Source organism: Arachis ipaensis, chromosome B5, assembly GCF_059453495.1.
Source record: "Arachis ipaensis isolate K30076 ecotype BB chromosome B5, ASM5945349v1, whole genome shotgun sequence".
In the NCBI taxonomy this organism is placed as follows: domain Eukaryota; kingdom Viridiplantae; phylum Streptophyta; class Magnoliopsida; order Fabales; family Fabaceae; genus Arachis; species Arachis ipaensis.
In genome coordinates this window covers 137,926,604-137,998,692 of record NC_142440.1, presented here as the reverse complement: position 1 = coordinate 137,998,692, position 72,089 = coordinate 137,926,604, and the positions used below count along the sequence as shown (strand labels likewise).

Sequence of the window (72,089 nt, the reverse complement as noted above, 5' to 3'; positions counted from 1 at the left end):
AATAAACCTTACGTGAGTAAGGGTCGATCCCACGGAGACTGTCGGCTTGAAGCAAGCTATGGTCACCTTGTAAATCTCAGTCAGGCTAATTCAGATGGTGATGGAGAATTAATAATTAAAAGATAAATAAAACATAAAATAAAGATAGAGATACTTATGTAATTTTTTGGTTGGAATTTCAGATAAGCGTATGAAGATGCTTTGTTCCTCCTGAACCTCTGCTTTCCTATTGCCTTCTTCCAATCATTCATACTCCTTTCCATGGCAAGCTTTATGTTGGGCATCACCGTTGTCAATGGCTACTTCCCGTCCTCTCAGTGAAAATGTTCTACGCACGCTGACACCGCACGGCTAATCATCTGTCGGTTCTCGATCATGTTGGAATAGGATCCATTGATCCTTTTGCGTCTGTCACACGCCGAAGCGAGTTTGAAGCTCATCACAGCCATCCCTTCCCAGATCCTACTCGAAATACCACAGACAAGGTTTAGACTTTTCGGATCTCAAGAATGATCACCAATAATTCTAGCCTATACCACGAAGGTTCCAATCTTAGATTAGAAATCCAAGAGATATGCATTCAAGCTTGTTTGCATGTAGAATGGAGGTGGTTGTCAATCACGCGTTCATAGGTGAGAATGGTGATGAGTGTCACATAATCATCACATTCATCATGTTCTTGGGTGCGAATGAATATCTTGGAGAAGAAATAGACTTGAGTTGAATAGAAAAACAATAGTACTTTGTATTAATTCATGAAGAACAGCAGAGCTCCACACCTTAATCTATGGTGTGTAGAAACTCCACCGTTGAAAATACATAAGAACAAGGTCTAGGCATGGCCAAATGGCCAGCTTCCAAATGTGTCTAAGATAGCATAAGACTTATCAAAGATCTGCAAATACAATAGCAAAAGGTCCTATTTATAGAAAACTAGTAGCCTAGGGTTACAGAAATGAGTAATTAATGCAGAAATCTTCTTCCGGGTCCACTTGGTGTGTGCTTGGGCTGAGCATTGAAGCTTCCATGTGTAGAGGCTTTTCTTGGAGTTAAATGCCAGTTTTTGTGCCAGTTTGGACGTTTAACTCCAGCTTTTGTGCCAGTTTTGGAGTTAAACGCCAGAATTCTTGAGCTGACTTGGAACGCCTGTTTGGGCCATCAAATCTTGGGCAAAGTATGGACTATTATATATTGCGGGAAAGCCCAGGATATCTACTTTCCAACGCAATTGAGAGCGTGCCAATTGGGCTTCTGTAACTTCAGAAAATCCACTTTGAGTGCAGGGAGGTCAGAATCCAACAGCATCTGCAGTCCTTTTTCAGCCTCTGAATTAGATTTTTGCTCAGGTCCCTCAATTTCAGCCAGAAAATACCTGAAATCACAGAAAAACACACAAACTCATAGTAAAGTCCAGAAGAGTGATTTTTATTTAAAAACTAATAAAAACATAATAAAAACTAACTAAAATATACTAAAAACATACTAAAAACAATGCCAAAAAGCGTATAAATTATCCGCTCATCACAACACCAAACTTAAATTGTTGCTTGTCCCCAAGCAACTGAAAATCAAATAGGATAAAAAGAAGAGAATATACAATGAACTCCAAAAACATCTATGAAGATCAGTATTAATTAGATGAGCGGGGCTTTTAGCTTTTTGCTTCTGAACAGTTTTGGCATCTCACTTTATCCTTTGAAGTTCAGAATGATTGGCTTCTATAGGAACTCAGAATCCAGATAGTGTTATTGATTCTCCTAGTTAAGTATGTTGATTCTTGAACACAGCTACTTTATGAGTCTTGGCCGTGACCCTAAGCATTTTGTTTTCCAGTATTACCACCGGATACATAAATGCCACAGACACCTAACTGGGTGAACCTTTTCAGATTGTGACTCAGCTTTGCTAAAGTCCCCAATTAGAGGTGTCCAGAGCTCTTAAGCACACTCTTTTTGCTTTTGGACCACGACTTTAACCGCTCAGTCTCAAGTTTTCACTTGACACCTTCACGCCAAAAGCACATGGTTAGGGACGGCTTGGTTTAGCCGCTTAGGCCAGGATTTTATTCCTGTGGGCCCTCCTATCCACTGATGCTCAAAGCCTTGGATCCCTTTTTATCACCCTTGCCTTTTGGTTTAAAGGGGTATTGGCTTTTTCTGCTTGCTTTTTTTTTCTCTCTCTTTTTTTTTTCTGCAAGCTTTTCACTGCTTTTTCTTGCTTCAATAATCAATTTTATGATTTTTCAGATCATCAGATAACATTTCTCCTTTTCCCATAATTATTTCAAGAGCCAACAATTTTAACATTCTTTAAACAACAAATTCAAAAATATGCACTGTTCAAGCATTCATTCAGAAAAACAATAGTATTGCTACCACATCAAAATAACTAAACTGTTTTAAAATTTGAAATTCATGCACTTCTTTTTTTTCAATTAAAAACATTTTTCATTTAAGAAAGGTGATGGATTCATTTTTATAGCTTCAAGGCATAGACACTAAGACACTAATGATCATGTAATAAAGACACAAACATAAAGCATAATTTTCGAAAAACAGAAAATAAAGAACAAGGAAATTAAAGAACGGGTCCACCTTAGTGATGGCGGCTTGTTCTTCCTCTTGAAGATCTTATGGAGTGCTTGAGCTCCTCAATGTCTCTTCCTTGCCTTTGTTGTTCCTCTCTCATGGTTCTTTGGTCTTCCCTAATTTCATGGAGGAGGATGGAATGCTCTTGGTGCTCCACCCTTAGTTGTCCCATGTTGGAACTTAATTCTCCTAGGGAGGTGTTGATTTGCTCCCAATAGTTTTGTGGAGGAAAATGCATCTCTTGAGGCATCTCAGGGATTTCATGATGAGTAGTTTCCTCATGCTCTTGGTAAGGTTCTCTCACTTGCTCCATCCTTTTCTTAGTGATGGGCTTGTCCTCATCAATGAGGATGTCTTCCTCTATGTCAATTCCAGCTAAATTGCAGAGGTGACAAATGAGATGAGGGAAGGCTAACCTTGCCATAGTAGAGGACTTGTCCGCCACCTTGTAGAGTTCTTGGGATATAACCTCATGAACTTCTACTTCCTCTCTAATCATGATGCTATGAATCATGATAGCCCAGTCTATAGTAACTTCAGACCGGTTGCTAGTGGGAATGATTGAGCGTTGGATGAACTCCAACCATCCCCTAGCCACGGGCTTGAGGTCATGCCTTCTTAGTTGAACCGGCTTCCCTCTTGAATCTCTCTTCCATTGAGCGCCCTCTTCACATATGTCCATGAGGACTTGGTCTAACCTTTGATCAAAGTTGACCCTTCTAGTGTATGGGTGTGCATCTCCTTGCATCATTGGCAAGTTGAACGCCAACCTTACATTTTCTGGACTAAAATCTAAGTATTTCCCCCGGACCATTGTAAGCCAATTCTTAGGATCCGGGTTCACACTTTGATCATGGTTCTTGGTGATCCATGCATTGGCATAGAACTCTTGAACCATTAAGATTCCGACTTGTTGAATGGGGTTGGTGAGAACTTCCTAACCTCTTCTTCGAATCTCATGTCGGATCTTCGGATATTCGCCCTTTTTGAGCTTAAAAGGGACCTCGGGGATCACCTTCTTCTTGGCCACAACTTCATAGAAGTGGTCTTGATGCACCTTTGAGAGGAATCTCTCCATTTCCCATGACTCAGAGGTGGAAGCTTTTGCCTTTCCTTTCCTCTTTCTAGAGGTTTCTCCGGCCTTTGGTGCCATAAATGGTTATGGAAAAATAAAAAGCTTTAGCTTTTACCATACCAAACTTAGAAGGTTGCTCGTCCTCGAGCAAAAGAAGAAAGAAGAGAATAGAAGAAGAAGAAATAGAGGAGATGGAGGGGGCTTTGTGTTTCGGCCAAGGGGGAGAAGTAGTGTTTAGGTTGTGTGAAAATGAAGGAGTGGGGATCTCCTCTTGATCTCCTGCACCACTTCCGACTTTGTTGGAGGAACCATCCACGTACAATTCCCAGGTTGTGGGGATCTCCTCTTGATCTCCTGTGTATTCGGCCATGAAGTCAGTGAGGCATTGGGCTTTGATGGTTGTCCGCGTTTCGTACCTCAAATCGAACTCGGATAGCTCTATAGCCCATTAAACCATATCTGTTTTCTGAAAGATTTACTTCATAGGCTGGTTCATCCAAACTTTTATGGTATGAGATTGAAAATAAGGCTGAAGCCTTCTGGATGCTACTATCAAGGCGTATGCGAAATTTTCAAGATTTTGATATTTTAGTTTGGGGCCTTGTAGCACCTTGGTTGTGAAATGGACAGGATGTTGTCTGACCTCATCTTCTCGTATCAAAGCTGATGCCACAGTCTTCTTCGCGGCAGCTAAGTATAATACAAGTTCTTCGTCTGCTTTTGGTCGGGTAAGAATTGGAGGTTGGCATAAGTATCTTTTGAACTCCAGGAATGCTTTTTCGCATTCAGGAGTCCATTCAAACTAGCAGCCTTTTCTTAGTAGGGAAAAAAGTGGCAAGGATCTTAATGCTGATCCTGCCAAGAACCTGGATAAAGCTGTAAGTCGGCCATTCAATTGCTGGACTTCCTTTAAGTAGGTTGGGCTCTTCATTTCTAGGACCGCTCTACACTTATCGGGGTTAGCTTCAATCCCCTTTTGTATTAGCATAAATCCTAGAAATTTTTTAGCCTCCACTACGAAGGTGCATTTATCGGGATTTAATCTCATCCCGTGTGCTCTTATGGTGGCAAAGACTTTTGAGAGGTCGTTCAGGAGGCTGTTGTCATCCTTAGTTTTCACCAGCATGTCGTCTACATACACCTCCATTAACTCTCCCAAGTGGGGTGCAAACACCTTATTCATCAGCCTTTGATAGGTGGCTCTTGTATTTTTTAATCCAAATGGCATGACCACGTAGCAATAATTTGCTCTAGGCGTAATGAATGACGTCTTTTCTTGGTCTGGCTTATACATCGAGATTTGGTTATACCCTGAGTAAGCGTCCATGAATGACAAGTATTGATACCCCAAGCTGGAGTCTACTAGGGTATCAATGTTTGGTGGAGGATAGGGGTCTTTTGGACATGCCTTGTTAAGGTCTGTGTAATCAACACACGTCCTCCATTTGCCATTTTGTTTCTTGACCAGCACCACGTTTGCCAACCAGGCTGGGTACTTGACTTATCTAATAAAGCCTACTTCCAATAGGGCTTGTACTTGCTCTTCGACCACTTGAGCCCGCTCAGGTCCTAGCTTTCGTCTTCTTTGTTGAACAGGTCGGGATCCCAGATGAACAGCCAGTCTATGTGACATGAGCTCGGGATCTATTCCAGGCATGTCGGAAGCTTTCGAGGCAAAAAGATCGGAATTTTCCTGTAGGAATTGTACCAGTTTCTGCTTCAGATCCATTGCTAAATTGGCTCCTATGTTGGTATTTTTTCCAACCTCTTGCTCGATCTATGCCTCTTCAGTCCTTCCTGCCGATGTGGTTGTAGCTCTTCTTTAACTTGGACTCCTCCGAGCTCGATGGTATTGACTTCTTTGCCTTTACCTCTCAGGTTAAGGCTTACATTGTAAGACTTTCTCGCCAACTTTTGATCTCCTCTGATGATAGCGATCCATTCCAGTGTTGGGAACTTCATGCGGAGATTGGGGGGGTAGAAACTACTGCTCCAAGCCAATTTAGGGTCGTTCTTCCTATTAGAGCATTGTAGGTAGAAGCGACATCGACAATGATGAAGTCGATGCTTAAAGTTTTGGACTTCGTCCCTTTCCAAAAGTGGTGTGCAGGGAGTGTCAGGGTAGGCCCTTAACTCTTTCTCGTCCAATCCCAACTTATCAAATGCTGGTTTGAACAGGATGTCTGCCGAGCTCCCTTAGTCCACCAGAGTTCTATGTAGATGAGCGTTGGCAAAAATCATGGTGATTACTACTGGGTCGTCATGCCCAGGTACAATACCCTGTCCGTCCTCTTTGGTAAAGGAAATGGTGGGAAGGTCGAGTCCTTTATTCCTGACTTGGTAAACTTCTTTCAAGTGCATTTTTCGAGATGATTTGGTCACCCCTCCTCCTGCAAAGCCTCCCGATATCATATGTATATGTCATTCGGGGGTTTGTGGGGGAAGACTTCTTCGTCCATGACTTTCATCTTCTTTTTTTCTCTTCCCATGATTGTCCGACCTTTTCATGAGATATTTGTCTAACCGACCTTCTTTGGCTAGTTTTTCTATCACATTTTTCAGGTTGTAGCAATCATTAGTGGAGTGTCCATACAACTTATGATACTCACAGTATTCATTGCGGCTTCCCCCCTTTTTGTTCTTGATTGTTCATGGAGGAGGTAGCTTTTTAGTATGATAGATTTCCCTGTAAACATCTACCAGGGAAACTCATAGGAGAGTGTAGGAATGATATCTTTTGGGCCTTTTGGACCTGATTTCTTCCTTTTTCTTGGGCTCCCTCTCCTTTTCTTTTGGTTGGTTGGGATGCCCTAGTCGCCAGTTAGGTTCTCTTAACGTGGCATTTTCTTCCATATTGATGTACTTTTCAACTCGTTCCTACACATCGCTTAAGGAAGTCGGGTGTCTCTTTGAGATGGACTGGGAGAAGGGTCCTTCTCGGAGTCCATTAACAAGGCCCATTATTACTGCTTTGGTAGGAAAATCTTGGATTTCCAAGCACACTTTGTTAAACCTTTCCATGTAGCCTCTTATGGGTTCTCTGACCTCCTGTTTTACTCTTAGCAGGCTAGAAGCGTGCTTGACCTTGTCTTTTTGGATTGAAAATTGTGCTAGGAACTTGCGCAAGAGATTATCGAAGCTGGTTACCGACCTTGGGGGGAGGCCATCAAACCACTTCATGGCCGCCTTTGTTAGAGTTGTCGGAAAAGCCTTACAGCGAGTGGCGTCCGATGCGTCGGCTAAGTACATCCGATTCTTGAAATTACTGAGGTGGTGCTTCGGGTTAGTCGTCCTGTCATACAGGTCAATGTCGGGGCTCTTAAAGTTTCTAGGAACTTTAGCCCTCATGATATCTTCGATGAATGGGTCCTCTTCCCCTAACGGGGTGTCTTCTCGATCTCTGCAGGAATCCTTATTTCGGAGATTGGATTCCAGCCTTGAGAGATTTTTCTCAAGCTCTCTTCGTCGCTCGATTTCTCTCCTTAAGCTTTGTTCCGCTTCGCGCTGTTGTTCTAGTTCTTGTTCGAGCTGCTCTAATCGACCTTAGTGACCATGTAATAGTCCCATTAGGTCAGCAGAGTAAGACTGTCCATCTTTTTCGAGCTGATGAACTTTAGAGGAGATCCCTTTTGGTCCCTGGGTATTGGAGGGGCCTTCACCATGTTGTCCCTCCATTCCTTGTAGGGGTATTATTGCTCTGTCATTGTTGACCGCGTCTTGATGCTCTTGCTCAGACTCTAATGCGGTGTGTCCATCTTCTTGTTGGTCGTCTGCCATTACTGGTCGATCTTCCAGGTCCTCGCCAACGGCGCCAATGTTCCCGGGCTTACCTAGAACCGAATGGTGGTTGGGCATGTTTATAAGGCCCAAGCACTAGAGGAGGGTGGTTTCCGACTTGTTTGATGTCTGGGAGCCTCCGTAGTTGTGTGTTCCAAGAGATGGGAGTGGTACCTACAAAGACACTCCGATGCCTAAGTTAGTAAGGGGGAAAGCAGGTTTAGAGTATTGGAACCTAGTTTTACCTGAGTGCTTCAGTGTATTTATAGATGGTGAGCCAATAACCACCGTTGGAGTAGTTCCACTTCTGATGGTGGATAACCGTCCCTTTATCTTAGAGTTGTTGATATATATTTTCTAGAAGTGGATGAGAGATTTTAGGAGGCAGTTACTTATTTGAATAAATGTCATCTGCCAACTCATGTTGAATCCGACTTCTTTTGGAAAATTCGGATGATCAGTGAAGGCCAACCCTTTAGATTGGACCTTTTTAACTTGATTGGGCCTGGTTATTGTATTGGGCTAGGATAGGAACAATTATTATGTTGATTCTTCTAGTTTTATCACATTTACAAATAGGTTTTTATTTATTTCTTAATTGAATTTTTACACCATATCAAAAACATTAAAAATAACAGAATATTCCTCTATAAAATATATAGCCACATATCTAATTAGATTTCTAATTGCGGATACTTTTAATTTAGGAAAAAATATTTCGTTAACTCTAATATTTTTATACTTGCAACGATCTAATTACAAAATTAAAAATAATATATGTAAAAATCTAATTAAAAAATGAAAAATATAAAAATTTAATTACAAATTTATATAAAAATTAACAAAGTAATACATCTACATTCGTAGTATGTTTTTTTTTTTTAATTTATCTACTTTTTAACCTTCCAAACAAAAATACTTATTTAAGTATCATTGTCTCAAGTCAACTCCTTCTATGAATATATTTTATATATGTGATTCTAAACACATTATTAGTGATTGGTAAAATGATAGTTAACATGTAAATATTATATATAATCAACCACGTGCTACTGAGGATACATAACCTAATTCATCTAATCTAAACTCATTTAATTATTTGTAACTAAACAAATATTAGACGACTACAAGTTTAGTCAAAAGTTTATATAATAATAATAATAACGGTATTAATTTTTACATGAATAGATTGTGTGTTGTGTTTTCCATGTTTTTTGGCCACGTTTTTAAAACCGAAAAAAAAAAAAAAGAGAAAAAGCGTGACGATACATCATTGTTTTATATTGCCACGTTTTTTAATTTTAAATTCGCGGCTCAACAGACACTACCATATCTATTCATTCGTTTTTCTATTAAATTTAAAAAATTATTTTATATTTTTATTTTTAAAATTTTAAATTTAATATTAATAATTAAAAAATAAATTATAAAAAATAAAATATTTTAAGTTATTTAACAGGTAAAATGCATAAAATAAATAAATTTGAATTAAAAAAGTAAGATTAAAAAAAAGAATTATGTTGTTATGTGTATCAAAATTAAGATAAAAATTTATTAACATTATTTATAGATTAGTTATTTATAAATATTATTAAATTTATTTATTTTCTCAATCCTATTTGATGTTTATGTAAAATTTTGTAGTGAACTTTCATTTTAATATAAATAGAAAAAAAAATTAGAAAAGAGTGAGAATAAAAATACAAAAAAAAAATGATAATAATAATATAAGAGAGTACAAACAATATACATAGGATAATAGAAATAACAATAATTATATATACAAACTGACTCTGTGATAATAGAAATTGCTCCATGATAGGAATAATTACACGGAATTTTAGATTATAGTGCATAGGAATAAAATAAGAAAAAAGAATTGGACACCAAATTTCTTAATTCCATTTATATATTGTTATAAATGTAACACAAAGTTGTAAATAAAATTATGAACAAATACTATCATTACAAAAGTGAGGTGATAAATAATCTCATGCCATATTTTAAAGTATCACTAAACAAAAAAAATTGACATTGAGACAAATTTATTGTAGTATCACTAAAAGAAAAATGTTGAATACTGTTAAATCTATTATTGGATTTAGCGTCAGATGTTAGTGTTGGGTTTATCAGAGAATTTGATAATAAATTTGTCGGATAAAAAATTTATCGTCAAATTTGATTTTCTGATGATAAATTCGTTGGTAATATTTGGACGGAAAAAAGATTAGTTGGTACAATCATTAACGCTGTGTTTTGGTCATGCGCATTATATTAACGTCGAATTTTTTTGCTGATAAATCTGACGGTAATTTTGCCCAGCACTGGCACCACCAACAGCCTCCAAAAAATCTCCTCTTTAGTCTAACTCTTCACAACACCGAAAATTCCCCACTCTCACTCTCCCAGCACTAAATCTCCTCTCACTCTCTCAGCCTATCACATCGACGAAGCTCCTCCCCTTTCTCCGTCGTTGACGCCACTCTACAACATCCTGACTACTCGCGTGCCGCGGCAGTGCGACTCTTTCCTTTCCCTCCCCATCCTTGAAGGGCTTATCTTTCCGTCCTCCTCCAAGGCGCCACACACTAGCAGCTGCCATCGTCCTCCACACACCAACAGTCGCCGTCATCCTCTATGCATAGCAGCAGCAAGCACAGACAGTGTTTGATTAGGATTTTTTTTAATTCTGTTTTAATTTAGGGTTTTTTTAATTTGTTTTGATTTAAGATTTTTTTTAATTCTATTTTGATGATTCTGTGTTTGAAATTTTGTTTGAGTCTGATTTTAAATTCTATTTTGATAATTGTGTTTCAAATTCTGTCTTTATTATTTTGATTTTTAATTCTGATTTTTTATTTTGTTTCAATAATTTTATTTTAATTTAGGGTTTTTTAAAAATTTGAAATTTAAGTTTATCATTGGTTAAATCTGCTGGTAGTTATTAATTTAATTATTAATTAATTAAATGCCAATCAAATATATTATTTATGAAAATCTATCAATTTAGTCTTTTTTTTTAATTATATAAACCCTGATTCCATTATAACCTAAGAGCTAAATTAATAGATTTTTATAAATACATCTAATTAGCACACGTCCAATTAGGTGTCATATATGCTAACTTTCAATTAGCATTTGACATTATTAATCATTAGTGGAAACTGTTAATAAAGTGACTCAATGACAAACATAATTAATTTATAATTTTTAAAAAATTAACTTAATTAATAAATCTTTTTAAAGACGAATTCAAAAACCTATCAATCTTTTAACTATTAATTTGAACATTAACCCAATATTTTTAAAAATAGATTCTTTCAATTTTTTTTTACATTTGAAAAAATAAAGTGTAATCTTTTACTATTAATTTTATAAGTGAGACTAAAAATAAATATAAAAAAAATAATAAAAAATAAGATTAAACAATTAACACTATCTAATTTTTTCTTCACTAAAAATGATCCGATCCCAATATTTCTCTACATGCTATTTAGATACTCTTTTCTAGCCATCACCTTATGGATATATGAATTAATGGAGAATACGGATCAAAGTGAGTGCAAGTTGCGCATATATATATAAATATTAAAGGTGGTGATGTACCAATTATTTGGTTGCCAATTATTTCAAATGCATGTACTTTGTCCATTCGTAACCTTTGTCCTAAATTGAAAGAGCAGAAACGTCAGCACTAGCAACATGCCAGGTCAGGTACGCTTTCACCAATATTGTGCTCTACCAAATGTTTAGATTTTTGTTTTTTATTTTTTGATATAATTTCTCGTATTCAATATTTTGTGTCGAAAATAATGTTCTTTTTTATCTTCATTTCTGGTTTTATTGTTTAACAAAACCTTGAAAGTTATGGTCATCAATGGAAAGAGATGAGTAGGATTTAACTCTATCTAAACTTGATGCGTATAATTTTATTGGTTTTAAATTCGTTCCTATTCTATCTGCAGGTGTAGAAATGCAACATTTGAATTCTACCCGAATATATCTATCCAATCCGACCTTACCAACCAAATAGAAAATATTGGCAATCAGCAAATTTTAGCAATTTTGGTCATCAATTAATCAACATAAATATCAAATTATTTTCGACAAATAAATTTTATTGATTTATATGTGTAAATTTTAATAAATATAGATACAAAATGTATTGATTTATGTGTACAAATTCTGATAAATATAAATATAAATTTGTATTTTATGTATACAAACTCTTATAAATATGAATATATATAAACTATTACGGACTAAGTACTGGCCCAAAATAATAATATTTGTTAGTCATATAACATTGTTTTCAACTAAATCCACATATCTTTTTGATATGGCCACCTTTAAACACGAGCTATAACTCGGCATTATAGCCGTTGTCACTAAAAAACTATAACCGTCGTCCGCTATAAGCTTGGTCTTTCATAAGCCATAACTCGGTCAGATTAATACTCCTATCATAACTGATATCCGAACGGCATAATAAAGTCGGTTACAAATCAATTCGGTAACCGATGATTATTACCGAGAACGTAACGGACGAAGAATTCATAATATAAAAGAAGGTAAAGTATTTCTTTTAAGGTAGGTTGAAAATAAGACAATATACTGACTTAAGCTTTGGAGTGCCTTTGCAGGTACACTCCCCTCCTCTTTATTGTTTACATCACACTGTGACAAAAGAAAAAGCTCGGAATCGAGTTGTTGGACGCTCAGTCTCCAAGGTTATAGCTCGGCCGTCGCAGATTGTGGGGGCCGACCTATTTCACAGGCAAGATCAATTGGCGCCCACCGTGGAGCCCGAAGAAATCGATTCTTTCTTTTGTGGTCCCATCATTCTCACTTATACCCATGGCTGACGTGCCACCTCCTTCCTTGTCCGAGCTTATGCGGATGGTAACCGAGCTACAGCAAGCCAACCAACGAATGGCCGATGAAAATCAGATAATGGCTGCTCAAATCGCTGAACTGAACCATGTTCGGATAGAACATAACGATACTCATCACCAACAGCCAGAGGATAATGAGCATCATTCCCAGCCCTCTCACGTCTCGGAGACTGTCCGAGCTGACGAAATTCAACCCGAAGATAAAAAGGAAGAGTCCGACGAACTTGTAGGACCCTTCACAGAAGAAGTGATGAACTTCGAGTTGCCAAAGAGATTCACCCTGCCACTAATCCTCACACCTTATGATGGGCTTGGAGACCCGAAGAAATTCCTCAAAAAGTTCCGATCAATAATGATCGTCAACGGTGCATCAGATACTGTTTTATGCCGTTGTTTTCCAAATTATTTAGACGGCCCTGCACTTGATTGGTTGTGTGCTTTGCTTGCAGGTTCTGTTTCGCGCTTTCAGCAACTGGCCAAGTTATTCGAGGAACATTTCGCAGGATCTGCAATTTATTTGCACGACTCGGATTATCTTAATACAATCAAGCAAGGACAAAATGAGAGCTTGAAGGAGTACATGACTCATTTTACGAAGATTGCCATAAGCATACCAGACCTTCACCCCGAGGTCCATCTCCACGCGATCAAAAGTGGACTCCGACCAGGAAAGTTCCAAGAAACCATTGCGGTAGCAAAGCCGAAGACCCTTGCCGAGTTCCGCAAAAAAGCTAAAGGTCAAATCGATATCGAGGAACTCAGACAAGCTCGGAAGTCGGACAAAACAATCTACAGAGACGAACATAAGGCGCCGAGCAGTAAGCAAAATTTTAAACTAACCCCTCGGTTTGATTCTTATACGCAGTTCAATACCAGGAGAGAGGACATAATAAAGAAAATCCTGAATTCAAAATTGATCAAGCCTCTGAGAAAGGCTGGCACCTACCAAGATACTAAACACGCAGACAAATCCAAGTATTGCGCATTCCACCAAAAGCACGGTCACACCACCGACGATTGTGTGGTCGCCAAAGACCTCCTAGAGAGATTGGCTCGGCAAGGTCACCTTGACAAGTATATTGGAGGTCACATCCAAAAGCGCACGGCGATCTCTACAAACAGTGACATAACCGAACAGCAACACCGAGGAAAAGAAAAGGTAACGCCAAACAATTACGAAAAGCCTCGGGGAATAATCAATTATATTTCAGGAGGGTACGCCGGTGGAGGATCCTCAAGCTCGTCAAGAAAAAGATCATTCCGAGCAATATGCTCGTTAGAAGGACCGCAAAGCGAGGTTGAGAATTCAGCACAACTCCCACAAGTCACATTTACACAAGCAGACTTTAAGTCTAACATACAGAACCTGGATGATCCCGTGGTTATCACTCTTCAGTTGGGAGACCTACTGGTCAAGAAAGTACTTCTAGATCCTGGAAGCAGCGCAGACGTCTTATTCTATTCGACGTTTCAAAAAATGAAGCTCAGTAACAACATTCTCCAGTCAACAGGGGGAGATCTGGTCGGATTCTCGGGCAAACGAGTTCCAATAATGGGATCAGTGTGGTTACAAACCCTACTGGGTGAGCATCCTCTTTCAAAAACTTGTGATATTCAATATCTAGTAGTAGATTGCTTCAGTCCATATAATCTTATCCTTGGCCGCCCTTTCTTAAACAAGTTCGGCGCCATTGTATCTACAGTACACCTGTGTGTTAAGTTTCCCTTGCAGGACGATCATGTTGTCACAATCCATGGCGATCATAAAGAAGTTCGGCATTGTTACAACGTCGGCATGAAATTCCAAATTCATTCGAAGCAACAAGTTAACAATGTCGATCTTACAAAAAATAGTTCGGCATTAGCCGACCTAGATCCAAGAACAGACTTCCGAGAATGACCTACTCCATCCGATGACTTACAAAAGATATATTTTAACAATGATCCTAACAAATTCACTTTTGTAGGTAAATCAATAAGACAAGAGGAGCTACAAGCCCTCACCGCCTTCCTGCAAGAGCAAGCCAACTTATTCGCCTGGAAACCTTCCGATATGCCTGGCATAGACCCACAAATCATTAGTCATAAATTAGCTATAAACCCATCTGCGAGACCTGTGCAACAAAAGAAAAGAAAACTTGGTGAAGAGAAAAGAAGAGCATCATTAGAAGAGACACAAAAACTTATCAGCACAGAGTTCATCAAAGAAATTAGATTTACCACCTGGCTGGCCAACGTGGTTATGGTAGGGGCATTGACGCAAACCCCAACAAATGTCGAGCAGTTTTGGAGATGACAAGCCTGAAGACTATAAAAGAAGTTCAACGCCTCACAGGAAGGCTTGAGGCACTATCCAGATTTGTACCTTGTTTAGCTTCAAAATCTAATCCATTTTTCCAAACAATCAAAAAGAAAAACAGATTTCAATGGACCGACGATTATGAAAGAGCTTTTAACACACTAAGGCTGGGTTTGGTAAAGCTTTTGCTTTTTAAAAGTAGCTTATGAAAGCTGTCTTTTAAAAGATAGCTTTTTAAAAGCTGTAGCACTTGCGTTTGGTAAAATCAAATTAAAAATGACTTTTAATAAGTACAAGCACCACAATTGTGTTTGGTAAAACAGCTTTTAAAAGTTGAAAAAATTATAATAAACATGTTTATAACAAAAAATAATTTCTTTTTTCAAATTTTTTAAAAATTTATATAATATTTTAAAATAAAATAATGTTAAAATAAAAAATTCATAATAAACATAAATATAATAAATAAATTCTTTTATTTTTTAACTTTAAAATTTTATATAAGTATCATAAAAATTTATTTTATCCTAAACATCATTACTAAAAATACTAAATTACCTAAATCACTATAACCTAATTTTTTCCACCAATCAAACTTGATGCTATATTATTTCGAACCATCTCCATAGTTCCAAGAAACTCATCTCCAACTTTTTCAACTCCATTTTCAGCTTCACCTTCATCACCATATCCATCTTCTTCTTCAAGCTCAACGTCCATCTGATCATATTTTTTAAACTTACGTTCACTTGTAGAATAACGTCTAATGTAGTTATGCAGAGCCATTGTTGCAATAACAATTTGAATTTGTTTTTTATAGCTAAAACTAGGCATATCTCGTAAAATTTTCCATCTCTTTTTCCAAACTCCAAATGTACGTTCTATCACGCTTCTAAGTGAAGAATGAGCATAGTTATATATTTCGTAGTATCCAGAAGGTCCATTAACACGACGAAATTTTGGCAAATGATATGTTGCTCCTTTGTATGGTCCTAGATAACCTTTCTTTTCTGGATAGCCTACATCTACTAAATAGTATTTACCTGTATATTATTAAATGAAAGAAAACATGATAAGAAATTAAATCTATATATGGAGTATATAATTTAATCTTAAAGATAATCAAGTATTATCTGGTCGAGGTTTTGGAAAGTTCAACTCAGATGTACCAATTGCATGTAAACATACTCTTGTGTCATGAGCTGTCCCTTCCCAACCGGCCAAAGCAAAAGTAAATTCCATATCAAAATTACATGCAACCATAACATTTTGGTTTGGAATTTCTTTTCTACCAATAAATCGAATTTGGTCTTCAGTAGACACAATCACTGGTACATGAGTTCCATCTATAGCACCAATTGCATCCTATGATTAACATGATTAGAGTATCAATTTTACAAATACTATAAAACAAATTTAATACCAACACATGCAATGAAAGATAATAATTTTTTTGTAATTATTTATAATATTTTTTAAAATAAATAATATATAAATTACCTTAAAGTGAGGCCAATATCTATCATCATTCCTTAATTTTGTAGGCACTTCTTTAAAATCACGATCCTTTGGTTGTATAATGTCTATGGCCATTTTGCACACAGCTTGTAGCACTTCTTCAAATTTTCGACTTATTGTTTCACCAGAATGTTGAAACCGCTCCTTAGTTGACTTATTTGAGTTTTCACCTCCTAGTACAAATAGGAACATTGCTAGCATTTCTGCAGCACTTATTCTCCTTGAGGCACATAAACCATAGTTTGTTTCCAAATCATAGCATAGTCTTTTAAAAACATCTTTTTCCATCCTAAACATGCTGCAACAACGACTATTATTCCCTTCTAATATCTCTTTAAGCCATTTGTTTCCTGTTTGTGTAGAAGTCATGCATGATCTTTTATAGATATACTTATTATAATATTGGAAGACCAAACATACTGTGGAATTTAAAACTCGATCAAATTCTTCCTCTTCCTCTTCATCATAATCAATTTCCATATTCCAATGCACTGTATAATAATTATATTAAAAGAAAGAACACAAGGATTAAAAAAATAGAATAATATATCAAGAAATAAAAGTATTGTAATTTTTATTTGCAATAAAAAAGATCAAATAAAATAAACAAATCCAAGCAAATGAATGTAAATAGCAGACACAACTCATGGTCTATAAAATGAATGTAAAAAAATCTTTAAAAAGTTTTGTAAATAAACTGTTCTCCTTCTCCTCTTGGACATTCTTTTCGTTCATTAACCACGCAACTTTGACTTCTTTATGCTTTAAGGCAACGAACAACTCTCTTTTATCTTTATCCAAGAAGAGTCGAGTTGCAAACATATAAATTTGTCCAAGTGGATCTATATCCGGTATAGCATCCAGTTCTTCTATTGCTTGAGTTATACTAGGTCCCAAAGTATCATTTTTATTGGAGCTCCTACGTTTCACAGCCTCACAAAGTCTATCAATTTGGTGTGACAATTTCTAAGCACCTCCAACTTTTTTTGCTTTCTTGTAAGTATTAGCATTAGTGAAATTTTTCCTTTTTCTTTTAATGTTTATAACACTAGACTCAGGCTATATATCAAAATCCTCACTATCTTCAAGTTGTGTATCTTTCTCAATTGAAGAAGGAACTATTCCGGAAGATGGAGTCCAAGCATCTTCTCCTGTTGCAGCTGTTCTTTGAAACATCCTATCCAATGTTGCCTCAAAATCTGGATGAATCCCTTCTTTTCTAAATTTTTTAGCCTTTGGAATAACCTACATAAAATATTGATACTTAGTACTAATTATATATATATATATATATATATATATATATATATATATATATATATATATATATATATATATATATGTATGTATGTATGCTACTATGCTTACCAAACTAAGCTTAAGAATACTAACCGCTAATTTTTTAGTCCACCACTCTTCACTTGCATCAATTGTCTTTTTAGCAGAATCCCATCCAAGTCCAGTCTCGTTCCCTTTCAATTGCTTCCAATTCTTCCAATCTACTTTCAACTGATCCCATTTGTTTCTCAATTGTTTTCTATTATATTCTTTTCCCGTAACTTTTGTGAATTCAGCTATCAATTGTTTCCAACTTTTGGTATCAAAATGTGTGGGTTTGCTGCCAGCTTCAATACTTTTCACACACAAAACACAAAAGATATTTACTAGATTTTTGTTCCATTGTGTAATTTTTTTCCATCATTTTTTTCTTCAGATGTGATCAAATTCATTGTTGTATCCATCAAAACTTATCATATGATAACAAAAATTATTCCATAAGTTCATACAAAAATTGAAAGATTGAAAACAAAGTAAATCATAAAATTTTAAGTCAGGTATACCTAAATACTTGTTATGTGTTACACAATAATAAACTTTATAAAATATTATTATCAATTAATAAGACTAATAAACATACAATATTATTCTATTCTAGTAGGCCAATAATAACACAGAACCAGATATATTATAAAAACAAAAGAATCATAGAATAATTAATTAACATTACTTGAAAAAAAAAACACAAGAAACAATAAACTGATAATATGATTCATGAATCAAATTTTGGAGTTCTAATTGAATTAATTAACACTTTATTTTGATACTAACTCAAATTTTAGAGACTAATAATTAACATATTTACTTGATTTATTCTCTGTACTAATATAAATAGATTTATCATTAGTCAATAATAAACTTTGTATGTAATCCAATGTTAGTACTAGGTACGTTCATTATCCACCTATATATATTGGCTCACATTTACAGATCACAAAAAATAGGACACTTATCTCAAATAAACTACTCTTATGATTATATATCTATATTTACATATGTATATACATGTTATTATAATTTTGACTAATGTTCATGCAAAGAAAATTTTATGATTGGTTTTTATAAACCAGATCAACCTCTTCCCATTTCAAAGAATAGAGAAAAACAAACATAATAGATCTACTGAAAAAATGCAAAATTAACGCAAAAAAAATAACATAAATAGATAGAAGTTCATACCTAATATGTGATAGAGATGTATTTGTATTGAAATTTGTGAAGATTAGGTTGAAAAATAAAAAATATATGAAGAATGTGTTAGAATTTGTGAAGGTTAGGATGAGAAGTTAGAAATATACGAGGATTTTAATGGCAATATAATAGTGGGAAATATGTGCGGGAAAATGAAAAAAATTTGGTAAGCATAAGCCAGCTTTGAAAAGCTCCCTCCTAGGTGCTTTCAAAAGCACCCCTAACTTTTAAAAGCCGTAAGTACAAGCACTTGGGCTTTTTAATTTACCAAACGCAAAATGACGTGCTTGTGCTTTTAAAAAGCACAAGCACCTCTTAAAAAAGCTTTACCAAACCCAGCCTAAAAACAACTCTCTCACAACCGCCAATTCTACAAAAACCCCTCCAAGGGGAAGATTTATTCATGTACTTGTCAGTTACTGATTGGGCGATAAGCTCTGCTCTTGTAACAGAAAGAAACAAAATTCAGCACCCAGTATACTTCGTCAGCAAAACACTCTAGCACACCGAGCTTAATTATCCGATAATAGAGAAGCTGGCCCTGGCATTAGTCTTCTTAGCACGCAGACTCTGACCTTATTTCCAAAGTCATGTCATCAATATCAGGACAGATCACCCACTACGACAAGTGCTACACAAGCCCGACATTGCAGGAAGGCTTATAAAGTGGTCAATCGAATTATCCGAGTTTGACATCAGATATCAGTCCAGAGGGCCAATCAAATCACAATTTCTCGCCGACTTTATCGCCGAACTTACAATACCAAACGAAGATGACCACACAAAACAATGGACCTTGTACATAGATGGCTCATCCAACAAAGAAGGATGTGGTGCCGGAATCTGACTGGAAGCCGATGATGGTTCCATCCTTGAGCATTCCTTACATTTATCTTTTAAGGCCAGCAATAATCAATCGGAGTATGAAGCCCTAGTCCCAGGACTCCGACTTTGTTTGGATCTCCATATACCCACGATTAAGGTATACTGTGACTCTCTGTTAGTTGTTCAACAGGTAAATGACTTATTTCAAGTAAGAGACCATCTTCTATCTAAATATCTGCTGTTAGTGAAAGATTTAATTTCACAATTTAAAGAATTTGAAATACAACACATACCAAGAGAACAAAACCAAAGAGCCGATATTTTATCCAAGCTCGGCAGTACCCAATCCGAGATCTCCACATTACATCAATTTACTATAACATCTCTAAGTGTTGATCTGACAAAGGTGCTAACTGTTACACAGGAAACAGATTGGCAAACAGATTTCATAAATTATCTACAAATGTTCCGCATCCCAGAAACCATTGAGAATGTGAAAAGGTTCCGAAGACAAGCCACCTTTTTCACATTACTGAACGGAGCCTTATACAGACGAGGATACACTCGCCCATTGCTCAAGTGCCTCAGCAAACCCGAGGCCGAGATAGCACTATCCGAAGCACATGAGGGGATCTGCGAAACACACACAGGAGCTCGGAGCTTAACATCGAAAATCCTCCGCGCCGGCTTCTTTTGGCCATCACTAAAACAAGACTGTCAAAACAAAGTCCAGACCTGTATAAATTGCCAGAAGCACGCCCCAACCATCCACATTCTAGCCGAAGATATGCACCATAGCGATGTCACATGGCCTTTCAACCAATGGGGATTAGACATTCTCGGCCCGTTCCCTACGGCGCCGGGTCAGGTAAAATTTCTTATAGTCGGAATTGACTATTTTTCAAAATGGGTCGAGGCCCAACCTTTGGCAAAAATCACATCACACCAAATAATCTCTTTCGCTTGGAAAAACATCAATTGCCGCTTCGGCATTCCTCATCATATCATAACTGACAATGGTCGCCAGTTTGTCGATCAGAAATTTCAATCTTTCTTGCAGAACCTCAAAATCAAACAACATTTTGCCTTTGTTGAATATCCTCAGACGAACGGACTAGCAGAAGCAGCAAATAAAGTGATATTGCACGCACTGAAAAAGAAGTTGGACGACGCAAAAGGACTATGGGCCGACCTAATACCTGAAGTCCTATGGGGATACAATACAACACCCCAGTCATCAACAAAGGAGACACCATTCCGACTTGTATATGGCTCTGAAGCAATGATACCACTAGAAATCTCCCAAAGCTCAATTAGAACACAACTCGGCGAACACGATGAAGCTCGGCAAACCGAGTTAGACACCATCGAAGAGGTCCGAGATGTTGCCATGTTAAGACAACGTGCAGCCCAGCAAACATTATCTCGGCGCCACAATAAATTGGTCAAAAGCTGAACATTCGACAAAGGAGACTTGGTCATTCGAAAGATAGAAGTCGCCCGACGCCCACCATCACATGGCAAGCTCGCCGCAAACTGGGAGGGCCCATATCGAGTTACACATGTCCTCGGCAACGGAGCATATAAGCTAGAAACTCTAAATGGTACAATCCTACCCAACACTTGTAATGTATCCTCCCTAAAGAAATTCTATAGTTAAAAAGTCAGGGACAGGCTTGTACTCTTTTTCCTACTGCCAAGATTTTATCCCTAGAGGGTTTTGCTTGGAGAGGTTTTAACGAGGCTAGCCTACCTGCACCTTTGTATTCAAAGGTTCCCAAATCAAAACATATCCATTTCGTATTCAAAAATGCATCACATATGCGCATCTATCACTTTCTTGCTTTCCAAAATCAAAGCATAACTACAAACTCGTCTACAACGACGAACAATTGTCAAATCCGAAATAACTCGGCAATACTAACATACACACAGGAATAATGTCCTGAACAAAATTCCAATTAAACAAGCAAAATGCTTCTCTAAATACCAATTCAACCAAATATCAATATCCAAACAAAGTAGCAATTATCACAAGCTTACAACCTTAACAAAGTCTAACAACATATCCAATAACAACCCAAAAATATCTATTAACTAGAGTTTTTTACAAAACAAACAGAAAAGCCACTAAACATTCTCGGCCTCGTCCTCGGCCTCCCCATCATCCTCCACTAGCTTCTCATCATGAACAATCTTCGCAGGATCCATTCCAAAAAGGTCAGCATCAGGAACAAAAAACTCCACTTGTAAGCATGCCCTCTCGAAACCTTCAACAAAAGAATCCAAAATCTCATCACCTTTCTTTTTCTCCATCTTCTTCAGCCGAGCTGTAAACTCAATCAACCGAGTTTCCATGCTCGCCAGATTAGCTTCCTTTTTCTTCAAATCTTCCACATCCTTGGCATAATTATCTTTTGTTTCCTTCAATTGCTTCTCAGTCTCAGTCAGCCGACTTTGTAACCCAGTAGCAATACCCTTGCTCTTAATTAACTCTTCTGTTTACACAACACATTCTGCTTTCTCACCTGCAATCTTCTTATGCCTCAGCCCTTGACTTCGCCCTAAACTAGCAAGCCACAGACCAACCACCTATAAAAACATCAAAACTACTACATAAAGCATATGAAATAAGCAAAACCAAACTACAAATATAAGACACATCTTACCTGCATGTACTGCCCAATAGCCATCTCACCAACCTCATTTGCCAAAGAAACATCGGCAGAGGACTGACAATATTCGTCGGCCACAACTATGTAAGGATACTCCTTCCCCCAGACAGACAAACCTCCACTCTATTCAAACATCTCATGAAGCCTTTTCTAATTCACAACAAAAGCCTCAATTTCCTCCAGGGGGACACCATGTTCCTTCCCACTAGACTCGTCAGATAAGTCTACCACGTCTGATTTCCTCTTTTTCACGATCACTTTCCGACGACCATGAGGGGGCTGACTAACTTCCCCAGCCACTACCACCTTCTCATGATTGGTAGAAGAAACTTCCTTTTCCAAGTTCTTGCTCTTAAACCGGGACCTCAGCGACGCAGCCGAAATGCCAGGGTACTTACCTCCTACAAGTTCCATGAAAACAAACGCAATGTCAGCACATAACTAACCAATAAAAACAACAGAAACCAAAAATAAAATTCACCCATATACTCTACCACATAATTCCTATCCTCATCCCACTTCAACAACTCAAACATCGAAATCAACTCTTTCCGATCAATTTGTTCAACTAAAAACTCAATAATACAGACATTCCTTGGAATAATAACCTCGGCACCGAGGATATTTTACGGTTTCGAGCACCACCATAAAGGGAACCTCTCCGCTAACAACTCATCCATATAAAATGGAAATTCTGTTTCCACACCCCTCACTTTAACATACATCTCCTTAAAATCCTTGAAAGATGATTTGTACAGTTTAAAAATACCAAACCCAGGAGTACTGTTCAGATTTACCCACCCCCCTTTCCAAACCCCTTTAGCTTGGAACAAAGAAAAAAAAATAAATCTACAGAAGGCTCCAACTCCAGAAATTCCATCAATATCTCAAAGCACCGAAGGAATGCCCATCCATTAGGATGCAATTGTGAAGGAGCACAGTTAAGTTGCTTTAGAATCTGACATTGAAAAACAGTGAAAGGCAGTCTCACTCGCAGCTCCTCTAACACGCAACTATGCATATAGAAAAACTCAAACCCCTGCCCCCTATGGTAAATCCTATCCTGACTACTACATGGCAACAACTCCACTTCAACACCATAACCAGCCCTGACGACTCTCTTCATGTCTATCTGCTTCACAGCAACATCATCACAAAATAAAGAAACACAAGACTTCACATCATCACTAACCCAATCATACGACCAGTCAATCTCCCCTTTTTTCTCCTTCTCTAAATCCATTCGAGAACCAGAACAGAAAAGCAGAGAGGTAGAAGACACAGATGACAAAGTAGAAGATGAAGGAAATAGCATGCATACCTCTTTTACTCATTATGTTTCCCAAGCAGCAAAGAACCCAGAGTCAGGGATAACTTACCACACATTTGAACTTAACCACATCCAGAAGTAACTGCCAACTCAATCACACCAAACGAGACAGTTACCTTGGAAATTTAACAAGCCTTTAATTCTCCAAGGACACTTTCTCTCTCCTAAATAAAAGTCCCACTTTTTTTTTAATGAAGTACGTTGAACTGGGGGCTCACTTAAATAAAACACCTGACCGAATTATAACTCATCCAAAAGTTCAACCTGCTTCATTAAAAAACCCTCCTCAGGTCAATCTTGGGGCTGTGATATGGCCACCTTTAAACACGAGCTATATCTCGGCATTATAGCCGTTGTCACTAAAAAACAATAACCGTCGCCCGCTATAAGCTCGGCCTTTCATGAGCCATAACTCGGTCAGATTAATACTCCTATCATAACTGATATCCGAACGGCATAATAAAGTCGGTACAAATCAATTCAGTAACCGATGATTATTACCGAGAACGTAACGGACGAAGAATTCATAATATAAAAGAAGGTAAAGTATTTCTTTTAAGGTAGGTTGAAAATAAGACAATATACTGACTTAAGCTTTGGAGTGCCTTTGCAGGTACACTCCCCTCCTCTTCATTGTTTACATCACATTGTGACAAAAGGAAAAGCTCGGAATCGAGTTGTTGAACGCTCAGTCTCCAAGGTTATAGCTCAGCTGTCGCAGATTGTGGGGGCCGACCTATTTCACAGGCAAGATCACTTTTTAATTTATTTTAACTAACATAACATATTTAATCTTTGATATTGTATACAAACACATATTAGTTACAAAAATTGAAATTTATATACAAATATTATAAAAAAAAAAACTAAGTACATAAAGTTAACATTACACACACATAATATAGATAATATTATGGTGAAAAGAGAAGTTGGGTGAAAAATATTTAAAAAAAATAAAAATGTCATGTAAAATACACATTCTCCTTAAAAATTTAATTACAATTTTCACTATTTACCTAACTTCACTCTTCACCAAAGAAATTCCTTAGTAATATATATCACAACAACGGCCCAAAACCATTGGTCCGACATGTAACACCAAAAGCCCAACCTCGTTAAAAGCTCTTGCTATTCTCATTGGATGGTTCATTTACGTCAGGTTTGTATAGTTTCACATTCACTCACTTCGTTATTGACTTAATTAGTTAATCAACTTTGCTAGATAACCAAGACCTGCAACCAACTTCAACTAACTCCTATTTGAACTCCACTCTAATATCTATAAAAAAAGAACTCCACAGAATATAAAAAATATATTTAAATTATATCAAAAAAATTTAAATTACATAAAACAACATCTAAATTACACAAAAAATCTTTTAAATCATATTAAATTCATTCTTAAGGAATTAAAAGATTGTGGATGTTTCTTCTTTGTAACTAAATAATTTTTTTCTTTGTAAAAGAAATATTTGCATCATAAACTCCAATATATTTCTTGTTAAGAGATAAAAATACATTAAAATTATATCAAAATTTTTTTAAATTATATAGAAAAAAATCCAGATCACATAGAAAAAAATCCAAATCACATTAAATTCATTCACAAGGAATTGTGAATGTTTCTTTCTTTATAAAATAAAAAAAACATCCACATTCTAAACTCCAATACACTTTCTACTAAGAGACGAAAAAATACTCACAATACACTAAAAAAATTCAAATTATATCGAAAAAATCCAAACTAAATGAAAAAAAAATCTAAATCACATCGAAAAAATCTAAATCACAACGGAGGGAGGATGGCGATGCGAGAGAGGACGAGACAAATGTGGCGCGATGACAGAAGAGGGGAGCATGATTGCATCACCCCCGCGCGCTCGACTTCTCCCTACGGCAATAATGTGAACGGTCGCACGTGCAGCTCGCGCTAGGACGACGACGCAGCAACAACAGCTCGACGGGGGGAGCGCTAGAGCCTAGGGCTGCACACGAATTGAATCGGATATGAGCAAAATTTTGATCCGATCTGCACTAAGATCATCAGAACGAACTGGATTCAATATCCGCGCTTTTTAGCCTAGGATTTGATCCACAACTTTACAGATCGGATCGGGTATCGGATATATCCGGTTAAAAAATAAAAATTCCTAGTAATTAAAAAATAAAAAAGAAAAATTTAAAAATTCTCTTAAAGAACCAGAATCATAATTCAAACAACAGTAGAAAAGATTAAAGAACTGAAAATTTCTTGGCTAATAGTAGTACAAAATTCAAGATAACAAGAGTGCTGTGTAGAACCAAACTTTTTTAATAATAGTACATCTAAATTTAATAGCGGATAGAATTCAAATTTAAAATAAAAAATGAACTAGAATCCAAAATCCAAAACTTGAAGCAAATAGAAGCAGAACCCAAAACCCAAAGCTTAATGAAAACAGAAGCGAAGATGCAGCATAGAAGCAGAAAGAGAAGACAAAGAAGTAGACGCAAAAATAGACGCGAGAAGAAGCAAAAGCCATAAGTTGAAGCCCGAAGCAAAATGCTGAGACGAACCTCAAGGACACTGGAACAATGGACAGGAGGAGAGCGGCGAGGAGAGGACTGGGCGGCACAAAAGACTGAAGAAGAAGTACAGATGGATTGAGGAAGAGAGGATTGGGCAGTCTGGGCGGCCCAGAGGAGGAGTGAGGAGGTGAAGACCTCTACTATGGCGGCGAGGTTGGACAATAAGATGGAAGAGCTGGCAAAGAGAGGAAGGTCAAGAGGGAGTGAGATGAGTTGGGGGAGAGGGTTTGGCATAGCTGGAGGGGAGAGATTCGGATTAGGGTTTTGTGTGAATGAGTTTTAAAAGGAGTATATATATTTCTATTTATTTATAATTTTTAATTTAATTTTCGGATCTGTGGATTGACTTCGCGGATACATATGTACAATCTGCGATCCAATCCTATTAGAGTGCGGATTGGATAATATCCGCAATTTGCATATCGAATACGGATAAATACTGCAGATCTGCGGATATTATCCAAGTTCATCCCTAGGGAGCGCAATGGCTGGGGATGGTTTTGTCACCAAGGAACGGCCAGTGATCATCAGACGATGAAGTGGTGGTGCGATGGCATATTGCTCTAGTTCACGAGGAGTCATGCATCAATGGCGGAGGCTATAGTGGCCTGCAACGACGATGGGGGCATGCAAACTCTGGTCGGTGCTGCGGCAGCACAGTGGGGTTTTGAGTAGGGGTGGAAACAGGGCAGACCAGGCCAGGCTTTGCTCTTAACAGGCCTGGCCAGCATGGCCTGACCTGTCATGTAGTTAATTGGCTTGAGTCTGGCCTGCAGCCTGCTATAGTCTCTTTATAAAGTACTAGCCCTGGCCTAACCTGAAACCTGTTAAAAGGCTTGATATGTTTTTTTTTTTTTACAAAAATAAAAATATTATTTTAAAAAAATTTATTTTTTAATAAAAATATTTATATGTAATATGTCATATTTAATATTTATAAGAATCTTTAATCTTTTAAAGTATTTAAAATATACAAAAATATATATAATAAAATATAATAAATTAAAAATATTTTATAATTTTGTTAATAATAAAAAATTATTTATATATTTAATTATGTTTTAACAGGCTCAGACAGACCTGACAGGCCAATAAGGCTAATTAGTGAGTTTGGGTCTAACCTATTAACATATTAAGGCTTTTAAAAGAGTATGAGCCTGTGCTTCTTTTATAATAGGCCAGGCCAGGCCAGGTCAAACACAAACCAGGCTGCAGGCCCTGACAGGCCGCCTGACCTTTTTTTACCCCTAATTAAATATGACAACAGTAATTAGAAGAGAGGGATTAGAATTTGTGTGAAAGTTATTTGTCTAATCCTAATTATTCAAAATCTAATTAATCGTAATTATTTAAAGAGAAAAACTCAAAATAGTCCCTAGCAATTATCTCGGAAGACAACGAGACCCTTGACAAAAAAAAAAAATTCAACCCGGTCCCTGACAATTACCTCAAAAGGACAACGAGGCCTCTGTGCAAAAAAAAAAAAGCCAATGTTATTTTTTTTGGCATAGGGGCTAATCAGTCTCAAAAATAAAAGATCATGAGTCGGATTGGATGTTTTTTTTTTTTTTGAGTCTCATTGTTCTTTCGAGATAATTGTCAGAAGTCAGATGGAGTACTCACTCTTATTTAAATTTTAATTTTTAAAAAATCTTAAAATTAATTATTAAAAAATTGTTTAAATTGACTGATTTGCTTGTCGGCCCATATACTTTCTCTTAGTTAATTAGACATCATAATTTCTTATAGGTATTGTAGTTCCATTGATTCTTAAGATGGATCTTTCACACATTTTTCAACCATCACAAATTAAAAAAGTGTGAATTGATCAGTTGGATAGAATTAACTCTACACCCAAATTCGAACCCTGCCCGCTTTGCAATATATTGGGTTTCCAATCCAATCAGATTAGATCGTAATTAACATGATTATTTAGTATCGTCCTCCTATTAAAAATAAAAATAAAAATAAATTAAAAAATAATATGTTATATATATTTTCCCTTCTTCTAATTTCTAAAGAATTGTTGGTTGATTGCCGAATTCTAAGGACATCATAGCGAAGTTAATCTGATGAAAGTGCACATGGTTTCATCAGACAGTGCAAGTTACAATGCAAGAGTGGGAGCCATTAACTTTTCTGATTGTATCTTCCTTTATTGTTGTATGTGGAGGAAGCGACATCAACATATATGTGCATGAATCATGATATACTTGAATTTTTTTTTCTTTTTTTCTTTTTTTTTTCTCCCTTCAGTTTCCCCTTTTTATTGCGTATAAACAAAGGTAAAAATTGAATCCACCAGCAGGTTCAATGGTCCTCCAGGCTCCAACTACTTATGCAAAAATTTATTCCACCACGTATTGTTGATCTGACATTAATCTTATTAGTTAGGCCAAATTAATTGATTATTGACTAATTTATGTCATTTAGCTTCAAAATGCCTACTTAAATACAATATAATAATTAACATCAAGAGTTTTGACAAGGCAATAAAGCATATTATGGCCCTAGAAAAAAAAATTATTAACAACTTGAATGCATGGAATAGTTAGCTTACTTATTTGTTTAATAAAATATGGTGTATTTGAATTTTTCTTTATATATGTATCAATTTAAATTGATCGAATAGTTAATTCAATTATATTTAAATTTGTCTTGTAAAAGTAGTAATTTATTAGTTAGTGACAAATTTTTAAATAAAACTCAAATATATGATAATTAGTCTTTAACATACTAAATTAGAAGATACTCTGAAAAATAAAATAAAAATTTCTCATTTTGATTTTCAGAAAACAGAAATTATAAAGTGTCATTAACTTTGGTCACCAATGAATTGATAATTTTCATGGTCTATCAATTTCTTCACACAGATATACACATACAATTTAGAACCACAACATAATGAATCTATATATACATATTGACAGAATATATTTTTATTATTAATGTTGGCTACAAAAAAAAAAAAAAAACTTACCATCTAACAGAACTTTTAGAAAAAAATTAAACATCGTTTGAGTGAAAAAGATTGATGACAGCGTTCAAAGAGATCAATCTTGTTAATTACTGTCTACTGATTATAGTTACTGCTGGAATATATTATTATTAGTGCAGCCTTATATATATATATATATATATTAATACAAATCTACAATTTTATTTTTTGCCTGATATTTAGTCCCTAAAATACAAACAAAATTAAAATATAATAATAGAGGCATGCTTATGATGATATGCAGTACAGTAAATTATTGTCTTTAGCTTAATCATCACCAACAATTGAAAATAAAATCAATTTTAATTTGTGAGGCCATAGCTAGTGATTATTATAGGTTCTAAAATATCATTTCTATGTTCACCTTATCACTCTATATTTATCTGAATATTGTTTAAAAAAAGAAAAGGAAAAACAAATAAACAAGCTTATCTGACAATGCAATGAGGAAGATAATATAAGTTACTAAGGTTACATACAACCAAGCACTGAAAGAAGGGAAACCAAAAAAAAAAAAAAAAAAAAAAAAAAGAAAAGGAAAAATTAAAATGCTAAAAAAAAGACACAAATTAAAGCAATGGTAAGATTATAAGATACATAAAGATCTCTCTACCTTAGCTTCTTTTTGATGCATGTTTTGTGTCATCAAAAAAAATATTATACTACTGAGTGAGAGATGAAGCATTGCCATTGGAAGCAGAATTAGAAGAATTAAAGGAAGAATTGTTCTTGTGGTTATGCATCCAAACCTTGAAAACTTGTCTACTCACACCAACACTTCTACAGAACCTCTCAACTTCATCTTCAGTCTCTTTGCTAATTCTTTGAAGCTTCCAACCAATCTTCTCCGCAAACCCTAACATCTTCTCCTTCTGCTCCTCGCTGAATTTCGTCCTGAACCTCTTTTTGTTGTTGCTGCTGCTATTAATATTAATATTATTATTATTAGTTCCCATTATTATTCCTCTTTCTATGCCTTCTTCGGCTATGGCGCGCTCTTCTGAGTAGTTCATGAGCTCGTGAGCCGTGTTTGCAGTACCCTCAGAAGGAGACGTTCCGTTCTGAGGGTAATTGTTCACCTTGCGATGAAAATTGCGGTGGCAGCCACATGCTGCACACTGCAGACTGTTGCTGCCACCGTTGATGTCATCCAAGGTGAACTCTCCGCAGCCGTCGGTGGCATAGCTGCCGAGGCTGGCTGCATGGTTCCTCAAGCACTCTCTATATGCTGAGGAAGAAGAAGACGATGGTACTACTCCTCCTTCCATATTATAGTGCTCTCTTTCTTTGGTTCTTTGTGGTTCAATTCATGTGTGTGTGTGTAACTAACTATATAGTAGTGAAATAAAACTATATATTTGAGGGAATGGCGTTATTTAATTTAATTTGAAATTACAAAAATGGGTATGGTTGGAAATGATATTCACAATGTTCCCCGTTGTGTGGACATGCTAGCAAAGTGGACAACTAGACCAATATTATCTCAACAACAATTCTATGTACAACATTAAAGGTTAAAGGGTACGGGTTAGCCTAAAATAATTAGATGTTGAAGGGACACGTATCGTAGTACCCTTAGAGAATTTGAAGTTAAAATAAAGAAAAACAAGAAGCACATACACTGATACACATATAAAACTGTTGAGTAACTAGTGTTAGTCCCACGTTGGAAAAAAAGCAGAGAGTTTATAAGATAATACCCACTATTTTTATGTTTTAAGATTTTAAATTAAATGTGATTTTCTTTTATTTTTTTAATCTCTTGCTTGGTTCTTTCCGAAAACAGTAAAATTTTCAATTTTGAGTACACGGATATTACAAATGAGATAAGATTTGATAAGAATATTTCAATTTATGTCACTTTTTATCCACTTACCAAAAAAGTGTTCAATTGTAAACCTTAGAAGATTAGAGTATCATTTGGGGCCATTACTAAAACATTAAGAAAAATATTTAATATTTTTGTTATAATTTTAATAGTTTAAATTGCTGGGTGTGTGTATATATTAACAAGATAGAATTATTAATGATTGAAAGTGTAAATAAATAAATATAAGTATGCTTAATTATTCTTTTATTTTTAACGCTCTAATACTCTAATACCATGTCATGATACCACTCATCCCAAAAGTTTCACCTGATGAGAAAAAGTAATACTAATGATTATATCTCTAATACTCCCTAAACCTCCATTGTACACATTGTATAAATATTTCATTGGCTCCTCATACTTTCCCAATATAATTATATAGTACTAAATTTTCACGGGAGAAAAAAAATTAATAACTGCATTTTATTTTCTATTGGTGGTTATTAGACTCGATTCACATGTGATTCAGTTCATCTAAACAATATTTTTTAAGTTAATTAAAAAAAGTTAACTTCTGATAATATTCTGGGATTAGTTTTTGTTCTCATATGTGGAGACATATACATCTTTGATCACTTGACAGAAACTCCATAATATCATAGAATAATGTTCATATAGTTAGTTATTGTTTAGATATATAATTAATTATTTACGGCACGTAATAATTGAATCATTATGCATAATGATTGCAAATAAACCAGCCAGCGCAGCCAACATTAACAAGCTAAGCAAAATAGTAGTATATTTTATTCTTAACAGTTGCTCACTCACATGCATGCATTCTACAATAAGCATACGTTTTGCATGTTTGGTCCCTTTTCCCTTAATTTTAAAACTAATTATCAATGTTACGTTGTTGCTATATTGCACAAGCTATAAACCCTAAGTCTATGGTTAGATTATGCATTTTTCTTGGGAATATTAGGATAAGCCTTATTTTAAGACATGATTCTATAGATAGGCTAAAGGTGGTGACTAACTTTTAAATTACTTAAACAATACCAAAATTTAAATTTTATGTTGTGTATGGAATAATAAATTTAGAAAGATCACACTTATGTTAGACTGGATATTAATTAGATTTTAAAAAAATTATAATTTTTTTGTGGAGATAATTTTTTCACTAACAAAAAATTCTTAACATATTTTTCTAAGTCTTTATTGTGCATTATAATCATTCAAATTTTTGTAGTTATCATTCTGACTATTATTCTTTAACCCTTTTCTAAATTGAAAGTTTCCACTCTCAACCAAAGGATTGACCCAACTTAGGATCTAGATTAGCACTTCCGTAGCATCTTCCATTTTCGTGTTATACTAATTTTCACATGTTAATCCAAATAGATTATTTATTCAATTCATGTGAAACGGGCATGAAAAAAAAAAAAAAAAAAGGGGTTCTAATTCTATGAATCCTCTAATTGTAATTATGATGTCATGATAGGGGCTTTTGTGTCCAAACAAGTTAAGAGGGAAAAACTAAAAGGGCTTTGAGTGGACCCGTTAGAGTATGGGCTTTCATCTCATAATTCACTTTGGAAAGCACAAAATAATTTTGGGAATTTCATAATTTTGCATACGACATTCACTTTTTGGCCTTTTGCACTGTCTCAGGAAATTTACTGTATATCTATCACTTCTACCAAAAAGTGGCTGTACTCCATTTTCATCACCTTATATTCGTTTTTCTGAACATGTTTGTTGTACATCACTATAGGCTGTAGTGGTAATTAAGCAACTTACATTTTTGAAAAATTAAAAAAATCAATGTATATAATTTTTAGACAATATGTAAGTTTACTATTTAAATATTATTTTAATTTTAATGGTCAAATAATAACAACAAAGAGGATTATATGGAGGTCTCCTAAGGAAAAGTCTAGGGAGCCAGCAATTTTATTAGTATATAGCCAGCAGAGAAAGGTGAACCATTGGATGAAATCTCACATCAATCTCACACTATTAGATCATCATTAATGGCTATTTGATGGCTACTAATCACAAAAATTGCTGCCCCCTAACATTGCTCGTCTCCTAAATCTTATCTACATTACTTGGTTTCTATTAAGGTTCTGCAAGATAATTTTTTTTAATAGCGAAATATTCGTATGATAGAAACTAAAAAACAAAAGAAAACATCAAGGCTTTTATTTTCATTTACTTTGAGCGGTAAAAGTTGGTGAATTATTTTTCAATTATTTTCTTTTCTTTTTTTTCCCTGATGTGCAACAAATAATAAAGTGTGAAAAATAGGAAATTTTACAATGGGTTTTTTATATGGTAATTATTCATACCCAGACTTAAAACATGAGCCTAGTCATAAAACATGAGCCTAGTCAGGGACGGATTTAAAAATATTATTATGGGGTCAATAACATATATAATATTAAAAAATTATGCAAAATATTATATAATGTAAAATGTTTTACAAAAATATATCGATAGAAAATATATTTTAAAATACAAATTAAAAAATGTGGATGTACTTTTTATTAATGAAGTAGTCGATTCTTTGTACCATAAAATTCATTGATAATAGAATCTGTGTCAAATTTTTCAACAATTTTCTTTTTAATATAATTAAAAGACAATTAGTAAGAAATTCATTTTTCATTTTGTTTTTGAGTTATTCTTCACAATATTATCTCTCAGTTGTAGCAGTTGAAACAGAGAGAATTAATACCAAATGAATCAAGAAGGACGCTTACAAAAAGAAAAAAAATTCACTTTATGGGATTTAAAAAAATTTATTTAATTAAAAGATATTAGTAATAATATCTTTTCAGATTTTTTTTAATATTGTTACTTACTTTTTAGATATTAGAAATCATTAATATTTAGGTTAGACTGAACTTTTATTTATACTAGACTAAATACTAAATAATTTTTTAAAAAAATGAAATCGTACTTAATAACGTATTACTATTAATCTTTTTTGTAAAAACTCAACCCCGCGCGCGCGTATGTCCGTCCCTGAGCCTAGCCCAATAAAGTTGACAGGCTCAACTACAGAGGTAGCCTCCACCCGACCTCCTATAGAGGTCGGGACCTTCTATAAAGATCGGATTCGACGAAATTGGGCAGCTCATGCTTACCCACGTAAGTAATTACCTTTCCGAATCTCTCACTCACTTTTAGAAGAGAGATCTTGATGAGCGGATAATTTATACGCTTTTTGGCATTGTTTTTAGTATGTTTTTAGTAGGATCTAGTTACTTTTAGGGATGTTTTCATTAGTTTTTATGTTAAATTCACATTTCTGGACTTTACTATGAGTTTGTGTATTTTTCTGTGATTTCAGGTATTTTCTGGTTGAAATTGAGGGACTTGAGCAAAAATCAGATTCAGAGGTTGAAGAAGGACTACTGATGCTGTTGGATTCTGACCTCCCTGCACTCAAAGTGGATTTTCTGGAGCTACAAAACTCGAAATGGTGCGCTTCCAATTGCGTTGGAAAGTAGACATCCAGGACTTTCCAGTAATATATAATAGTCCATACTTTGGCCAAGAATAGACGATGCAAACTGGCGTTCAACGCCAGCTCTCTGCCCAAATCTGGCGTCCAGCGCCAGAAAAGGAGCCAAAACCAGAGTTGAACGCCCAAACTGGCACAAAAACTGGCGTTCAACTCCAAGAAGGACCTCTACACGTGCAACACTCAAGCTCAGCCCAAGCACACACCAAGTGGGCCCCGGAAGTGGATTTATGCATCAATTACTTACTTCTGTAAACCCTAGTAGCTAGTTTATTATAAATAGGACATTTCACTATTGTATTTGACATCTTTTGATCAGCTTAGGATCTTAGGATCATCTTTGGACGCCTGGTTCTTAGATCAGAGGGGCTGGCCATTCGGCCATGCCTGGACCTTTCACTTATGTAATTTTAACGGTAGAGTTTCTACACTCCATAGATTAAGGTGTGGAGCTCTGCTGTTCCTCAAAGATTTATGCAAAGTACTACTGTTTTCTATTCAACTCATCTTATTTCGCTTCTAAGATATTCATTCGCACTTCAACCTGAATGTGATGAACGTGACAATCATCATCATTCCCTATGAACGCGTGCCTGACAACCACTTCCGTTCTACATTAGAATTGAATGAGTATCTCTTAGATCTCCTAACCAGAATCTTTGTGGCGTAAGCTAGAATGATGGCGGCATTCAAGAGAATCCGGAAGGTCTAAACCTTGTCTGTGGTATTCCGAGTAGGATTCAATGAATGAATGACTGTGACGAGCTCCAAACTCGCGATTGCAGGGCGTTAGTGACAGACGCAAAAGAATAGTAAATCCTATTCCAGCATGATCGAGAACCGACAGATGAATAGCCGTGCCGTGACAGGGTGCGTTGACCATTTTCACCGAGAGGATAAGATGAAGCTATTGACAAGGGTGATGCCTCCAGACGATTAGCCGTGCTGTGACAGGGCATTGGATCATTTTCCCGAGAGATGACCGAAAGTAGCCATTGACAGTGGTGATGTATCACATAAAGCCAGCCATGGAAAGGAGTAAGACTGATTGGATGAAGATAGCAGAAAAGCAGAGGTTCAGAGGAACAAAAGCATCTCTATTCGCTTATCTGAAATTCTCACCAATGAATTACATAAGTATTTCTATCCCTATTCTATTAATTATTATTCGAAAACACCATTATCGATTTATATCTGCCTAACTGAGATTTGCAAGGTGACCATAGCTTGCTTCATACCAACAATCTCCGTGGGATTCGACCCTTACTCACGTAAGGTATTACTTGGACGACCCAGTGCACTTGCTGGTTAGTTATGCGAAGTTGTGAAGATATGTTTAGACCATGGTTATGTGCATCCGTTTTTGGTGCCATTGCCAGGGAATCAATTTCGAACAACAATTCACAACCTGAGTAGCAATTTCGCATACCAAGTTTTTGGCGCCGTTGCCGGGGATTGTTCGAGTATGGACAACTGACGGTTCATCCTGTTGCTCAGATTAGGTAATTTTCTTTTTGTTTTCTTTTCAAAATTTTCTCAAAAATATTTCAAAAATTTCTTATCTGTTTTCGAAAAAAAAATGTTTTCAAAAATATTTTTTTCAGAATTTTTAAGAATGAATTCTAGTGTTTCAGGATGATTTGTTGAATCCTGGCTGGCTGTAAGCCATGTCTAATCTTTTGGACTGGGGTTTCAACTTACCATCACAAATGAAGAGATTTTCACACACTTAGTTGCTCTATACATGAAAAGTATCCATATCTGCTGAAGCTTGGCTAGCCATTGGCCATGTCTAGTGTTTTGGACCGGAGCTTTCATTGAAAGCTTGGCTGGCTAGTGAGCCATGTCTAATTCCTGGACTGAAGCTTTAGACTAACATGGCAAGATTCCTGGAATTTATATTAAAAATTTTGGAATCCTTATTTTCCTTTTTCAAATTAATTTTCGAAAAAATCCAAAAAAAATTAGAAAATCATAAAAATCAAAAAAATATTTTTTTGTGTTTCTTGTTTGAGTCATGAGTCATGTCATAAGTTTGGTGTCATTTGCATGTGCATCTTGCATTTTTCGAAAATTTCATGCATTCATAGTGTTCTTCATGATCTTCAAGTTGTTCTTGGTAAGTCTTCTTGTTTGATCTTGATGATTTTTTGTTTTGTGTTGTATGGTATTTTTCATATGCATTCTTGAATTCTTAGTGCGTAAGCATTAAAGAATTCTAAGTTTGGTGTCTTGCATGTTTTCTTTGCATTAAAAATTTTTCAAAATTGTGTCTACGATGTTCATCTTGACATTCAAAGTGTTCTTGGTGTTCATCTTGACATTCATAGCATTCTTGCATGCATTCATTGTTTTGATCTAAAAATTTCATGCATTGCATAATTTTCATGTTTTTCATAAAAATTTCAAAAATAAAAAAAATATCTTTCCCTTTTTCTCCTCATCAAATTCGAAAATTTGAATTGACTTTTCAAAATTTTTAAAATCAAGTTGTTTCTTATGAGTCAAATCAAATTTTCAATTTTAAAATCTTATCTTTTTCAAAAATCAAATCTTTTTCAAAATTCTTAGTTATTTTCGAAAATTCCAAAAATATTTTTCAAAAATCTTTTTCTTATTTTTATATCAAATTTTCGAAAATAACAATAACAATTAATGTTTTGATTCAAAAATTTCAAGTTTGTTACTTACTTGTTAAGAAAGATTCAAACTTTGAGTTCTAGAATCATATCTTGTGATTTCTTGTGAATCAAGTCATTAATTGTGATTTTAAAAAATTCAAATCTTTTTCAAAAACTAATTTCAATCATATCTTTTCAAAAATATCTTCTCATCTTATCTTTTTCAAAAATTTGATTTCAAAATATCTTTTCTAACCTCCTAACTTCTTATCTTTTCAAAATTTGTTTCAACTAACTAACTAACTTTTTGTTTGTTTCTTAACTTTTTCAAAACTACCTAACTAACTCTCTCTCTCTCTAATTTTCGAAAATATCTTCCCTCTTTTTCAAAAATTTCTTTTTTATTAACTAATTATTTTTATTTTTGATTTTAAAAACTTTCGAAAAATACTAACATTTTTCAAAAACCATTTTCAAAAATCACTAACTCTTTTTCAAAAATATTTTTCGAAAATTCTCCCTCTCCCATCTTATTCTATTTATTTATTCATCTACTAACATTTCATCTCACATCTCAACCCTCCTCACAGTTGTGTTTCTTCCATTATATTACATTCTTTGTCTCCCCCTCTTCTTCTACTCACACAGGGATCCCTATACTGTGGTATAAAGGATCTCTATTATTATTATTTTTTCTGTGCCCTCTTCTTTGTCATATGAGCAGGAGCAAGGACAAGAATATTCTTGTTGAAGCAGATCCAGAACCTGAAAGGACTCTGAAGAGAAAATTAAGAGAAGCTAAATTACAACAATCCAGAGATAACCTTTCAGAAATTTTCGAACAGGAAGAGGAGATGGCAGCCGAAAATAATAATAATGTAAGGAAGATGCTTGGTGACTTTACTGCACCTAATTCCAATTTACATGGAAGAAGCATCTCCATTCCTGCCATTGGAGCAAACAACTTTGAGCTGAAACCTCAATTAGTTTCTCTGATGCAGCAGAACTGCAAGTTTCATGGACTTCCATCTGAAGATCCTTTTCAGTTCTTAACTGAATTCTTGTAGATATGTGATACTGTTAAGACTAATGGAGTAGATCCTGAAGTCTACAGGCTCATGCTTCTCCCTTTTGCTGTAAGAGACAGAGCTAGATTATGGTTGGATTCTCAACCCAAAGACAGCCTGAACTCTTAGGATAAGCTGGTCACGGCTTTCTTAGCCAAGTACTTTCCTCCTCAAAAGCTGAGCAAGCTTAGAGCTTATGTTCAAACCTTTAGACAGAAAGAAGGTGAATCCCTCTATGAAGCTTGGGAAAGATACAAACAGTTGACCAAAAAGTGTCCTTCTGACATGCTTTCAGAATGGACCATCCTGGATATATTCTATGATGGTTTATCTGAGCTATCAAAGATGTCACTTGACACTTCTGCAGGTGGATCCATTCACCTAAAGAAAACGCCTGCAGAAGCTCAAGAACTCATTGACATGGTTGCTAATAACCAGTTCATGTACACTTCTGAAAAGAATCCTGTGAGCAATGGGACGCCTATGAAGAAGGGAGTTCTTGAAGTTGATACTCTGAATGCCATATTGGCTCAGAATAAAATATTGACTCAGCAAGTCAATATGATCTCTCAGAGTTTGCATGGAATGCAAGCTGCATCCAACAGTACTCAAGAGGCTTCTCCTGAAGAAGAAGCTTATGATCCTGAAAATCCTGCAATAGCAGAGGTGAATTACTTAGGTGAACCTTATGGAAACACCTATAATTCATCATGGAGAAATCATCCACATTTCTCATGGAAGGATCAAAAGCCTCAACAAGGCTTTAATAATGGTGGAAGAAACAGGTTTAACAATAATAAAGCTTTTCCATCATCCACTCAGCAACAGACAGAGAACTCTGAACAAAATACTTCTAATTTAACAAACTTAGTCTCTGATCTATCTAAGGCCACTGTAAGTTTCATGAATGAAACAAGATCTTCCATTAGAAATCTGGAAGCACAAGTGGGCCAGCTGAGTAAAAGGATCACTGAAATCCCTCCTAGTACTCTCCCAAGCAATACAGAAGAGAATCCAAAAGGAGAGTGCAAGGCCATTGACATAAGCATCATGGCCGAACCTGTGAGGAGAGGAGAGGACGTGAATCCCAAGGAGGAAGACCTCCTGGGACGTCCAGTGGTCAATAAGGAGCTTCCCTCTGAGGAACCAAAGGACTCAGAGGCTCATCTAGAGACCATAGAGATTCCATTGAACCTCCTTATTCCCTTCATGAGCTCTGATGAGTATTCCTCTTCTGAAGAGAATGAGGATGTTACTGAAGAGCAAACTGCCAAGTTTCTTGGTGCAATCATGAAGCTGAATGCCAAATTATTTGGCATTGATACTTGGAAAGTTGAACCTCCCTTGTTCATCAATGAACTAAGTGATCTGGATCAACTGACATTGCCTTAGAAGAGACAGGATCCTGGAAAGTTCATAATACCCTGTACCATAGGCACTATGATCTTTAAGGCTCTGTGTGACCTTGGTTCAGGAAGAAACCTCATGCCCCTCTTTGTAATAGAGAAACTGGGAATCTATGGGGTGCAAGCTGCTAAAATCTCATTAGAGTTGGCAGACAATTCAAGAAAACAGGCATATGGACAAGTAGAGGACGTGTTAGTAAAGGTTGAAGGCCTTTACATCCCTCCTGATTTCATAGTCCTGGATACTGGAAAGGAAGAGGATGAATCCATCATCCTAGGAAGACCTTTCCTGGCCACAACAAGAGCTGTGATTGATGTTGACAGAGGTGAAATAGTCCTTCAATGGAATGAGGACTCCCTTGTGTTTAAAACTCAAGGATCTCCCTCTGCAACCATGGAGAGGAAGCAGAAAAAGCTTCTCTCAAAGCAGAGTCAACCCAAGCCCCCACAGTCAAACTCTAAGTTTGGTGTTGGGAGGCCACAACCAAACTCTAAGTTTGGTGTTGAACTCCCATATCCAAACTCTAAGTTTGGTGTTGGAGAGTCTCAACAATGCTCTGAACATCTGTGAGGCTCCATGAGAGCCCACTGTCAAGCTATTGACATTAAAGAAGCGCTTGTTGGGAGGCAACCTAATTTTTATTTATCTAACAATATTTTTTTTAGTTATATGTCTTTATAGGTTCATGATCATGTGGAGTCACAAAATAAATATAAAAATTGAAAACGGAATCAAAAACAGCAGAAGAAAAATCACACCCTGGAGGAGCATCTGCCTGGCGTTCAACGCCAGAACAGGGCATGGTTCTGGCGCTGAACGCCCAAAATGGGCAGCTTCTGGGCGCTGAACGCTAGAACACGCCAGAAATGGCACACAAATGGGTGTTGAACGCCCAAAATGGCCACCAACCTGGCGCTGAACGCCCAGAGTTGTGTGCAAAGGCATTTTTACATGCCTAATGGGTGCAGGGATGTAAATCCTTGAACACCTCAAGATCTGTGGACCCTACAGGATCCCCACCTACCTCCACTCACTTCTTCTCACCACTCTCTTTCACACAATCCCATAAACCTACCTCATAAACTCCACCTACCTTCAAAAATTCAAAACCAATTTCCCACCCAAACCCACCCATATGGCCGAAACCTTTCCCCCCTCCCTTCCCTATATAAAGCCCCCCATTCTTCATCAAATTCACACAACACACCCCTCTACACCCTTCTTGGCCGAAACACTTCCCACTCTCCCTCTCCTCCATTTCTTCTTCTTCTTCATCTATTCTTTCTTTTATTGCTCGAGGGCGAGCAAAATTCTAAGTTTGGTGTGGTAAAAGCATAAGCTTTTTGTTTTTCCATTACCATTGATGGCACCTAAGACCGGAGAATCCTCTAGAAAGGGGAAAGGGAAGACAAAAGCTTCCACATCCGAGTCATGGGAGATGGAAAGGTTCATCTCCAAAGCCCATCAAGACCACTTCTATGATGTTGTGGCCAAGAAGAAGGTGATCCCTGAGGTCCCTTTTAAACTCAAAAGAAATGAGTATCCGGAGATCCGACATGAAATTCAAAGAAAAGGTTGGGAAGTTCTAACAAATCCCATCCAACAAGTCGGCATCCTAATGGTTCAAGAGTTCTATGCCAATGCATGGATCACCAAGAACCATGATCAAAGTAAGAACCCGGATCCAAAGAACTATGTTACAATGGTTCGGGGGAAATACTTAAATGTTAGTCCGGAGAATGTGAGGTTGGCATTTAACTTGCCCATGATGCAAGGAGATGAACGCCCCTACACTAGAAGGGTCAACTTTAATCAAAGGTTGGACCAAGTCCTTATGGACATATGTGTAGAAGGAGCTCAATGGAAGATTGACTCCAAAGGCAAGCCGGTTCAACTAAGAAGATTGGACCTCAAGCCTGTGGCTAGAGGATGGTTGGAGTTCATTCAATGCTCAATCATTCCCACTAGCAACCGGTCTGAAGTTACTATAGACCGAGCCATCATGATCCATAGCATCCTGATTGGAGAAGAGGTGGAAGTTCATGAGATTATACCTCAAGAACTCTACAAGGTGGCTGACAAGTCCTCCACTATGGCAAGGTTAGCCTTTCCTCACCTCATTTGCCACCTATGCAATTCGGTTGGGATTGACATAGAGGGAGATATCCTCATTAAAGAGGATAAGCCCATCACTAAGAAGAAGATGGAGCAAACAAGAGAGCCCATTCATGGAGCTCAAGAGGCGTTTGAAGCTCATCATCATGAGATCCCGGAGATGCCTCAAATGCACTTTCCTCCACAAAACTATTGGGAGCAAATCAACACCTCCCTAGGAGAATTGAGTTCCAATATGGGACAACTAAGGGTGGAACATCAAGAGCACTCCATCATGCTTCATGAAATAAGAGAAGATCAAAAAGCAATGAGGGAGGAGCAACAAAGACAAGGAAGAGACATAGAAGAGCTCAAGGACATCATTGGTTCCTCAAGAAGGAAACGCCACCATCACTAAGGTGGATTCATTCCTTGCTCTTATTTCTTCTGCTTTTCGTTTTTTTTTCTATGTTATGTACCTAATTGTGTTTGTGTCTTCATTAAATGATCATTAGTAGTTAGTAACTTTGTCTTAAAGTTATGAATGTCCTAGGAATCCATCACCTCTCTTAAATGAAAAATGTTTTAATTCAAAAGAACAAGAAGTACATGAGTTTCGAATTTATCCTTGAACTTAGTTTAATTATATTGATGTGGTGACAATGCTTCTTGTTTTCTGAATGTATGCTTGAACAGTGCATATATCTTTTGAAGTTGTTGTCTAAGAATGTTAAATATGTTGGCTCTTGAAAGAATGATGACTAGGAGACATGTTATTTGATAATCTGAAAAATCATAAAAATGATTCTTGAAGCAAGAAAAAGCAGCAAAGAACAAAGCTTGCAGAAAAAAATAGGCGAAAAAAATAGAAAGAAAAGCAAGCAGAAAAAGCCAAAAGCTCTTAAAACCAAGAGGCAAGAGCAAAAAGCCAATAACCCTTAAAACCAAAAGGCAAGGGCAAATAAAAAGGATCCCAAGGCTTTGAGCATCAGTGGATAGGAGGGCCTAAAGGAATAAAATCCTGGTCTAAGCGGCTAAACCAAGCTGTCCCTAACCATGTGCTTGTGGCGTGTAGGTGTCAAGTGAAAACTTGAGACTGAGCGGTTAAAGTCAAGGTCCAAAGCAAAAAAAAAGAGTGTGCTTAAGAACCCTGGACACCTCTAATTGGGGACTTTAGCAAAGCTGAGTCACAATCTGAAAAGGTTCACCCAATTATGTGTCTGTGGCATTTATGTATCCGGTGGTAATACTGGAAAACAAAGTGCTTAGGGCCACGGCCAAGACTCATAAAGAAGCTGTGTTCAAGAATCATCATACTGAACTAGGAGAATCAATAACACTATCTGAACTCTGAGTTCCTATAGATGCCAATCATTCTGAACCTCAATGGATAAAGTGAGATGCCAAAACTATTCAAGAGGCAAAAAGCTATAAGTCCCGCTCATCTGATTGAAGCTATGTTTCATTGATAGTTTGGAATTTATAGTATATTCTCTTCTTTTTATCCTATTTGATTTTCAGTTGCTTGGGGACAAGCAACAATTTAAGTTTGGTGTTGTGATGAGCGGATAATTTATACGCTTTTTGGCATTGTTTTTAGTATGTTTTTAGTAGGATCTAGTTACTTTTAGGGATGTTTTCATTAGTTTTTATGTTAAATTCACATTTCTGGATTTTACTATGAGTTTGTGTGTTTTTCTGTGATTTCAGGTATTTTCTGGCTGAAATTGAGGGACTTGAGCAAAAATCAGATTCAGAGGTTGAAGAAGGACTACTGATGCTGTTGGATTCTGACCTCCCTGCACTCAAAGTGGATTTTCTGGAGCTACAAAACTCAAAATTGCGCGCTTCCAATTGTGTTGGAAAGTAGACATCCAGGGCTTTCCAGAAATATATAATAGTCCATACTTTGGCCAAGAATAGACGATGCAAACTGGTGTTCAACGCCAGCTCTCTGCCCAAATCTGGCGTCTAGCGCCAGAAAAGGAGCCAAAACCAGAGTTGAACGCCCAAACTAGCACAAAAACTGGCGTTCAACTCCAAGAAGGACCTCTACACGTGCAATAATCAAGCTCAGCCCAAGCACACACCAAGTGGGTCCCGGAAGTGGATTTATGCATCAATTACTTACTTCTGTAAACCCTAGTAGCTAGTTTATTATAAATAGGACATTTCACTATTGTATTTGACATCTTTTGATCAGCTTAGGATCTTAGGATCATCTTTGGACGCCTGGTTCTTAGATCAGAGGGGCTGGCCATTCGGCCATGCCTGGACCTTTCACTTATGTAATTTTAACGGTAGAGTTTCTACACTCCATAGATTAAGGTGTGGAGCTCTGCTGTTCCTCAAAGATTTATGCAAAGTACTACTGTTTTCTATTCAACTCATCTTATTTCGCTTCTAAGATATTCATTCGCACTTTAACCTGAATGTGATGAACGTGACAATCATCATCATTCCCTATGAACGCGTGCCTAACAACCACTTCCGTTCTACATTAGAATTGAATGAGTATCTCTTAGATCTCCTAACCAGAATCTTCGTGGCGTAAGCTAGAATGATGGCGGCATTCAAGAGAATCCGGAAGGTCTAAACCTTGTCTGTGGTATTCCGAGTAGGATTCAATGAATGAATGACTGTGACGAGCTCCAAACTCGCGATTGCAGGGCGTTAGTGACAGACGCAAAAGAATAGTAAATCCTATTCCAGCATGATCGAGAACCGACAGATGAATAGCCGTGCCGTGACAGGGTGCGTTGACCATTTTCACTGAGAGGATAAGATGAAGTCATTGACAAGGGTGATGCCTCCAGACGATTAGCCGTGCCGTGACAGGGCATTGGATCATTTTCCCGAGAGATGACCGAAAGTAGCCATTGACAGTGGTGATGTATCACATAAAGCCAGCCATGGAAAGGAGTAAGACTGATTGGATGAAGATAGCAGGAAAGCAGAGGTTCAGAGGAACGAAAGCATCTCTATTCGCTTATCTGAAATTCTCACCAATGAATTACATAAGTATTTCTATCCCTATTCTATTAATTATTATTCGAAAACACCATTATCAATTTATATCTGCCTAACTGAGATTTGCAAGGTGACCATAGCTTGCTTCATACCAACAATCTCCGTGGGATTCGACCCTTACTCACGTAAGGTATTACTTGGACGACCCAGTGCACTTGCTGGTTAGTTATGTGAAGTTGTGAAGATATGTTTAGACCATGGTTATGTGCATCCGTTTTTGGTGCCATTGCCAGGGAATCAATTTCGAACAACAATTCACAACCTGAGTAGCAATTTCGCATACCAGATCTCAACAACCCTAATATAAAGGGACGGTTATCCACCATCAGAAGTGGAATTACTTCAGCGGTGGTTATTAGCTCATTTTCTATAAATATACTGATACTCTTCAGGTATAGTTAAGTTCCAATAGATCAAAAACCTACTTAACCTCTTGCTAACTTAGGCATCGAAGTGTCTTGCAGGAACCACCCCCCACCTTTCCAAACACACAACTCGGACGACGGCTCTCTGATGCAGGACAAGTCGAAGATCACTCCCTTGAACATTTAGGCCTCGCATTCGAACCTAAACATCATCCGATTTCAAGTAACCCCCGAAACAGTAATAATGTGGACTTCTTGGTAGAAGTTATATATGTGCATTCTTGTTTTGTTCCAAATTCTTTTATTATTGCATTGTTAGCATTTAGCATGCTTAAACAAACATTACTACAAAAATTATTTCTAGCGACAATAAAAATAGTCGCTAATATATTTAACAACAATTAAAAATTAATTATTTTATATTTTGTCACTAAAAAAATTTAGCGATAATTATACAACTATCAATAAAGATCTTTTAAATAGCCACAAAAATATGTAATTATCATTCTAACACATAATAATAATGACAAAAATATAATTACATAAGTTAAATAAGACATATAGTGGTTATTATATTATTACCGCTAAAGATAATTTTTGTTGCACTGAAGAGGTTGTAAATTGTAGTGAAATAATAAATCATATGTTTTGGTTTTGCAAAGTATATGTATATTAAATTTATTTTGGAAAAAGATTTGAGGTCCTTTTTGTTGAGTATGTCTAAAATAAACACAATAATTTTGTGTTTATTGAATATGCTTTATTGTTATAAACCATTAGATTTCATTAAATGTAAATAAAAAATTGTTATAAAAAAAACATTAATAAACCATAATAAATATAGAATACATTAGACATTACTAGTACATAAATAAATAAATATCTTTTAATATACAATATTTTAAATGAAAAACATAATTTTTTATTTTTAAATAATAAAGATAAAACATATAAATACAAAAAATATAATTTTATTTATTTATTAAGATCAATAATTTCCATGCAATATAAATTTTTATAATATTAAAAAATTATATTAAAATAATATTCTTAGCTGCAACATAAAAATATAAATAATTAAATTTTATTTTATATTACTTAATAAATAATTTAAATTGTTATATTGAAATTTTTATAAAAATGTAATTTATTTAAAAGTGTAGCTTCCGACTAGGTGTAAATATTATTATATAAAAGTGTAATTAAGTTAATAAATATTATTATATATATTTAATAATAAATTACATCAATAAATATTTTAAAAGTGTAGCTTCCGACAAAAAAGAAACAGGAATGAGAATGTTGCAGGAAATTATTTTAAATATATTTATTAGCGTAATTAGTTAATAAAAATATTATTATATAATATAAATTTTTATTGAAATATATATTTCCGACAAAAGAAAACAGGAATGGAAATTTATTAACTAATTACCTCAATAAATATTTTAAATAAATTATATTTTTATAAATATTATTTTAATATAATTTTTTAATATTATAAAAAATTTTATTGCATGATAATTGTTGATCTTAATAAATAAAAAAGATTTATATTTTTTGTATTTATATATTTTATATTTAAAGTATTGTATATTAAAATATATTTATTTTTTTATATATTAGTAATATTTAACGTGTTCTATATTTATTATGGTCTATCAATATTTTTTATAATAATTTTTTATATATATTTAATAAAATCCAATAGTTTATAATAATAAGATGGCTATGGATTCGTTATTCCTACTATTAGGTGGGAGTAATATTAGCCAACATAAAAATATCTACAAATAGAACTCCACTCTTTTATTTTTGAAAAATTAATAATTAAAAGCTTGCCCCTATATTTTTACTATTTACACATTCTCCCTTTTTTTAATCTTAATGGCGAAGAGATGAGAATTGAGATGTTTGTCTCTGCTAGGGTTTCATTTCACTTATTTTTTATTTTATTGCTTTTTCTATGAAATTTTTTGTAAATTTGGATGTTTTTCTGCTGTCTTTGCACCACACTTTTTATTATATTTTATACTTTGCCCCCTTATTTTGCTTTTTCTTAAAGAAATTGCTATATGTCCTTGAAACAATTTTAATATATTTTGTGAGACATGAGTCTGAGGGATATATCATGCAAAATTGGTCTTTCTTTATTAATTGAAAGTTAAATCTTGTTTTCTATTGGATTGTTAGGTTAATTAAGTAATTATTATTTTGCCATGTGAAGGATTCATTGACTGAACATGTTCTATGAGAATTGAAAATTTTAATTTCTTTTAGCAAAAAAACTATCTTAATTAATTTTGGATTTTTTTCATAGCATTTTTCTTTTAGTTTTACACAATAATATACTTCATGTTGTCCTAATGTGTAGAGTTGTATTCATTGTTAAAAAGAAAGAAAACAAGTGAGAAACATACATTGTTCAGCCTCTGTATTGCTAGTTCATCATTTTCTATTAAAAATTGACTATTTTGTTGGAACTACTTATACCTGAGATATACTTTGAATTTTGTTAGTCATGCTCCTGCAGTTCTAATTTTTCACCCCTATTTCTTCGGTTCATTTGTTAATTATAATTCATTAATGGGAAAGGATTTGAAATGACATCTTCTTGGCCAATACGACTTTTTTGTGTTTCTCAAGTTTATATCGACTAAGTTTTTGATACAACCACATGTAGTTCTCTTGTTGGGAATGGTGGTTTGATGCGGGTTTTGTAGTCTTGGAGAAAATCTATGGAAAATGCAAAGAATAAGTTAAAAGAGAGTAGCACCTCCAATTTGGATTCTTCAAAATAGATGGCGATTTCTGAGTTTTCTGCTGGATTGTTTTAACGACTGATGCTGGTTTTGGACTTGAATTTTTTATAAATATCCACCATCAAGCTCATTTGATTCGGTAATCTATCCAATTGTATCTTGCACGTGTGCTGCTTATTTAACTACCTATTCAAGTGGATGCCTCATACCTAAAGGATCACGTTTCTAATATTTATTATTAGCATGTTATTTAACTATCAAGATGTATCATGTTTTATTGGGGTATGAATTGTGTTATAAATGGTAAAAAATATAATTTAGGGTTTTGTTTATGGATTGGTCTTTCTCCAGGTGGAGTTGAATTTGTATCTCTCTTCTCTATATAAGTTGAAGGGGGGTAAACTTGTTAACCTTTTTCCTAGTCCTTGTAGCATTATTCTTGAAAAAAGGACTACATATATATTCAAAATTCATTCATGTACATTTTTCAAAGTTGTTATTGTACTAGCATATGGTCAAGACTTGTGATTTCCTTAAGAAGAATGAATATTGTCATAGAAAATTTCGAAGGTATAACTTACTTTGACCATTTACTAGAATTTGTTATGCTATTTTTATCCCCTTTTGTATGTGACTTTGAACTTGGAACTATTACTTTTCGTAGTTTAGAATTGTGTTTCTATGAAATACATCATACGGAATTGACGTCTTTTCCTTAAGTCAATGTTTGTCTCAGGTGCCCGAATTGATATAAGGCATTATTTGTTGTTTAATTCTAAACACAAGCAATACTCATACTTCCTGCAAATTTTTATTTGTCGTTGGCTCTTTCTTGTGGCATTATCATAAGCTTGCTTTTATATGCACAATCAATTAGGATTCTAGTATTGGAAATGTAATGATAGACCTCTTTTTCTTTGTGTTTTATTTTTTTACAGCACTAATGATGCAGTTTTGGGAAAAAATGAAGAAGGAGTACATGCTACGTGGAGGGAAGGACACTACCAAAAATTAGCCTAGTTAAATAAATGTCCATGCAAATGTCAAAGATGGTCATATATGCTAAGTTAATGCATGGTGCATTAGAACCTTCGTTATTTGTAATTTTTTTTAAAGTTGTATTCAATTAGAACAATAATGAAAGTTTCCAAAATGAGTTTTGGTTATTCTCGAAGAAATTAAAGTAAAAAATTGAAGTTATTTGAGGTGAAATAGATTAATGGGGTGTTATTTGTGTTGGTTCCTTTTTCTAAAGCTTTCCAAATGCTTTTAATAGCACTCCATGGCTTGAATATTCCAAATAGAGCTATTATCTCATCCTTTAGCTGAAATAGATACGCATTCTTGTTCTTTTATGTTGTTACGTTAACCAGATTTTAAATTAGTTTCGCTATATTCCAAGTCGATTGGGATTTTCTAGTTCTTGAATTGGAAAGGTTTGTATTATAGAAACACAATGTGTCATGGCTTGAGATCGTGAACTAGAATACCAAACAAATCAAAGCTATTTTGTAGGTCAAAACCACTTTCAACTCGATCCACTAAATAAACTATGCTTACAGATTTTAAAAGGAGATCCAACATTTAGTCACAGTATAGTATTATATTTTATAGAATCTCTTAGGACACAAAAAAGACAAACAAATCAAAACAAAATATAAGTTTGTTTTCAAGTTTTTAACTTGAAGCAGAAAAAAATGGACAGAATCAAGACAATCCGAATAATCGCTGTTGCCACCTCTCTTGACATCTGAGAGAAAATAACAACCTAATTTGAAAGAGAAGCTTCTGGTGAGAGACATCCGAGGAAAAATAACAACCTAATTTGAAAGAGAAGCTTTTGGTGAGAAAGAAATTTAAGTTGGCTTCCGAATATTCTATCCATCAAGAAATACATCATTCGTCAATAACAATTGCGATGCTATTATAGGCCTACAAAAAGTAATGTAAATAATCAAATTCAATTGTAAACAAACAAATTGCTGCAAACATAAAAGAGCACTTTGGATGTTTGCCCAACTGAAAATTTAAAACAAACATTGCTAGGTATAATAGATGCGATATAATGTAATCCAAAGAATGAGCAATAGCAAGGTTCAACCATACCCTGAATTTATATTTGGCGCTTCACTGAATAGTTGTCAAAAATACACTTCACTTGGCGCTTCACTGAATAGTCTAAGCAGTAGGTTATTAACATCTTCTATGCAAAGGGAAAACAAGGATTATGATTGCGATGAAAATATGTTTTGCTTTCTTGTTGAATGATAAAATTCATGTTCCAGAAATAAGGGTGGATGCTTCACAGGCCAAGTGAAAGCCATAAATTGCATTTCTCAGAAATGCTTACTATCTTATGCCATTGTCATCTAAAGAGAACAGTTTTGAACAGTTCATCATCAGAAACATTTGTTCATAGATACTTAACTTGACAAGCATTCTGTATTCAGTATTCACATAAATCATTTTATGTTTTGGCAAGGATAGAGATATTGAGTTAGGTACAAGTTATACTTGCATAGAGTCTCAAATTTACAGTGGAATCCTATAAGAACAGAAGCATCCAAATTCACATAATTTTTATAGAAAGGACAATAAAATAAAATTAAAATGAAACCTTAAAGGAGTAGTTCGCAGGGGCAGAGATGAGGGAGAAGGACCAAGATCGGAGATAGTGGTGACGAAGAGGAACATAGCGGCGACATCGAAACTCAACGCAGAGGGGGCTGGATATGTGGCGACTGCGGCAAAATCGTGATGCAGCGGCCCTGGCGATAGAAGCAGCGGCAATCTTCTTAAAATCCTAGATGAGCAAGAGTGACAACGATGCAGGGACAGATGTGAAGCACAACAACATAAAGAGACTTGAAAGTATGGTACGATGGCAGTAGAAATAGACAAGAACCCTAACAGAGATAATTGTCTAGTCTCTTTTAAATTGGGATTAAAAGGAAGGGAAATATGTTAAAATAAAAAGTAGAGGAGCAAATTTTTAATTACCAAATTTTTCAAAAACAAAAATATGGGGTTCAAATTATAAATATTTTTATGTTGGCTAATGTTACTCCCACCTAAAAGTAGGAGAAACGAATCCATTACCTAATAAGATATATTCAAAAAACATAAAATTATTGTACTTATTTTAGACATATACCTTTTTATTTATTCTTTTTGGTAATCATATACACCTATGGTACAAAACTTTGTGCACTTATTGCCAAAAGATTATGTGGATACAAGTTTGTGATTAAATAAAAGGTTATGATTGTTTTTTTGAATAAATCAGGTTTTAGCTTAAAAAAAAAGTGCGTGCGTGCATTGGGTTTATTTTGTAAAGAAAAAAAAATCTAGCACCTATTTGATTTTAGTGATCACGTATTTGCGTGCGCTTAAGACACAACTATATATATGTGCACCTCTTATGAGAAATGTTTTTATGTGCCCTTAGGAGCCTATTATATACAATATATAATCCATTGTACACCAAGAGTTATTGAAAATATAACTAACCAGAATAAATATAAAAGCTTATTGTAATTCTAAAGCAAATATGAAAAGTTGAAAAAGCTCCTCGTATAAAAATTATAATGATAATTGTTAATATCCTAATATAAAAGAGTAAGATAATTTAAAATAAATGAGTCATTTTAGTCGCATCTAAAAAAATCGATCTAGAGCTAGGAGGAAACTCTAATTGAAGTGTAGGTTAGCCTACCTAACTTGTATGAGACACATGTACAATGATTTGTGTTCGACCTAATTTGGGGAACAAATTACTGCTCCCCTTCTATTATTTTTGTTATCATTAAATGAGAATATCTACATAATGTGAGTTAACTTCTCACGTTCCAAGAGAAAAAATTCTCTACTACTTATAGATGAAGATTCAGCAAGTAATGACAAGTCACCACTCTTTTCTATAAATATCTTATCAAATTTAGATATTTCTTAATACATTCTACATATAATCTGTTTAAATTCTTAGTAATTTAGGTATTAAAATCCATAGCAAATACTCCTATCCATCGTTTATAGAATTGACGTGAAGTTATATTAGACACATTCACCTCCACCTCTGACCTCATCATTGCTCAATGTCTAATCACTTATAATCTGTTTTAGGTACGCTTCAAAACAACAACAAAGATATATCTATAAATATATAATGGTTAACTAGTCAAATAGTAAAATGACACACTATTTGGCACTGTTAAATAGTTTCTGAGAAAGTGACAGGTGTCTCCCAAACATTTTCTTTCTTTCCTCTTCGTGTTACGATGTTCAAACCCAAGGTGTATTCCACGTGTCGTGACAGGATAATGAAGAGAGTATTGCCCAGTGATCTTGCTATTGCCGAAAGAAGGATGTAGCATTGTTTTGCACAACAGTTCTTTACGTAATTCAAGCTCAGTGTATCTCTAATACCGAAATCCCAATTTTGCAACACATAATGGGCGGTCGTAGCATTTGATTGGTTGATAACACCATCACAGAGATCGTCTTTCCTTGAAGAGGCAGATGCTTAGATTCCCGGGTAACTTTTGAATTTGTTAAGTGAGATTATGTTAATATATATTTCGTGATTTTTGGTTAATTTGATGGATATGGATGTGTAATTTGAATAATCAACAGTGTTGTTAACTACTATAAATACCTAACAAGAAAATTATTAAGTTGGTATTAGTTCTTCAACATTGATGGTTATTGTTTGTCCATGATTAATACAATCTGTTAGAGAGTTGGTCTTTTTGATACATCCTGTATGGTCATGGCTGAACCAGTTCCATCTAATATGCGAAATAATGGGGTTGATGCAGTTTCGAAAGTGAATCCAACGAAGCTGTCTTGGTCTCTAGTGGTTGGAGTTGTTAGGCTGTATGAGATGCAAAACTAGTGGAATCCGGCTGAGATTTACAGTGTGGAAATAGTGTTGCAAGATGAACAGGTATGTTACTGATGGCATTATTCTAAATTTTATGGATTGGCTCATTAGATATATGCAGCATTAACTCTCTACATACATTTAAATTTTATTTTCGAATCCATTGCAGCATACCAAAACAAAATATCACTGTATTCAAGACTCTTATTCAGGAACATGGATTTATTCTATGAAGAATTTCATTGTGAAAGGTTGGGGAAAGGGGTTAGGACCTGTGGTCACAAGTACAAGTTAAACTTTTATATTAAGACGTCAATGTCACAGCTAACAAGTGGGATGTTTCTCTTTAATCCCTTATATTTTGTATCTTATGAAGAGATTCAAGCCATGCTTGCTGGAAATGAAAATCATCTCATAGATATCTTCAAAGACATTCCATTGTTATTTTTTATGGTTTCAACTTAATCTGTGTAAAAAAATAAATTTTTTTTATCATTTCTTATGAATGGGATATTTTTTCAAGTTGTGCAGACTATATTGGTCATGTTGTAGGTAAAGAGAATGTAACAAATATGGTGACAAAATCAGGAAGGGAGTGTAAACTTCTAGGGGTCTATTTGGAGGATCTGCAGTATGTTTGCTACTTAAATTATAATTTCTAACTTCTTATATAAAACTATTTTCATGTTGTGTGTAATATATGTGACATAGACTTTTTGTTGACTTCTTTTTAATCACTTCTATGTGGCTATGTGCTGTGTTTAGGAAGAATCGGTTGAAGTGTACCCTGTTTGTAGGAAGGACGAGTTCAATTCTTCTCTTAAGTAATGAAATCATCTTTTTCAAGTAATTTGATTATATAATTTTGTTTAAATAGCTTATGTCTCTGTGTTCTAAAAATGGAGTATTGAAAAAAGAGTACTTAATAAAAAAATACTAAATTCTAACACATAAATTTAAGTTAATTTGGCTTATAATTTTTGTAGTACTCCTTTTCAGTACTATTTTTTATTTTAATTTGCTCTTCGTAATAGAATAAATAATTTATCTTATAATTTATATTATAAAAAATAATAATAATAAACAAAGAATATACTAATTCACACACAGTGAAAATTATACAATTCAATTTATATTAATGAATTTAGAATTCATAAAGAATACAGTTAACAGTAATTGTAACTTATTAACATTTTTTATAATTTAACTCTAATTTATGATATACTATAAGTCATAAGTTTATCTTTACAATGTAAATGAGTGTATTCATATTGATTATTAAATATATGTGACTCATTATTTACTGTATAACTGATTTTTTAGTGATTATGTATTTGTAGGTATTGTCTTAATGCTATTATAACCGATGGAACTGAGTGTATAAAGATAATCATTTGGAATATGAGGCTCGGGTCATGGTTGGTAAAACTGCAAATGAAATAATTGATGGGAGTGTAAGCTTTTTATTTTCGTAGTGATGACTTGGTTAAATTTTTCATGTTTGGATTTTAAATTGTTTTCAATTGCGATTATTTTAATGTTTGTAACAGAAAGATGATCATGGCAAATCCTATCCTAAAGCTCTAAATGATATACTCGAGAAAATTTTCCTTTTCAAATTATCGGTCACATAAAAAAAATTAACTGTGTGAAAATTGTCTACACTGTCCTCAAGATAAGTGATGATGAATCTATCATAGGACTTCATAACTCTCAGTCGTCTTCGATTGATACTCCTGTATGTTTTGGAGTCCTATGAGTTGTTTGCTATATAGTTTAGAAAACATAGTTAATAGTATTTAATTTATTGATATTGTATTTATGGTCTTGTAGGGTGTTGATGAATCGATTCTGAGCAGTTTGGCTACAAGTGGTCAAACTGGGATAGATTCTGGTGTCAATAGTGCATCTGTTGTATGTTTATCAGAGGTGAATAATAATTTTATTTCATACTATTTATTAATTTACAGCTACTAATATCCATTGTATAAGATTATATTAATTATTCTGTTTGTAAGCAACCAAAATCTACCAGGATATTTGTACAGAAAGCAATTATGAGAGCGCTCAGCAAACTCCTGGAAAGGTTGTAATGCATGATGTTGCATCTAATTCTGATCTTCCATACATCTTTCCTCCTGAAGTGCAAGGTTCCAGTAACAAAATTTTTAGACGAGGTGGTGCAAAAAGGAAAATGGAGTAATTTATCGTGCTTCCTTTTAAGTTGTATATGTATGTTTGTTTGTTGCATGATATTTATGTCAGTACTTTGCGTGTTATGCTTTTGCCATAAACCAAGTAGTGGTGGTGTGTCCACTTATCCTGTTATTTCAGTCATGTTTGTTAGCGGCCTTAGGTCACTTGTGTAATATGCATAAGTTGGAATCTATTCCTTTTTCTATATAAACTTTTATCTATTACATGTTCTAAAATTTATATTTACTAGCCAAAGTGTCATGGGTTGTTAATGAAAATTATGATGCAATGGTCTGAGTTCAAAATCAAGAATACATGCATTATGAAACAATAAAGATGAAAATTGTTTAATCCACCATAGTTAGCAATAAACTTGACTTCACATTAAAGTTGAAGCATATGTCTCAAATTCTTGACCAAAAGAACAGAATCCTAGGATACATAGTGATACATTCCTAACTATGTTACATTTAGCACTATAACAAATATAAAGTCTAATATATCTTGACGGAAAACCATATATCATGAATCACATCATGAATCATAGCCCATATCCAAAGTTTAATTTTCTAGTCAATCGTAATCGTATCACACGACTTATTTTTGAAATCCTCCAACATGTATTCTGAAATATGGAACATCGCACGAAAGGTTATAAGTGTTGGCATGGACATAGAAGATAAACTTACTGATGGTCCTAATCCTATGAAAAGTGAATTCAGTTGTAATTCTGGTCCTAAAGTTACTGATGAGTTCTACCTCAATGCAATTGTCACATTCATCAACTACAGAACAGACGTTCTGAAAGTCATCTTCACAGGTTTCTAAGAACCCTTTTGGGAATCGCCTCTCACGCTAATGAAAGATAAGAAAACTATATAGAGGTATGTGACAAAATCAAACAGCTATTATGGAGTTAAATCTCATTTGTCATTTATATAAGGAAAACTTAAGAATCCTATCCTGGCCTTCTGGCCACTGATTCTTAGTCATTTGAAGTCTCCTGCAACATAGACTTTGCGAATAAGGTTGTCAACTATGCAGTTGTTTAAAGTTTGATTAATGGATTTCAAACAGTCAAACCTAATTCATTGACAGAATAAACGCATGTGTGCAAATTTGGAAAAACTCAATTAACACACATTACCACGTTTAGGGCTAACCAAGCAAAGACGTTTTACCTATTACGATGCTCCCTCATACGATGGAGATTAATGAGGAAAGTTTTGTTCTTCTGCCCGCTATTTCTACTGAATTTGGAAAGACGCAAACGTTATGTTCAAATTCAAGCTTTGGAGACTCTCTATCATATTTCTGTCGTTTTGTATTAATGCCTTCTTATTTTCTTTTTCTTTTAGGTCTATGCCTGGATCCAAAAGTTGGCCCAAACCTAAAAATTGAACCCTCATTTTCTTTTTCTTTTTCTTTTTGTATTTCTTTTATTTATTGTGTATCTTTTATTGTTTACACCATTTTTGGAACCTTGCATTTTTAATAAAAAGGAAGTACATAGTACAACACAACTAAAACATTTAATGGCTCTTTTCTTTGTGTGTTCCCTTTAATATTCACACCTTATTTATATTATGTCTTATTACCCTGCATTTAAATCGGTCAAAAGACCATTATATATGTTACATATAATATTAGTGTTCACTGTTCAATCTAATGTTTTAAGCAAAGCAGTTACAACATCCAAATTAATACTACTATTATCCGCGCGTATGCGCGGGGGCTTTTGCTAGTTGACAATAAAAAATGCTATGTGTGTGTATAAAAAAATTAGTCAAATATATGTGTATAATAAATCACCAAAAATGACCTTAAATTATTATGAATAAAAATACTTTCTAAATTTGTTAATTAAAAATATTTTAAAATGCAATAAGCATATTTAATAATTAAATATATATTCTAATAAAATACTTTAGAAATCAATTTTTCATGCAATTTTTTAGGTGTAATTAGAAAATTATATATTTTTATCGTTAAAATTCTTTTCATGTTGTGCATAAAACTAGAATGTCAAGCAGGGTCCATAATCAGAATCGCATTGTTGCAAAGGTGACGGTAGAGGAACGGGGTATGAACCTAAAGAAAACTGCTAATACCAGACACAATGCCACCAATGCCTGCTACTACATTTTCTTTAGATGCCCTTCTAATGATCTTTGTGAATAATTGACACCGGTCTTACTCTTTCAACTGTTACCACAAGGGCTTCATGTTGGGAATAAGACACCATTCTCCCTTGAGAAAACACCTTTGACAGAGAAATAAAATAGACACAATTACAACACAAGAATTTAACGTGGAAACTCCAATTACCGGAGAAAAACCACGGCCGTTGTCAAATGACAACCAGAGAATATCACTATGTGAAAATTGTTACAACACATAGACTTCTTTCTCTCTAACACTGGCACCCCAGTACACCCACACTCTCTCAAAGCAAATATCTAACTACACCTCACAACACTCTCTAATCAAAGAGTACAGAGGAAAAGAAAAATCAGATACAAGCTTAAAGTGTTTCTGACTGGTGCAAAAACAAATGGAGAACTTAGCCTCATATTTATAGCCTAGGCCACCAACTCCATTTGCTATCCTAAGCAATGTGGGACTAATTCAACCAAATCCTAACAGTCTCCACCTTGATTGAAATAGTCACACATCTTCAGCTTCCATTGTCAACACCGACAATTCTTTGCTACCATTGTCTATTCCGACAATCATAGTTCAGAGAACTATCATACTCCACCATGAAAGTATACTCACTTGGAATTAGACCACTCCAAGCATTTCGCCTTGGTACAGATTGAAACCTTGCTGAAAATTCATGGTGCAACTTTCAAATTGGCTTTTCTTGGAAGTTCTTCAGCCATCGACCTAACTCCGCCACACACCTTGCATCTCAACGCCAACCAATGCCCGTGTGCAATTGTGGACCCGATTGCCACAACTTATCCTTATCCATGGTAGTGCGGCAATACCATGAGGATACTTCTTCTTCAACGCCTTGTGCAAATCTGATTGTACACATCCTTGACTTGTATTTGCCACAAGCCAAAATTGATTCTTCCATCAAATTTCTCTATTTCAAGCTTCACAGCACTTGAATATCCTGACATTGTTGCAACCGTATACTAGAATAGTATAACTCAACTATAGATCGTGCACTAGGAAGGGTCCCTAGGAAAGAGAGGTGGGTCACCATGGACACACTTAAATACCAAGTCTTTCCTTAGCCAGAACCTTTCCAAACTACACTCTCACAATATCACACTGCCTTCCAGCAACAACAACAGCAACCAAAGATCAACCTCAAGCCACAGGACAAAATTTTTTTCTGATGTGGAAGGTCAGACTAGGCTGCAACCACAGAGCATACTAAGAATAAATCTCACCGAACCGAAGCTCTGATACCACTTGTTGGGAATAAGACACCATTCCCCCTTGAGAAAATACTTTTGACAGAGAAATAAAATAGACACAATCACAACACAAGAATTTAACGTGGAAACTCCAATTATCGGAGAAAAACCACGGCCGTTGTCAAATGACAACCAGAGAATATCACTATGTGAAAATTGTTACAACACATAGACTTCTTTCTCTCTAACATTGGCACCCCAATACACCCACACTCTCTCAAAGCAAATATCTAACTACACCTCACAACACTCTCTAATCAAAGAGTACAGAGGAAAAGAAAAATCAGATACAAGCTTAAAGTGTTTCTGACTGGTGCAAAAATAAATGAAGAACTTAGCCTCATATTTATAGCCTAGGCCACCCACTCCATTTGCTATCCTAAGCAATGTGGGACTAATTCAACCAAATCCTAACACTTCAATTATTTGAGACTGAAATTTGATTCCAATACAGTAAACAAATTGCTTCAGTAATAGTGGGGAGGCTAAGAAGAAACATGGTTAAATTAAATTAACTTGATAGACAGAAACTCCACTTTGTCAAGATTAATCTAGCAGTAATGAGTCCTAATAGTGTATAATTAGCATGCTTAACTAGAATAACAAAAGTACCTACCTTCTCAATGGCGGCATCATTGGGTATAACAACATGGGATTTGCATGTGAATGTAGGAGCAACCATGGCGATGCTAATGGCAGTGCTACTAGCACTCCCTTCCGTGATTATTTCACCTGGACTTAGCTGGCCAAATTCTAAGGCCTGCATAGTCAATCATAAAGAGTTTAATATGTAGTGGAAGACTTTTATTTCACACCTAATTTGTCACAAACTATGAATTTATCTAAAAATTTTATTCTAAATGAAAATCCTAAAAAATACTAAGATTTGTACCTCTAGGATAATTGGATGACTTGAACATCTTGTCTTAATTACAGAAAACAGCAAGAAGAACCAAGTAGAAACTGAAAACTTAATCCACAGAACAAACTTCTTTGATATTTTATTTCCAGATTCAAATCTAACATAACATATAAGTTTTAACATAACATAGCACTCCTTCTCAACCTCATCCATCAGTCTCATACTCACCCACCAAAGAATCAAAACCCTAATATCGTACCGCGAAATCAAAACTTGACTTGACTAGTTGATTTCCACAATATCATGGGGTATAACTGTAAATTTAGCGAAAAAATGAAAAAAAAAATAAAGAGCACTTACCGTGAGCAAGTGAGATGAACGGTTCTCGATTTCATCAATCATGTCATGTGCATTTGCCAGAGCTGGCACTGCCTCCATGATTCTGTTGGAGCTGCATTCGCGTCGAGACAGTTTTCTCCTCATGAACGTGTGGTAAAATTCCACCACCTCTGGCACCCTCGTCAACAAGAACAATAACGCAGAAGATCAATCAAAGTAAAAATACACAATAAGGAAAAAGAATAGGCATTCTCTATTTCTTCCTATTAGAGCATGAACTGGATCTTAAAGTATGAAGAGGAAGGAAAAATCAAAAGATGAAGTAGATCAAATTAGTAATTAATAATTCACAAAATAGAAAAACTAAATCGCAGAAGCATAATTGGAGGCCAGCAACAACGGCGCCGCTTGTGGCGGTGGCAAACTTCAGATCAAAGTTGAAGAACCAGATCACAGAAACTCAATCGCAGGCAGTAATAACAACGTCACTTGCAGCAGTGCGAAGATGAATCACGACGGCAAACCCTCAGATCAAAACTAGAAAACTAGATCAACAAAAATGGCTTCCTCGCGTGGAGATGAACAACGGCAATTGTTAGGGTTTCGTATACTCTCCCTCTCATATGTTGAAAAGCTTCACTTGTTTTCACTCTCATATTCTCTTTTAGTTTTATAAAAAAAACATTAAAACAATTGCAGTGGCGGGTATAAATGCCAAAATGTAGCGCTTTTAACAAGGATATTATGGCATAAGAGAGAAATGTTAAAATGAACCAACAATACGGCAGTTAAGTAACATTGCCGTAATATTAGTGCCATTTTAATCATTTTTTTTGTAATGGCAATCTTCTTTTCTTGATGCTTTAACCACTTACTTTTTTCTACTCTTATAAGATCCTAGCAAGTACATCTGCTTCTAATACAACTTTTATCCTGCCTTGTCCTTGTATACCACCATATGTCTCTTTTTCACCATATTACTTGACTCCACTCCCATATCAAAGAATGATTCCATAATTCCAATAGGTGAAATTAAGATTGTTTTACCTACTGCACCTTCAATTAATTCTCATCCTATGACAACCAAACCTAAAACAGACATATCTAAATCTAAGGCTCTGACAACAATAGTCCCTGCTTTCTCTGATCTGGTGAATAATATACTTTGAACAGTATCTCAGGCATTACTGTGTCCACATTGAAAACATGCTATGGACAATGAATTCCATTTCACATGTATGTAATACAGGTCACTCATAGAAATACCTCCTAATACGACTATTATTGGTAGCAAATGGTATTGGCTATCAAATAAAATCAATGTGGTGATATGTTTAGGTACAAAGCAAGATTTGTAGCTAAGAGATTTCATCAAATTAAGGGAGTGAATTATAATCAAATATATAGTCCAATAGTGAGATCTATCATAGTAAGAGTAGTTTTCTCTGTAGTTATGTCTCTTGAATAGTCTTTAAGACAACTTGATTTTAACAATGACTTCAATAACAAACTAGAAGAAAAAGTTTATATGTTTCAACTACGACTATTCTCATACAAATAATTCATTAGTTTGTAGTCTAACCTAAACAAGGAAATGTATGGATTAAAGCAAATTCCCCGTGCTTGGTTCAATACATTAGTTGCCACTTTAAAATAATTTACTTTCAAAAATACTAACTCAGATATATCTCTTTATATTTGAAATATTATTGCTTCATTAATTTATGTTTTGGATTGTTGATACCATGGTAACATAAGTATATTAATACATAAAATAAGTTAAGTTGTGTAAATGTAGTATAATTATCAGGTGCAAATTAGATGTAGACTATTTATTCTTGAAGATGCAATGTTTTTTTAATTTCTAAATGCATTCAAACTAGTTTAAAAATATTATTATTGCGTTGTAATATTTTACAGTTTTGTTATTTAATGGCATTTGTGTGACCTTCTAATTACTATTCTAAAGTTTTATTTTTATATAATTAATGTAAATTATATAAATCAAATTTTTGAAATAATGATTAGAAAGTTTTTTATATTTTGATTAAATAATGCTAATTTTTTGTTATAGTAGCTTGATAATATGCATTTTATTTTATGTTGTCTTGTTTGAATTTTTTGTTGCATATATGATTATTTTTTTATTTATCATCATGAAAACCTTGCTTAGTTTGTTACTATCTAAACGTGTTAGCCACACATTTACTTTACCAGAATTACTTCTAACATTTTAAGGTAGATTAATTTTGATCATGATGTGTAGTTTAAGGACTTTGACAATATACTCTGGTTTTTACATTTGTGGAGCTATTGAGACTCAAACTTATACCTTCTATCTATTTTGAGATGAGTACACTACTATTCCTTTCTAGAATTTAGTATATTATCTCGACCTACATGTTAACAAAGAGTTAGTTGAAAATTTTTTTTTGATCGGTTAAGTAATCTCTCGACCACAAAAAGTGGGAGAACACAGTTCTAAGAATAACAATAATGTAAATAAGGAAAATACTACATCACATTTACCACTATCACTCTACAAGATAACATATCACTAACACAAAATCTAAACCCCCCATTCGACATTGCCATCAGAAGGTGTTGATTATGGTTTCACAAAAAATCACAAACACTTTCATTAACACTACAAGACTCTAGTATAATTTTTTTCATGATCTAGATGTCTCCATTTGTTGATGTGTGTGAAATCCTTTTGTATTGTAAGCTGAAATTTAAGATAGCTAATCTGTTACAAAATATTTTTCAGTTTGTTTCTTTGAAAATTTAACTTTCAGGAGCAATATCCATTATCATTAGACCAATTCAACAAGCAAGGATCACTAGTCATAATTTTTCAATGTTCAAGTATGATCCATGCCTCTTCCATAAAAAATTGGATCATTATTTCTACACCTTCCACCAACGCCTCCATTCTAAAGCCTACCTTCAAAACTTCACAAAAGAACATTATCATTTTATTCTCCTCATTTACTAGATGCGCCCTACTGCAATACATTGTTTATGCACAATAAACTTCGCACACAGCCACCAGCTACTTTGACATGTTGACGCCGCAACCGGATCACTACCTGATAGAATATTATTAGTCATCTCTATAGTCTATTGTATCTTTTTTATTTATTAACTCCCACTAATCCCAATGCATAACAATCAACTCCCAAGCATCTTTTTCATTAGTTTCTTTGCTTTCAAAAATTTTCAAAGTCTTAATCCTCCACGTAATCCAGACTATAGCAAACCATGTATTTTGCCATCTTCTCGACCCCCTCTCACTTCTTCTTGAGTACAACATGACTCAAAACACTTACCAATCTCCCTCGGTCTAACCCATTTAACACCCCCTATACCAAAGCATTAGATCACAACCTAGATACAAAATTTTAGTGCAATAATAGATGATTCTAATCTTCAATATCAATACTGCACAAAATATATTTTATCTCATTTTCTGGTATGACCTTTATTCTAGCAAGTCTCTTCAGTATATTCAGCTTGTCTACGATTGCAAACCAGCCCATAAGCTCTACCCTCGGTCAAATGGTAACTTTTTAGATGTTGTCAAATGTGTGTATTGTCTCCAGAGGACTCAAAGTTTTCTCCACTATTGCATCTAAAAAAGATTTGACCAAAAAGCTCCCATCTTCAGAATATCTCCAGACAACTCTATCATGAGTACTTGCATTGAAAATCACAGATAATAATAAGTGTAATTCTTTACCGTGTATACGCTTCCACTCAAAGAAATTTCTCCATCATCTCAAATCCCAATTTCACATTAAACCATCCCAAAAACCACAGTTGAAAATTAGATTGCCCTTCTAAGAAGATACATCATACAACCTAGGGAACTTTATCATAAGAGTATTTTTGTTGATCCATCTGTCTTTTCAAAATCTTATTTTTTTACCATTACCAACACATAACCTCAACCCTTCCATACATATCTTCCTACAAATATGGTTGTTATTCACATTTTTATAATATCTTTCCATGGCCCACAGATTTCAGGTTCCCATATTCACAATACATTTTCACATAGGTTTGCCTTTATTGGAGTATCTCAACCACCATTTGAATAAGAGAGCCGCATTCTTAATTGTTATATCACCTACCCCCATACCTCCAAACTCTTTTGGTTTTTGAATGACATCCCAGCTCACTATTGGTAACTTTGATCGCCCCTCCTTCTCTCCCCAAAAAAATTTTGACTGAATAGAAAAAATCATTTTTGCCATAGTTTTAGGTAGCTTAAACAAACTTAAATAATAAATAGGCAGGTTATTTAACACTGATTTTATGAGAGTCAGCCTTCCTGCCTTAAATAGTAATTCCGCCTTCTAACTACACAACTTTCTTTCAATCTTATTGATTACAGGCTTCCAAGTTAAGATTCTTCTAGGATCACCCCAATGGAATACCAAGATAGCTCATTGGCAATTCACCTAACGGGCTTTCTATTTCCATAGCTAAATCCGTAGCAACCCTCTCTTGAACATTGATAGGTATGAGAGTGAATTTTTGGTAACTGATCACTAAACCCGACATCATACCAAAGCAAGTTCGGATTCTTCTATAGTTCCTTATTATACACCTATTGACGTTAGGATTTTTGCCAGTAAAGAAGTTCATAAAAACAGTCGCGTTGTAGATATAGTCTCTAAACCAACAAAAATCCCTTCGTACAAACGTTTTGGGTGTCACAAGTAAAAAACCCCTTTAAAAATTGTTAACCGAGTATTCAAACCTTGGGTCGTCTTCTCAAGGAACTGCAAGGAAGTATGTTCTTATTATTGGTTATGGAGGTTGTAAAATCGGGGTTGAGAGTGAAGAGTAGATATGACAAATAATTTAAATGGCAATTAAAATAAATAAATACTATAAAGCAATCTTTTGGCAAGGTAAGAGAAATTGGAAGTCCAACTTAGTTATCTCTCTCAACAATAATGAAAGTTGAATCTAAATTCCACTTAGTTAACCTTTACTAAAGTAAAGGAAAGTCAAGGGACTAATTAGTTGACCTTCGAATCCTATTTATTTCCTAAGAAAAAGTTGAGATTATTGAAGTTCAGTTCAATTAGCAAGATAACGATTATCAATTATGTTGAGTTTGATAACTGTTGAGTTACTGATTTCTTAACCAAGACCAAAAAGAGAAAAAGTAAATTGCTGGAATAGAATATCTTCAGATTGGAAACAATGGTAACACAAATTAAAGAGAAATCAATCAATAACTGAAATACCTCAAATAATCATTAATTCAAATCATAACATGGAAAGGGTTCATAAGTCAAGTTGGCAACATTTATAGGTACGAATAAAAGTATTAAAGTAAATATTAAACCTGGATCGAGAGTTACTCTTACAAACTAAGAGAAGTCCTAAATCCTAATCCTAATCCTAAGAGAGAGAGGAGAGAACCTCTCTCAAACTAAATCTAAATCATGGAAAGTGAAAATTGGCAAGCTCTCCCTGAATGGATGCATTCTCCCACTTCATAACCTCTGGTCTATGCCTTCTTGACTTAGATTTGGGCCAAAAAGGGCTTCAGAATTCGCTATGAGCGTTTTCTGCAATTTCTGGTGCGTGGCCTCTATCACGCGTCCGCGTGGGTCACGCGGTCGCATCATTCGGAGCATTTCTTTGCCACGCGGTCGTGTCAGTCATGCGGCCGCGTCGCTGCTGATTCGCGCTTGGCACGCGATCGCTTCGTCCATGCGATCGCGTGGATGTCAGTTCCTTCAGAAGCTCCGTTTTGTGCTTTCCTTCCATTTTTGTTTGTTTCCTTTTCCATCCTTTAAGTCATTCTGCCTTAGAAAATCTGAAACTACTCAACACACTAATCACGGCATCGAATGGAAATAAAGGTAATTAAAATAATTAATATTAAAGCTTAGAAAACATGTTTTTCACATACATCACTTAATAAGGAAGGAAAAGTAAAACCATGCAATTAATATGAATAAGTGGGTGAAGGATTGAATAAATCACTCAAACTAAGCACAAAATAACTCATGAGGGTTTATCAACCTCCCCACACTTAAACAATAGCATGTCCTCATGCTAAATCCAAGGTAAAGAATAAGGTAAGGTTAAAGTGGTGGAATGTTATGCAATGCAACCTATTCTAAATGCATCTACCTAAATGAGTCATGCAATTCCAATTTATCCACTCATATATGAAGCTTACATGTAGTCAAATTAATTCACATTCTCAAGGAGTCATATATATATATATATATATATATATATAGCTAACCCTTAAATAATAAAGCATTTTAGCAAATGAGATGGGAAATATTGTACAAACTTGCAAAACAATTAGTAATTTAAGCACAGATATATGCTGATGAGCTATTGAACCCTCACTGGAATTTGTGTTTACCCTCTAGTCACTCAGTGTTTATTGGGTTTATTCACTCTACTTTTCTTTTTATTCTTACTTCCTATAACTTTGTTCTTCATCTAACTAATCAACAATTATAGAGTACAGTCATACCAAAAGTCATGAGGTCTTTAATTAAGGTTGTAATGGGGCCAAGGTAAAGGTAGGGATATATGTATAAGGCTAAGTGAGCTAATAAGTGAATCCTTAATTAGACTAAGATCTCACCTAACATACATATTTAGTAGAATAAGCTTCTTTACCAATTTTCCCATGTTATCCCACTTGTTGTCACATGCTCATGTTTCAATTTTTGTTTTTATCCCATGTGCATTGCTTTTATTTTGCATTGGGGAATTCTTTTGTATTTCCTTTTATTAAATGCTGAAAAATAACTTCTTTTTTTTTTAATGCACATGGTAATTGATCACTTTGATTTCTCATGAGCATGCTTCCCAAATTTTCTGAATTATTTTATTTCTTTCAACTTTTCTACCTTTTGTTTCTATCATCCATGTTCCCAATAGGTTTCCCACATTTTAATCTATTTATAATTTTCTATCTTAAGCTAACCAAGGATTCAACTTGGGATTTTATTTTATTTTTCTGCTTAAGGCTAGTAGTGTGGCTAAAATAGAATAAAGGGGATTTTAAAGGCTCAAGGGGGCTAACAAGGGTGATGTGAAAGGTAGGTTATTTTGGGGTAAGTGAGCTAAAATCAAATGATGGCCTCAATCGTTCTTTTGGTATGTATCTATATTCTATAATTGGACATATAGATTAAAGCAAAGTAAAGAACATCAGAATAAAAAGAAACGAAACACACAGAAATGAAATTATGGTTTGAATGCAACCATACAATTAAGCTCAATACTCACAGGCTGTGTGTTCTCTAACTCAAGCATCATATATCATTCATATATGTTATGCAGGTTTAGTTAAAAATTCCCATTATTTTCATAAAAAAATTATTTAGGGTAGCCTTTAAAGTTTTAATGTTCCTCCTTGATGAAATGTTGTCAGCTTAACTATATGATGTAATGCTATATATATAAGGTTTATGGATTTAAATCTGTTATGTTCAATTTCCTAGCTTACTTCCTTTTTATATTTTTCAATTTAACTATGCTATCTTATGCTAAAAAGGGTAAACTATACTAATTAATCCACTAATAAGTCAGAATTACAAACTAAACTAAATAACTAAAAATATGAACTAAAAATGCAAAATGCAAAAATAGAGTAAAAATACATAAAAGCAGCAATGTATAAGTACTCAGAAAAAAAAAAGAAAAATACAGAAAAATATCCAAAATAAAAGAAAAAGAGATGTAGTGGTTCACCAAAATAAAACGCCAGAGATGGCGACCTCCCCACACTTAAAATAAAGCATCGTCCCTGATGCTCAGTCAAGCCGGGTGTGAAGGGGTGTCATCACTGGTAGGGATGGTAGCTGGGGGCTCTGTGGTGGTGGTGGGCTGAGGGTCTGGCTGCTGTAGAGGCGGTGCTGACTGGATCGGGATCTCCGGATCTGCAGCCTCTATCTGATGCATAACCTCCTGATGTAAAATGTGGTTTTAAGGTAAGTGGTATAAAGAAAATATTCCATATAACAAGGATTCACAATTATGGCTAGAATTAACTCACAACCGAACATGGAAAACAGGGTGATGTTGATTCTAATAGATATAAAGAAAGCAAGAAATGGAATCAGAATATCACAGATGCAGTTTATAAACCAGGAAATCAAAGAGGATAAGAAAGTCTGCCATAGCATTCATGAAATGGTTTGGGTAAGACAGAGGACAACAGAGTTTAGATTGCCAAACCAAAACATGAATGAAAACAATTCACAAAAAATTTGGGCAGCATTCCGGCTAAAATTGGATTGTCCCGGAAAATAAACAGCAAACAAGGCAGTTCATATGAATTAAAAACTTGCTACAGTTATCTATAATTAATAGAAACATGAAAATTCAGAGTAACAAGCAGCAAATGCAGGAAATCACAGCATATGAACAAGGTCACAGGAACAGCAGAATTGTAGTTATGATAAAACAGAAGCATGAACAGTGCAAGTAAACAGACCTAAATCCACTAACCACAGCCTAAGCTACCTAACAACCTAAAAATCCACTACAGCATGCAAATCTATCTATCCTAATTATAAACAGAAACAGAAAAAATGGAAAATAAATGCGAAGGACAGGAAGGCGGCGTTCATTGGAACCTGGTAGGCGTGAGGAGTAGAACGGGGTATGAAAGCGGCTGGGTGGTGGCTGCGGCGGCGTCCGACGCGGTGGAGGGGGTACGGCGGCGCGGTGGCGGCTGAGGGGGGCAGTGGAGAAGGGGGTAATGGGGATAGGGTTTAGGGTAATTGATAGAGGAAGGAAACGGGGTTGCGGGTGGGTGGCGGAGGGTCGGCGGTGGTGGGTGGTGGTTCGCGGAGGGGGGGGGGGGTAGTGGCGGTGGGAAGAGAGGAAGAAAGAGGAAGAAGGAGAAAGAAAGAAGGGGAGGGAGGAAGGGGGTCGGTGGCGGCGGCGTCTGGGCGGCGGCGGCGACTAGGTGGTGGTCGGGGCGGCGGCAATGGTGGCTGGGTGGTGGTTGAGAGAAGAGGGGCAGAGAGGGAGAAGAGGGTTGGGAGGAGGGGCTACGCGACTGGTAGGGTTCGCGTGGCTGGGGGGTTATATTTTTGAATCCACGCGGCCGCGTGGGGCACGCGGTCGCGTGGTTGGGGTGAAAATGGGAGTGACGCGATCGCGTAGGTTGCGCGATCGCGTGAGAGGGGTAGGAGAGGGGGTGACGCGATCGTGAGGGTCACGCGATCGCATGAAAGGAATGGAAGAGGGGATGACGCGATCACGTGGGTCGCGCGATCGCGTCGCTGGACATTGTGCTAAACGCACAACTCCAGCACCGTTTCAGCGCAACTCTCTGTCTCGTCCTAGGGTGTTGTGCAATCCGTGCGACGCGATCGCGTCGCTCACGCGGTCGCGTGGGATTGGTTTTGTGCAAGTGACACGATCGCATGGGGCATGCGATCGCGTGGGCCAATTTGTGCAAAACGCACAAGGGCCGCACGATTCCAACCTAACTCTCTGGACGTTGGATTTTTGATGCCGATCTCCAAGGCACGCGGCCGCGTGGATGACGCGGTCGCGTCGGTAGTGTATTCGCAGTATGACGCGATCGCATGGGGCATGCGGTCGCATCATGCATCCCCTTTTTTTTAAACTGAATGCAGGATGCAATGCTTAATGTGAATGCTATGCATGATTCCAGGTTTAATAAAATAAAAACAAAATTCAAAAACAAACAAAATGAAATAAAATTAAAATTGCAAAAGGAACGATCATACCATGGTGGGTTGTCTCCCACCTAGCACTTTTAGTTAAAGTCTTTAAGTTGGATATCGGAGGAGCCTCTTGCTATGGCGGCTTATGTTTAAATTCGTCCAAAAATCTCCACCAGTGCTTGGAATGCCAATAGCCTCCGGGGTCCCATACTAGGCATGTAAAGCTTCTGAGCAGCTTCAGACAAATTTTCAGGCTCCCGGGGTGACGAATGTCAGAATAGATTCCAGGATCCCAAGCTTTGCTATTAAATCCGCCTCCGTCTTGATCTACATGTTTCCATTCGAGCGGTTTAAAGAGTAGAATCTCACCATGGTGACCAAACATTCTCCGTGATCCATGCAATTGAGCATGATACCAATCCGTGTACTTCGAGGTGAAGCGTGGAACCTTATTGAACCTTGTGTACCAGCTCTGGGTACGAGCCATTTCCCTTTTACTCTTAAAGCCGCAAAGAGCTCTAAGCTGGCCATCTGTTTCAAGCAAACCATATTCAAGTGAATAAGTAAAGTTATAGGTTAAGGATTGTACCCACTTGAAGCTTGTATTAGGTGGTAATGGCCTTGGGATAGGTGTTTTCGGTGGTTCTGTAAGTTCTACTCCCTTGTGCTCTTCTGTGAATTCCTCCACTTCCTTGCAAGAGTCTTCAAATGTAGTATCACCCTGGTCAAAGTCTTCTATGTCTTCCTCATCACTCGAGTCATAGATTGGAGGTTGAGAGAAATCTACCTCCGCATCATCCTCATATTCACTTGGGGAAGATTCTTCGATCTCAGAGAATTCACTTGCGGATGCAAGTTCATTACTAAGAGAATTTGACTTGTGACTATCATCATCAAGGGAATTTGTGTCCTGGGTTATTCCGTCTGATTCTTCATAAACAACTTGCCTTGGAGATTGTACAATATCCTCCTTAGCATCAACTGTAGCGTCCTTGACGGAGTTCTTCTCAGTTCTGGATTCCCATGGAGGTTCAGCATCTCCTAGATCTTCAACCAACTCTTCTTCTTGAACAATGACAGCTTCTTCTACTTGTTCTAGTACGAATTCATTCTCTATCTTGTCCACTAGAGTTTCTGGTATTTCCTTCATGCTACGCTCTTCGTTAGACTGTTCACATGGGGCTGTGGCTGATCCTTGTGTATTTGAGCGCCTAGAAACCCATTGAATTACTACTTGCTCCAGTTGTCGAATGGTTGTTTGAAATTTATTTACTGTTTCTGTTAGGCGAACCTCTGCTTCTCGGGTTGCCGGACTTGGACATGATACAAAGGAAAGTGGTGTTGGGAGTGATTGGATTGGTACTGGGGTAAGGAAGGATCATATGGTGGCGAATGGTGAAGAGAAGCTTGTGAGTGTGGTGGTTCGAGGTTATGTTGAAAGGATGGTTTATATGCACGGGGTGGGGCTTGTTGGTAGTTACAAGGTTGTCCACCATATATTTCAGCTGGGTATGCACGGTAGAATGGTTTATGTCCAGGATATCTCGGAGGGTGTTGCTGCCTAAAGGGTTGATTAGATCCTCTTGGCTCCATCCATCCTTGATTGGTCTGACCTTGATGCATATTCCTGCTGTCACTTCTATTTCCTTCAACAAAGTTAGAACCAAACTCAAAGCGAGAGGGGTGAGAGTTCATGGTAGCAAATAAAGATAAAAAGGGAAAACAAAAATAAAGAAACAAGCAAAAGAAAAATATTTACAATAACCAATAATAAGGGACATGTTATCAGTTCCCCGGCAACGGCGCCATTTTTTGACGTTAGGATTTTTGCCAGTAAAGAAGTTCATAAAAACAGTCGCGTTGTAGATATAGTCTCAAAACCAACAAAAATCCCTTCGTACAAACGTTTTGGGTGTCACAAGTAACAAATCCCTTTAAAAATTGTTAACCGAGTATTCAAACCTCGGGTCGTCTTCTCAAGGAACTGCAAGGAAGTATGTTCTTATTATTGGTTATGGAGGTTGTAAAATCGGGGTTGAGAGTGAAGAGTAGATATGACAAATAATTTAAATGGCAATTAAAATAAATAAATACTGTAAAGCAATCTTTTGGCAAGGTAAGAGAAATTGGAAGTCCAACTTAGTTATCTCTCTCAACAATAATGAAAGTTGAATCTAAATTCCACTTAGTTAACCTTTACTAAAGTAAAGGAAAGTCAAGGGACTAATTAGTTGACCTTCGAATCCTATTTATTTCCTAAGAAAAAGTTGGGATTATTGAAGTTCAGTTCAATTAGCAAGATAACGATTATCAATTATGTTGAGTTTGATAACGGTTGAGTTACTGATTTCTTAACCAAGACCAAAAAGAGAAAAAGTAAATTGCTGGAATAGAATATCTTCAGATTGGAAACAATGGTAACACAAATTAAAGAGAAATCAATCAATAACTGAAATACCTCAAATAATCATTAATTCAGATCATAACATGGAAAGGATTCATAAGTCAAGTTGGAAACATTTATAGGTACGAATAAAAGCATTAAAGTAAATATTAAACCTGGATCGAGAGTTACTCTTACAAACTAAGAGAAGCCCTAAATCCTAATCCTAATCCTAAGAGAGAGATGAGAAAACCTCTCTCAAACTAAATCTAAATCATGGAAAGTGAAAATTGGCAAGCTCTCCCTGAATGGATGCATTCCCCCACTTCATAACATCTGGTCTATGCCTTCTGGACTTGGATTTGGGCCAAAAGGGCTTCAGAATTCGCTATGAGCATTTTCTGCAATTTCTGGTGCGTGGCCTCTGTCACGCGTCCGCGTGGGTCACGCGGTCGCGTCATTCGGAGCATTTCTTTGCCATGCGGTCGCGTCAGTCATGCGGCCGCGTCGCTGCTGATTCGCGC

General features: G+C 35.5%; 4 protein-coding genes and 1 non-coding gene across 5 annotated transcripts; 1 reads left to right on the top strand and 4 right to left on the bottom strand.

Annotated features, from left to right (window-relative positions):
- The first annotated feature begins 12,297 nt into the window (after positions 1-12,297).
- LOC107641087 (uncharacterized) lies at positions 12,298-14,235 on the top strand. The gene has a single exon (XM_016344595.1). It carries the CDS (start codon positions 12,298-12,300, stop codon positions 14,233-14,235), a length of 1,938 nt encoding a protein of 645 aa, XP_016200081.1.
- Positions 14,236-14,335: 100 nt separating this feature from the next.
- On the bottom strand, positions 14,336-16,632 carry LOC107641086 (uncharacterized). The gene is made up of 4 exons (XM_088487303.1): positions 16,135-16,632; positions 15,804-15,999; positions 15,253-15,677; positions 14,336-14,392 (listed from the first exon to the last, which is right to left on the bottom strand). Exons 1-4 carry the CDS (start codon positions 16,630-16,632, stop codon positions 14,336-14,338), a joined length of 1,176 nt encoding a protein of 391 aa, XP_088343429.1.
- Positions 16,633-17,211: 579 nt separating this feature from the next.
- Positions 17,212-19,273, bottom strand: LOC148565917 (L10-interacting MYB domain-containing protein-like). Its single transcript, XM_088487302.1, has 3 exons — positions 19,257-19,273; positions 17,521-17,785; positions 17,212-17,397 (listed from the first exon to the last, which is right to left on the bottom strand). The coding sequence occupies exons 1-3, from the start codon at positions 19,271-19,273 to the stop codon at positions 17,212-17,214; spliced, it is 468 nt and encodes a 155-aa protein (XP_088343428.1).
- A 10,223-nt stretch (positions 19,274-29,496) lies between these two features.
- LOC107642070 (zinc-finger homeodomain protein 6-like) lies at positions 29,497-30,379 on the bottom strand. Its single transcript, XM_016345390.3, has one exon. The coding sequence runs from the start codon at positions 30,343-30,345 to the stop codon at positions 29,740-29,742; it is 606 nt and encodes a 201-aa protein (XP_016200876.1). The 5' UTR covers positions 30,346-30,379; the 3' UTR covers positions 29,497-29,739.
- A 7,914-nt stretch (positions 30,380-38,293) lies between these two features.
- On the bottom strand, positions 38,294-38,401 carry LOC148565916 (small nucleolar RNA R71). The gene has a single exon (XR_015884337.1). It is a non-coding gene; the product is annotated as a small nucleolar RNA R71 (small nucleolar RNA).
- Positions 38,402-72,089: the final 33,688 nt, after the last annotated feature.

Coding starts and splice junctions, on each gene's coding strand:
- LOC107641086 (XM_088487303.1), bottom strand. CDS start 16,632: ATGGAAATTGATTATGATGAAGAGGAAGAGGAAGAATTTGATCGAGTT. Junction 16,000..16,134: donor GATATTGGCCTCACTTTAAG/GTAATTTATATA, acceptor TGTTAATCATAG/GATGCAATTGGTGCTATAGA. Junction 14,393..15,252: donor TTCTTGGAACTATGGAGATG/GTTCGAAATAAT, acceptor GGTCTATGCCAG/GCATATCGGAAGGTTTCCAG.
- LOC107641087 (XM_016344595.1), top strand. CDS start 12,298: ATGGCTGACGTGCCACCTCCTTCCTTGTCCGAGCTTATGCGGATGGTA.
- LOC107642070 (XM_016345390.3), bottom strand. CDS start 30,345: ATGGAAGGAGGAGTAGTACCATCGTCTTCTTCTTCCTCAGCATATAGA.
- LOC148565917 (XM_088487302.1), bottom strand. Junction 17,398..17,520: donor GTATTCTTAAGCTTAGTTTG/GTAAGCATAGTA, acceptor TATTTTATGTAG/GTTATTCCAAAGGCTAAAAA.